At 38.1% G+C, this 67,098-nt stretch overlaps 3 protein-coding genes, 1 long non-coding RNA gene and 3 other non-coding genes across 11 annotated transcripts; 1 reads left to right on the forward strand and 6 right to left on the reverse strand.

Annotated features, from left to right (window-relative positions):
- Nucleotides 1-1,564: 1,564 nt before the first annotated feature.
- On the reverse strand, nt 1,565-8,396 carry LOC149024545 (uncharacterized). The gene is made up of 4 exons (XM_089144775.1): nt 7,759-8,396; nt 7,564-7,619; nt 6,365-6,431; nt 1,565-6,292 (listed from the first exon to the last, which is right to left on the reverse strand). The coding sequence occupies exons 1-4, from the start codon at nt 7,927-7,929 to the stop codon at nt 6,233-6,235; spliced, it is 354 nt and encodes a 117-aa protein (XP_089000901.1). The 5' UTR covers nt 7,930-8,396; the 3' UTR covers nt 1,565-6,232.
- A 22,233-nt stretch (nt 8,397-30,629) lies between these two features.
- LOC149024546 (myb family transcription factor PHL7-like) lies at nt 30,630-41,602 on the forward strand. 2 transcript variants are annotated; one of them, XM_089144777.1, is made up of 7 exons: nt 30,630-30,762; nt 35,668-35,905; nt 36,569-36,645; nt 36,739-36,781; nt 36,925-36,982; nt 37,604-37,673; nt 40,760-41,602. In XM_089144777.1, exons 2-7 carry the CDS (start codon nt 35,806-35,808, stop codon nt 41,276-41,278), a joined length of 867 nt encoding a protein of 288 aa, XP_089000903.1. In that variant the 5' UTR covers nt 30,630-30,762; nt 35,668-35,805; the 3' UTR covers nt 41,279-41,602. The 2 variants fall into 2 exon arrangements, with proteins under 2 accessions (XP_089000903.1, XP_089000902.1); XM_089144776.1 differs by having other exon boundaries at nt 30,630-30,767; nt 35,668-35,901; nt 40,760-41,601.
- Nucleotides 41,603-47,988: 6,386 nt separating this feature from the next.
- LOC149024547 (DNA topoisomerase 2-like) lies at nt 47,989-51,056 on the reverse strand. 3 transcript variants are annotated; one of them, XM_089144780.1, is made up of 7 exons: nt 50,909-51,056; nt 50,481-50,576; nt 49,832-50,190; nt 49,587-49,751; nt 49,119-49,460; nt 48,868-49,001; nt 47,989-48,770 (listed from the first exon to the last, which is right to left on the reverse strand). In XM_089144780.1, exons 3-7 carry the CDS (start codon nt 49,844-49,846, stop codon nt 48,326-48,328), a joined length of 1,101 nt encoding a protein of 366 aa, XP_089000906.1. In that variant the 5' UTR covers nt 49,847-50,190; nt 50,481-50,576; nt 50,909-51,056; the 3' UTR covers nt 47,989-48,325. The 3 variants fall into 3 exon arrangements, with proteins under 3 accessions (XP_089000906.1, XP_089000904.1, XP_089000905.1); XM_089144778.1 differs by having other exon boundaries at nt 49,587-50,190; XM_089144779.1 differs by lacking the exons at nt 50,481-50,576; nt 50,909-51,056 and having other exon boundaries at nt 49,587-50,473.
- A 927-nt stretch (nt 51,057-51,983) lies between these two features.
- On the reverse strand, nt 51,984-57,262 carry LOC149024548 (uncharacterized). Of its 2 annotated transcripts, none has more exons than XR_016171657.1 (3): nt 56,863-57,262; nt 55,939-56,762; nt 51,984-52,347 (listed from the first exon to the last, which is right to left on the reverse strand). It is a non-coding gene; the product is annotated as an uncharacterized LOC149024548 (long non-coding RNA). The 2 variants fall into 2 exon arrangements; XR_016171656.1 differs by having other exon boundaries at nt 55,939-56,059; nt 56,631-57,262.
- On the reverse strand, nt 54,609-54,731 carry LOC149024549 (small nucleolar RNA snoR83). Its single transcript, XR_016171978.1, has one exon. It is a non-coding gene; the product is annotated as a small nucleolar RNA snoR83 (small nucleolar RNA).
- On the reverse strand, nt 55,536-55,605 carry LOC149024550 (small nucleolar RNA snoR60). Its single transcript, XR_016171945.1, has one exon. It is a non-coding gene; the product is annotated as a small nucleolar RNA snoR60 (small nucleolar RNA).
- Nucleotides 55,699-55,767, reverse strand: LOC149024551 (small nucleolar RNA snoR60). Its single transcript, XR_016171946.1, has one exon. It is a non-coding gene; the product is annotated as a small nucleolar RNA snoR60 (small nucleolar RNA).
- Nucleotides 57,263-67,098: the final 9,836 nt, after the last annotated feature.

Consider the following 67,098-nt stretch of genomic DNA (forward strand, 5'->3'; position numbering starts at 1 on the left):
TCCATTGCAGCCTTCATCTGTCTCCATTCAGCTCGTGACTCAACACCCATAACCCTCCTCCTCTCTTCATCATTGCTTGACTCCTCATCAACATCAAGAGTAGGTCTAGACAGCACTGTATCCTCAAATTTCCTTTGCTTTTGTGCCATCTCTTCCTTTTTTTGTTTCCCTCTCCTTAAAGTTGCTACAATTGCTTTTTGTACTTCATAAGGAACCCTCGGACACTTGGCAACATCTTTATAACCACCAGCCAAATGTTGCTTTAATCTGGTTGAACCACCAGAATTCAAAGTCTTGAGGCAATACTTGCATCGGGATTTCTTCTTGTCAGCAGCAGTCAGTGGATCCCCATGTTGCCAAGCAATGTCTTGAGTCCCACTACCAGTGCCGCCACTCCCACTAGTTTCCATTTAAGATTCAAATGTACAACACTGAAAGTCTGAAATACATACATGAATCATGAATATTCCCAAATAATCATTAGAATAATTTTTAAATACATAAAAACATGTAAAAAAATTTATAAAACAACAAAACACACACTTTGTTCTAAGATAACATATATACACTGCTCAAACAAACATGTTAGTACTTTTAAAATAAACTACATAATATGAGCATCATTTAAAAAAAAAAAAAAAAAAACAGATAAATTTTTAATAACATATTATTTTTTATAATTATTTTATGTAAAAATAATTTATAAAACAACAAAACACACACTTTGTTCTAAGATAACATATATACAATGCTCAATAAGACATGTTTGTATTTTTAAAATAAACTACATAATATAAGCATCATTTAAAAAAAAAAAAAAAAAAAAAGATAATTTTTCAAAAATATATTATTTTTTCATAATTAATTTATTTAATTATTTAAAATAAAAAAATAAAAATAAATACAGCAAGCATGATAATCAAAATATTAATACATGAGATTGTAGCCCTCTAAATGTAGTTTAACATAAATAATAATCACATTCATATCATAAGTATTTATTTATAATCTTTAATTTTAATTTTTTAGATAATATATTTTTTAAATACGAAAATTCAAAAAAATAATAATAATAACAGAAAATTAAATTTTTTTCCATGAAAGTGTAGATCAAAGCTTGAACATCAACATATATTTATATTACACTCATACAATCATTGTAGAACCTTGTATTTGAAAAAAATCAAATTTGGGGGAAAATCTTACATTTCTTGAAGATCCCTTGAAATAGGCTTGAATCACTACAAATATGCTTCAATTTGTTGTTGTAGATGAGTTGATGATGTTGCTATGTTGAATCCCCAACAAATTCCGGCCAAATTCCGGCCAAATATGGGCTTCCAGCGAGATAGAGGAGAGAGACAAGCTCGAGAGAGGCGAGATATGCCTCTCTCGAGCGAGACAGGGGCTTTAAAAAGCCCCTAAACTAAAGCAGCCAAAATAGTCCCGTTAGCAAGATCTCGCCGAGATCTCGCGAGATGGACGAGATCTCGAGCGAGATGGCTCGAGATCTCATCTCGCCTCTCTAAAAAGGTGAGATATCTCGCGAGATCTCCCACCATGGTTGGGGCTGCAGCGATTGAGGAAAATCCATCGTCTTCCAACAGCTGCACGCAGGCTCCTTGAGATGCAGCGGTGCGATGGGGATTAATTTCGTTGCAAAAAAACGCTCCAAGTCTGATTTTGAGCAGTGGGTGTGTTATTCAGCCTGGGAGGATGATTTTGATTTACTACGGTTATGCGGCACTATCACACGACTAAACTTCAACAATTCCATCACCTTGAGGACAAGGTGATTTTCGAGGGGCCGGTAGTATTAGGACCCTAGGATGAGAGGCCATGTGGAATGAGGGTTAGTTAGGGTTACCCTAGGGATGAGGCCATGTGGAATGAGGGTTAGTTAGGGTTATTTGAGATAATAAATAGAGGGAAAGAGGAAAGAGAGAGAGGAGGGAATAATTTTGGAGAGTCTTGTGGGCAGCCGTAGGCTGAGGGAACACCATTGTGAGGTGTGGGGGTGAGTGGCACCATAGAAACTAGAATCTATCTTGTTAATTCTTACAATTTTGTATTAATTTTCCAAGATATTATAAGGGTTTCATCACAAACAACTAGAAAACAATAACTACCTAAGTTTAATCACAATAAGAAATAACTAAGTCAACATAACAAGCTAACGAGCTAATAACAACTCAATAAACATTATCCCACCATGCATTATTCTATATAGAAGCCATAGACGCCAGTGAGCACAAAGAGAACTTTATCAAGCATACTGTTGTGTGAGAGTGAGTATTTCCCATGAACTAGCGCTAGATTGTGCTAGCACAAGTTTGAAGGGAAGTCCTATTAGGACTACTCCCCTTCAATCTTTCTAAGTCCATTTTCGACATATCTTTTAGTTCTAATTATCTTCCTATTTAGTGCTGCACTCCTTCATATTTTTATTTTTTTCCCTCTGAGTTGGTTCTAGCTCTTGTTTTGTGAAACTATAAATACCCCATTGGGCAATGAATAAATAAATTTTCTCAGAGCAAATTTTCTTTCAATACTCAACATGGTATTAGAGCCAAGGCTCAGATTTCATGTTGAAGCATTAGCAGGAAGTTTTGGGCTGTTTCAATGTTCATGTGAATAGTAATGTGAATAGTATTATGCCAGTGGTGCTTGTTTCCTTTTCAGTAGATATGCTACTCTACTTTCTATTCTAATGGAGGAATCTTGCTACACAAGCTTTGGGAATTTCTAGAAAGCATAGTTTTTATTTTCTGCTAGTTACTAATTTCAGAACTTCTCTTTTTATGTACTTTCTATTTTGAACAGATTTTAGGAGTTAGAAGACTAAAAAATTATGTCCGTAAGTTGTACTTTCTATTTTCTTTTTAGAGGACAAGTTTTTTGTCTCTCAAGTTGTATGCTTGGTACTCAAGTTCTATAAATAAAGGAAGCCTGTGATTCTAGTGCTACTTTACTAGAATCGCAGGTCTTTGTGTGGTTCTTCTCCCATCTTCTTTCTCTTCTCTTTTTTTGTTCTTCTTCTTTGTTGCATATCTGATTTGGTTCATTCAAGCTTTGTTTTCTAACATTTCAATCTCTATTGTTGAAGCTATGGTGCTGAACTGATAGTGGTGAAATTCTCCTCAAATCCTAAATCACAAAAGCTGTTTTTTCTTCTTTTTAAAATTGAAAGGTAGTTCTTCTCAAATCACAGGCTGGTTAATTGCTTGATTCTTCTCCAACTCTCTTGCAAATTCAAAGCCACACAAACCCATCGACTTCCAAGTAAGTTGTCACAATTTTGTTGTGAGATGGAACCCTAGCCGCACCTTTGTGTTACCCTAACTCTATAAACAGCCAAAAGGGAATCGATGGATCTCTATTACAGTCACTGCCCTCATTCTCCCTCTATCCGAAATATTTTGCTTTGAAAAATTTCATCTTTTGGAGACCTAAACTAGGGCAGATCTGGAATTATTTTCTGCTGTACTATAGCAGTGATTTACCCTCTTTTTGCAATCATTTTTTAGGGATGTATCTAACAACAGTTCCAAACCTATTGATTGTACTTTCAGTTTATTTTAGCAATTTGTTTTAGGGCTGCATTCTGAACTACATTCTTCTTTTGTATGCCATGGATTACCATTTACCACAGTGTTCATATTTGATAACTAATTTTGGTGCGTCTGTACTATTTCCAATCTAAGTCTGAAGGGCTGACCTGTCAGGTGCAGAGTAAGGGAGCATTGCAGCATGACAACAGACTTAAGACATCAACAAGAGACCACTATTAAAGCACCCATACAATTATAAGAATCCTCTCCAAAACTAGAGCCTGGATCTCCACCTACTTCACCTCCCTGTACAAATCCTTTTCTTGAACAATTTATAGCCCCATAGAAGGGCATTAGGAAATGCACTTATCCCATATCCTAAGTTTTCTCCCAAAACTCTCTTTCACCCTCTTATCATAGTTTTGTGTCTTCCCTTTCTACTATACCTATCCCACTGAAGTAGTAGGAAGCTTATGCAAATCCTAAGGGAAGACAGCAATGTTAGAAGAAATGAAAGCATCATACAAAAATGGGACTTCGGAGCTTGTAGTTCTTCCTCTGAACAAGAGACCTACTGGATGCAAGTGGGTATTTGTTATAAAGCAGAACAGTTATTGCTCTGTTGATCGATATAAGCCAGAATGGTTGCTAAAGGATTCACCTAGACCTTTGAGATTGATCATCAGGGTACATTTGCACATATTGCATAACTGAACACAGTAATGGTATTCTTGCATGGGCTGTCAACTTGGGATGGAATCTTCAATAGTTAGATATGAAGAATGCCTTCTTACAAGGACAGCTAGAAGAAGAAGCCTACATGGAAATCCTCCTGGTTTCTCTAATGATAAAACCCAAGGAAAAGTTTGCAAACTCTAACATGCATTGTATGGGCTGAAGCAGTCTCCTCAGGCTTGTTTGGTAGATTCCATATAGTGATGGTGTCATTTGGGTATAAACAGAGAAATGTTGATCACACCCTCTTCATTAAAATAACAGGTCCTCAAGTTACCGTCCTAATTATCTATGTTGATGATATAGTTGTGACAGGTAATGATGGTAGAGAAATACCAAAATTATAAAATAAAATCTTGAGCCATGAGTTTGAAATAAAAGATCTAGAAAAACTAAGGAACTTTCTAACGATTGAAGTTGTTCATTCAGTTAGAGGCATATTTTTATCCCAAAGGAAGTATGTCCTAGACTTGTTATCTGAAACAAGCCTACTAGCCTGTCATTCAAGTAATACTCCTCTAGAAGTTGCTACACGAGTGAAGGACAGAGCAAGAGGACCAGTTGATAAAGGCCGTTACGAGAGACTAGTGGGAAGCTAATCTACCTATCTCATACATTACCTGACATTCTTGTTGTTTTTAGTACTATGAGTCAGTTCATGCAAAATCGACATTCCAATCATATGTCTTGCCATCTTCCGAATTCTCCATTATCTAAAATCTGCTCCTGGAAAAGGTGTTCTCCTAGCCCAACGTGATCATCTTCGAACTGATCAGTCCTTCATCATTCCTAGCTTTCCCACTAATCCATCTCAAAATATTCTTCTCAATTACCGAACATTTTGCATCATACATCATAAAAGGTCGTATAACTATCCTATAAAAGTTCCTTCAAATTTTAAAGCAAAATGCTGATTGCCAACACCCTAGACACACCTCTCCTCTTTATCCATCCTATTTTAATTCTCTATGAAAGAGGCAGCACCAATCTTTAGAAAGAGGCACATTATGGTGACCTGTACCTGGGAATTTACCTAAAGTCCGTAGGTGAGAACATTCAGTGGGAAGGACCACTGTTTCTTCTTCCACACAATGACACGGCATACATCTGCTGTGCAGAAAAAGGAGAATGTACATCAGCTCCATCAGACCATGAATGGACTTTATCCAGCATCATTGTTCATATCAGTAGACAATAACAACATCATATTGTTAGAACATAGATGACTAAGGTATCTATGAATATGTATTATACTCAGTACTCAGTTGTCTATGTAGTGCGTTGTTTACTGAATTTTGTAGTTTGCAGTTAAGTCCTTAACTATTTCTTCTATAATTATTCAATATTATATCCCTTCATCCATAATTTACTTGTTTCAATTGCCATTATGCCTCTTGGTACTAAAATAATCTGTAGAATAGGAAATACTACATAAGATCTGAATAGGGTGATTAGGGTCCAAAAGTTACTGCCAATCAAGGGTGCTGATCCAAAATAACAAATCTAGATGCTGCTTCTTTGTTCAATTAAAGCTCAAGATGTGGTCATCAGTCAACTACCAGTAAAAAGAGTCAAGGAAATCATAATCATGGAAGGAGATGAATTCTCCAATTAATGAAGCTTGATGTGGTGGCTGCCTCAAGGGGTTTCCCAAATCCAATAGCTCTATCCAGATATTCCGGGCATAAAGGGAATATTGGGGTATCAAACATTTTTGTACTTTGCAGAAAAAGAAAAGTCGTACCCAGTGCACAAGGCTCCAGCCTCTAGCAGGAGTATCAAACAACTGTTTCAACTTTCAACTATAGGCATGCACTAGTCAAAGAGTCAGCAATCAGCATGGAAGTAATTCAAATGTTTAAAGAGAAACAATATTAGATCCTATCATACCTAAACTTAAATCCTAGAAACTAGAAAGAGCTGGTAAAGAGAAGTTCAAACTCCACTCACTCTCCATTAGAGGACTCTCCTAGGAACTGCAACGAACTCTCATTCTCCTCTCGCTCCTAGAATCGATCAATAAAAATTATCAGGAATAGCCACCTAAATTTCTCAGAGTTTGTGTCTTAAAGCCATACCTTGAATGCTTCTCTAAAGGCCATGTCCACCAGCTCCTCCTCCTTAAGAACTTTGAGCTCATCAACCCTATAATGCATCACACCATGCGAACAAAATATAATTTATTAGATAATGAAATAAGATCTCATGCATATATACATATTAATACTGGTGATAAAATCAATAATCTTGTTTTGTGGCAAAAGCAATGCTCAACAAATTAGGCACTTCATGAGATGTCAATTCTCTGTGGATCCCCCATACATAATTTTTTGTGCAAATGATGTATGAGACCAAAGAACATGAGAATCGAAGTGTCATGAAACATTCATCATATGGCCAGAAGGACAGTTGTGATACTGGCTATGTACCAGTTGGATCATCTTAAGCCGGCAAGCATATCTTAGCCACTTCGATTTTTAATGTATAGTGAATTGGCCAAGTCAGTTCCATCTAGGGTAGTCCGAGATTTTTAAACCCTGGCGTGGAAGTATGGAACAGCAACCTTCAATCCATAGGCTGTGGAGACAATAATTCTTTGGTGTTTTCCACTTTTGTAGCATAATGGAGTACTATAATTGATGGTGCCTCATGATCTGTGTACCCTTCTCCCCTTTAATTCTTTGTTTCATGGACGAAGTTTTTAGGTTATGGTTTTTTAATACTCTAATTACACATTCACAAGAAAATCAAGTTTTTTTTCCTTTCTCTTAATAACCATAGATTATGCACACTCCTTTATGGTTTAGATATATACTTTGTTGACCAGCTAATGCTCCTAACAGATTGAAGCCAAAATGTCAACTGACCAGAAGTTACAAATCAAATAGCCACCACAACTAGGTCTGATCTTCCTCAATAGGAAGGAAGGAAACATGCCATTTGGCAGCCAGATCATCCGTAATTGCAGCCAGAAAAAATAAAACAACATACATAATTGAGATTGATTGGGGAGGGGGGAACACAATTGAAATAAGCTAAAAGCCAGAAGACAAGTTGCTTTCAAACCCACGAAATTAAACAACGTTTTTTTTTTAATATTATGCATGATTTCTTCTTTTTTCTATTTCACTCCATGAAGGAAATGACATACAGTGGGGCAGAAGCCATAAAAGACTCGAGTGACAAATTTATGAAGTTCAGAGTTTTGTGTCCATGTATAGAAGCGGAAGAACCTAAAAAACAACACAACTAGTACCCAATTTCAAAGTCGACTTACGAAAGATCATCATTACATGCTTGAGATGAATCCGCAGAGAGCTCTGCCTCGAAACTCTGCATCCAGAGAAAACCAAGTACTCAAAGACTTAAATCAAAATAATTCAAATTCGATAGAATTGAGAAGGTTATAGATTGAATGGGTCACAATACTGCAAATATTCGAAGAATAAAAGCATTCTGTAATACAACTAACTCTCAGTTCTTGAAGAAACGAATTCTTAAAGTCGATTAGTCTGGTGATGTGACTTATCCAGTCCATAACGTAAATAGGTCCGCCACGAGGAATGGAGTTGCATATGTTTTGATCTTGAGAGCCGTGACACTCAACTATCTCCATTTGTTCGTTAGGTGATCCACCTTGCATCCTGCCTCTGTTCTGTAGATATAGCTCCAGGGGTCGAGTCTCGGCTGTCGAGTGACACGAATTCCTAACGTCGATTCCAGTTTTCAAAACCAGCTATGCAGCTAGGGTTGGCAGGATAAGTGTCATTGCTTTCTTTTTCAATGGAAGGTTTCTGGTGAGTGTGTTTTGAGATTTGGTCTTCATGAGTGAGGAAGGTAACCAGCGTTTGAAACGCTTGGTAACCAAGCGCATGAGATTAGGGTTCTTTACGCGTAACAGAACAACGCAAGACACCGTAGTGATGCCGGAGAGAAACCAATGCTGGTTTGGGCTTGTGAGAGAAACACCGAACGCCAAACACCGGAGAGACAACCTGAGCAAAAGGCGCTGGTTTGAAGTTTTCTCGTGAAAGAGAAGAAACTGGTTTCGGTGTTTCGGATCGGATTAAAATCCTCCGCTGTGCATGAGAGTGCACCCTCTGGCCTCTTTCGGTGAATGGATGCCTAGGCCTGAATGGATGCCACCGCATCCGACAAATTTAGAGGCTCCGAATCCGAACGGAACGAATAATCCGATCGATAAAATATCCGATTATTGATGAAATTGTCCCTTTTACATTTATTATAAATTCAATTCAACGCCAAAGCCGGCGGAAGGCGGGGGGGGTGGAATGGACGCGGCGTCCGGCCACCTTGACAAAATCCTTCTCTTTTTTTTTTTTTTTTGAGTAATACCCGAAAAAATCATATCACGCTATTGATATCATAGTTTAATATAGAATACCCTTTATTTACCATGAAGGTAGCACTCATCTACCGGGGTGCTATCCTATTTTTATAGTTTGAGGGACCGACACTGGACGGGCAGACCTCTAAAGATTTGGTAAACAGGGTAGCCTCAGGTGCGCTTGGGGGTAGCGGACCTTTTACTCAATCCCCAAAAAAAAAGAGATATCCTAGAGAAGGGGAGCACCTCTTACTTTTTTCACTAGAAAGAGCTTCCCCTCAGAAAGGGATTCCAATTTATGTCTATCTCAGATTACGTTTCAAACAACCGAGATTCCCTGTTAAATGAAGGTCAAAGCCTCATCTACGAGTTCACTGTCAGGGTGAAGAATTGGGAAAAGGAGCAAAGGCACTTCCCAAAACCCGTGGACGATGTACCATGATACGGCACTGTTTTGTCGAGCCCTACTTTGGTCTTAGTTACTCATCAAATGGCACTTAGTTCATATAAGTTCGAGCAGATAGATTCGCTTTTCCATTTCTCCTTTCTTCATGGATTTGCATCTCTAGATCCCTTTCGAACTACTAATGACTTGATCCTGTCCAAGCCACTAGGAAGGTACATAGGCAAGCTCGAAAAGAGCCCCGGTCAACAATTCCCCCACACCTTGCTTGCTTGAAAATACCTTAATTTCTTAATCTAGGATCTTCATTCCTAAAAGTCTTACTAGCTCACTCTCATCTCAAGCTCTAAGACTGCAATTGACTGCTTGAACCATAGCCCCCGGGTACAATGGGACATCAGCCTACCAAGGAATTAGACTGAATAGTAAGCCTTCGGGCAATTGATGATGATTGGACTACCCCAAGAAGTATCCCAGAGAACCCTAAATGTAAAACTGAAAAAGAAAGTGCAAGGAAGTCTCTCAGATCCACATAATCATAATACGGTGTTAAGTTTATAACAGATACAACATAAAACGCGCATCTAGGAATTAATAGCAAGCACGAAGCAAGAAAGCTAGCCACCGTGGAGTAGCATGAAATGAAATGCGCACCATGCTTTGCAGCAAATCGTCTTTTATTGAATCGATTGCTTGATAGAATAGGCGGTTCTCTTTACGTTAGCAAGAATCCATTTGTTAAAGAATAGGCTTTAACTAATAGACAGATGGGATTTCTTGATTCTAAATCAGCTGAAAGTCTTCTTTTCTTAAGGAATCTATAGAGAGAAGTCCCCTAGCCTTAGCTCATCTAGTATACGCTCATTGGGCGGATTTCTTTTAATAGCCAAAGTCTTTTGAAAGAGAAGAGTCGCATTTGGTGCTATCTCTTTAGAGAAAGAGAAAAAGGCTTTGGAGTTTGATTTTTGAGTGCTCTCTACTTGACTAGCCTAGCCCCCTTTCGTAGCCGTCGATGCCCAGCCATTTCTCTAGCTTCAATTCTATGGTAATCTCTTGCTTCTTCCCTTATTTCCACATATGGCTTTCCCAAGATAATAGGTAAAGATTCTGCTTTGCTCACAAGAAGTTGGGTAGCCTTTCACCTTGCCCCATATAGAATAGAGGGCTTGGCTTTCAAAGTTGCCCTACCTTAAATTGGCTTAAAATAAAAGGGCTTAGGCCTTTATTTAGCTCTTCTTACAGTCTTATAAGCTTTCTTTACTTTTACTCACTGGGTTCTTTACACGGGACGGGGTGGACTGCCAAGAAGAAAGTCGATGGGCTTACCCTGAAACTATAAGTCAAGCAACTTAGACTCGATCTCAAACTGCCGGGAAAGCATTAACATTAACAATCGAAGCGCTTTCAATAGAGAGCTATTAGATCTTAAAGGTGCAATGCAGCTCGTTTTGAACTCATCTCCTGCTTTTTTCAAACAGCACTTTCTCACAGAGCTAACTCATCGGCTTTTGCCCTTGGACAGTTGCTTTCGGTAGCCTTGTGGTACATAGCCGGTGAAATCTTTTATCCGGCCTGCGGGGTAAGCTCTTTGTCATGGGTTTTGCTTTCAGTCTTTTAGTCAATTCCAGAACTCATAAACTCCAGAAATCTAACCTCTTAGGAAAATCGGGAGATCCCAAAACTTAAAAGGTAGTTTCTCTTTTACTTCCGGTAAAAACAAACCTCTTGTCTATGGTGCCCCCCTCTTCTCAATCCCCCCTAATTGATCCACCTCTACGGGAGGTGAAAATCAACGTTGTGATAAAAAGAAAGCTTCTTTGAGTCTCTTTGACACTTAAAACCGATCGACTTTTCCCCACGGAGTCGGGGATCTTTCTAGGTCTTTGCCATTCATGCATGGCGGATCAAGATCAGTACACCGTGGGCGGTAGAAAAGATAAATATTCCCGGTGAGCGCGAGTTATAAGAATTTCCCATTTCATTAACCTATAGCACCTTACCTTACACTCTTGTCGTGCTTGGTAGTACTGTCGCAATGTCGCCCCTATCCCGCTTTAGCAACTGTCCTCTCATGTGTGGCAGCTATTGGAATAAGCCTCGAACCCAAGAGGTCTAACTTGCTGGTCGCGGTTCAATCCAAAGGGAAAGCTTCCGATTTTTCCCATTCGAAAGAGTTCTTCTTTTTCAATGGAAAGTTCTTACTCTAGGGTAGCACTCTCTATGGAAAGATGAGTGGTTGTCCTTCCTTACATAAAGGCAGCTCTTCTTCCGTGCCCTTACATGCTAGAAGCTTAAACATGGCTTGCAAGCAGAAAGTACACAACTCAACCCTCCGGCTGGAAAAGGGAAGTGCTTCCCCGATTCAATTAAAGAAGGAATATCATCTCTCTTCCAATAGAAGAGGAAGTAGAAAGCCAGTAGCTTGTCCTTCTCGTGCTCTTCCAATCGCATGAGATGCAGCAAGCCATTACCTTCAATCAGTCCCCGGCTTCTGTTGAATGAATAGAGGGTTAAGGTGAAGCAGGGAGTCTATTGCTCTCTTTTCCTTATCTTTCCGTCTGATAGCTGTGACAAAGATAGATGGTTAAATAGCATATATTAAGGTAGAAGACGCTAAGCCGATATTCCTTTTGTCTTCTTTTCTTTTTCTCGAGAGAAGGGGATCACTCCCAATACCTCTGGTCGACTTCAGGCTCCTCGCCTTTTCAATTGAACTGCTACGCGCCTCTTCTTTCTTTCATTCCTCGGGCTACAATAAAGACTTGCTTTTAGTGCGCCTTGCTTGAATGAAGGCTTTCTTGCTTCTAGCTTTGGCAAAGACAGATCGGAAAATGAATCAATGCTAGAATTTCCTTGCTTCAATGCTCGAAGCTCTTCCCCGGTTCTAGATCCTCCAATCTTATAGAAATGGATGAATTTCTTCATCTCATTCCTTTTCCGAGCCAAAAGCCCGGCGCTTCTCCACCCACAGTCAACCTTACCCACCCCTCTTCTTTTTCGCCTACGGGCTGTTTGAGGAATTAGGGAGCCGTTTAGGAGTTAGTAGGATCTATTGACCGCCCCACGGAAAAGCAGCTTTGTCGGCCCATCCATGAATGCCCTTCCCTAGCGGAGATGTCGATCTAGCCCTTCCTAATTAATCCGCTTTGTCATAAAGGTATGTGATTCGTGTCTCTTTGAAGGTTGGTTTTGATTGGCTGCTTTGTGTTCAGTCTGTTTTTATTTCAGACTAGAAATAGAACTCAGAAAGCTTCACCTTGACGAGTCCATAGCTTTTTAGTCAAGCGGAACCAGGCGAAGGTAGAGTTTTCAGATAGAGGATCAAACAGAGTACAGGCGGTATGGATAGGAAAGCACTAATTCTGGGTAAGCGGCTTAGAAAGCCCTTTAGATGATGATGGCTTTATTCTTAAGGACCTGGACCTTGGCTTATATCTTTGGCTTAGAAAGCTCGGAGAGCCCCTTTGCCGAGTTTAACCAGCACTTGAGCTAGTAGCTTGCAGCATGCATTTCTTAGGGCTTTCGGATATGATAAAAATCCTTCTTTTCGGCTAGTCGTGTAAGTAGTACTCTTTGGAAGCAGTACTTTCCCTATTTTTAGATTGGGAGGTCAGAGATCACTTTTTGGGAAGCGGTGAAAGTCTCGATTTCCGTTCATCTCCCTTCACACTTTTGACAGCAGTGGCGACAGGCTAGCTTGGCCTTGCAGGAGCTATGCCGCCATGTCCAAAGAGAGGGGAAAAGAAAAGAAGAAGAAGGAAAGAGAAGAATGAAGGAGAAGGAGAATAAGAAGGAGAGAGAGAAAGAGAAAGAGAAAGAGAAGAGAGGGAAGTGGGGAGGAAGAGAGGCTGTCCTGGGTTGTCGATCACAGGTGCTTGGAGGGGCTGGCTATTCACTCACTTTTTTCTGCTAATGTGCAGTGGCGAGGAGCCAACTGGTTGTTGGACCAACCTATGGTGTGTTCCGACGAAGCGCCAGGTTTTTGGGTTGGAGCGTGAGCGGGCGGGGGGCTCACACAAGGTTGTGAAGGACCCCCCCCGTAGGGCCTTTCTGAAGTGTGGCCCACACACGGCCAGGGGGGAAAGAAAAGGGAGGGGGGATGGAGGCGCTACTAACCGCTTGGGCGAGTGGTCTCCATTTTTTCTGAGATCAACTTTTTTTCTTCCAAAACCTTTCTTTTTTCGGTATGCCGCTCCGCGAGCAGAGCGAGAGAATGAAGTGGGTTGTGGTGATGTCAGAATTTGCACCTATTTGTATCTATTTAGTGATCAGTCCGCTAGTTTCTTTGATCCCACTCGGTGTTCCTTTTCCATTTGCTTCCAATAGTTCTACCTATCCAGAAAAATTGTCGGCCCACGAATGTGGTTCCGATCCTTCCGGTGATGCCAGAAGTCGTTTCGATATACGATTTTATCTGGTTTCTATTTTATTTATTATCCTTGATCCGGAAGTAACCTTTTCCTTTCCTTGGGCAGTACCTCCCAACAAGATTGATCCGTTTGGATCTTGGTCCATGATGGCCTTTTTATTGATTTTGACGATTGGATCTCTCTATGAATGGAAAAGGGGTGCTTTGGATCGGGAGTAACCACTAGTGATAGGGCGGAAATCGGGGGGAAGGACAAAGGAAAAAGCGATGCCTACATTAAATCAATTGATTCGTCATGGTAGAGAAGAAAAACGGCGCACGGACCATACTCGAGCTTCAGATCAATGTCCCCAGAAGCAAGGAGTACGCCCGCGTGTTCCAATGAGAACACCGAAAAAACCAAATTCAGCTCCACGTAAGATAGCCAAAGTACAGTTGAGCAATCGACATGATATATTTGCTCACATTCCGAGCGAAGGTCATAATTCGCAGGAACATCCTATGGTCTTAATAAGAGGAGGTAGAGTGAAAGATTCGCCAGGTGTGAAATCCCATTGTATTTGAGGAGTCAAGGATTTGCTAGGAATTCCGGATCGAAGAAGGGGCAGATCTAAATATGGTACAGGAAAACCCAAATCGATATGAATGGAAGATGCCTCTTGAACTTCTTTTTCGAGGGAAGAAGAGGTACGAAGTCAATTGACTGAAAGGAGAGGGAACAACCACAATGTTAGGCCCCAAAATAGAACTATACTATGCCCTTCCGAATGACTATAGTCTACTACACGAGCCAAGAAAGAGTGTAGTAGACTCCATTCGCCCGTGGAGGTGAGTGGAGGAAGAATCCACAAATATGCTACGGGTATTGCTTCTAATAAAAGCTCGTTCATAAATTCACTCGACCACCTGTTAGTCTTGCTACACTACACGACACGCGTGACGGGTGAAGTTGAAGCAGACACGGTCAAGTGAAGTCGACTTCACATGTGATTCAACATACCATATTGACATAATAAAGAAGAGAAGGGGCTCGCCCGGCTGAAAAACTACAGGGGGCGCTAGCTAAAGCGTTAGCCCTTATTTGGTTTAGTAAAGGGGGTCGCCCTAAACGAGGTTGGCCAGATTTCATCTCATGCGCGCTGGTCGTTGACCACCCCTGTAGTTTTCTCGCTCCCTTCGCTCCACTTCCTTGAACTGGCAAAAGATGTACTAAGGGGCGTTCATTAGCCCTACTAGTAAAGCACAGGAAAAAGAGGGATGGATTTCGACCTTGCTTTTAGTCGTAAGCTGATTTGACTAAAGCGCTTAGCTCATCAAACAAGTGTGCCAAAAGTGGGGGGTGGTATCGTATTATCTTATAATAAGAGCACGCCTGCTTTTAGCTTGTAGTTTCACTCTTGCTTTTGCCATACCTTCTATTATATTAGTAAAGGGCGTGTTCTCATCTTTTGAAAGAAAGATGTACAGTGGCGGTCTTCTCATCACTCTTCGGAGCTGAGCTAGGCACTTGCTACAGGACGCCCTAAATGAGTCAAGCCGAGACTTGAATTTCTTTTTTCGTAGTAGGTTTCCACTCGGCTCCACCTCCTCATCGGTCAGGCTTGCTCTCGTCTAAGAGAAAAAAAGGTAGCCCTTTGGGACACTCTTTATCTTAGATGAGAGTCTTAAGTAACTCAGCGCTTCAAAGACAAGAGTCACGTAGCTTTCATACAGCGTCAGTCATCGGTTCAATTTCGGGAGGGGCCTTTTTTTCGGTATGCCGCTCCGCGAGCAAGGAGCGAATGAACATCAATCTTCATATCAACATATGAATTTCCTTCGCCCGTTATCCCCTCATCTTCCTATTTATAAACCATAGCTCACTTCGACGTTTCCAATTTCCCATAGAATCTCCGGGGCTTTCCTAGCCACTATAGTTTTGTTTAGTTATCTTCTTTGTCTGAAAATAGGTTTGATTTGCTTCACCTATGAGAATTTCTACCAATTCTTGTTTTATTCATCAAAGCTCATCCTAATCTCCGTCGAGATTACAGCCTTAGCCCTGTCCTATCATCTGTATAATGGAGTTCGTCATTTATTGACGGATTTTTCGGCATTTTTGTATTGTTCTTTGATTATATTAGCCAGAAAAAGATGGAAATAAATGACTCTTTCATTTTTTCTATAAATCTTTTCTTTTTTTCTTAATGAAATGTTTATTAGCGTTGATAGCTCTCTTCTTTAAAGCTTATGCCGGAGAAGCGGCTATTGGCCTTTTATCTGCATCTTTCCGACCAGGATTGGGTTCGCTTTGTTTGGGATGAACTCGCAAAGACTCGACCCGAGGACTTCTCTCTGGTTTAGTATTTAGTAATGAGTGGCTTTATTAGACTCTCTTTTTTAGTTCTAATGAAAAAAAAGAGTTTGAGCTCTCTTGGCTTACTTTTAGCCACGCGGGGCAGCTATCCGCATGTGTCCCAAAGTGACGTCCATTTTTTGGTAATGGATATACTCGAGAGAAAAGGTTTGGAATTCGACCCCCCATTACTAAACCAAATAAGGGGGGAAGTTTTCTCGATTCTCTTATCATCGAAAAAACCAATTCTCAATTTTTTCAACAAATACTTCGAGAAAACGAAGACTTTCTTAACCACATGAATAGACTGAAGGTTTTTATTCCTGCACAGCCGGCCTTACGCTTTCTTGAGCGAGAGTTCTATCTTTTAGTGGAGTTGTTCTCTTAGCTAAAATCATCGTGGGCTGCCCTATTCTTTCGTCAGCTTCTTGTTCCGGTGGTTGCTCGCTGCCATCCCTGCCCGAACGGAACGAAGAGGCCCTGCCCATCTCTTTCTCCCCTCCTCCTAGGGGGCTCAATTGCACACACAAATATCTTGGTCTCCCATACGTTCGTTATAACGAATGAAGGGGAGACCACCGGCAGTTGCAAATGCCTGCTATCGCTGGTTTCACTTCATTCCCTTCCCGACCCGGCTGGGGAAGGGAGAACCGGTGAGTAACTTCCCTCGATAGAAGATGTAGTAACTGTGGCCAGTCCAGCTGGGCTCGTTGTGCCAGTTTCTTTCTTATCTGTCAGATGGGAAGAACTAGCGCGTTTGGGTTCAAAACTGGCCTAACAAAAAAAGAAAAAGAGGCGTGTGATCTCTTATCTTACTACTCTTAGACCCAACCACGCCCTTTGCTTGTTGCAACATACTTTGCAACGGCATAGCGAGCTTCGGTCCCAGCCCGCTTGCTGTCTCCTGGAATGGCCTAACTGACATCCCCGAAGGGTATGATGGGCATTGTCTTTCCTCTTTTGATCGAGGTCCGCGGGCCCTACAATATCAACTAAATAAGCGGTTGTGAGCGAGTGTAGGACCTCCTATTCTTGCCCGGGGGTGACAACTCCAGCCCTAACCGTGGTGGGTTATAGAAGCCCCCACTCTTACTTTCCTTCCAAGCCTACCCGCCGCCCTTTTACCAGAACCGAACGTGGTTTGGAACCCTGCGCTCCCCGCAATCAGTCAGCCGGGAGCAGGGTGGCTGTTATGGTAGCCCTTTGGGGGGCTGACGGTACTCCCTTGGGTGGATGTCAGGGAGAAGCTCTTAAATATTCCAAATTAATGCACGGCTCTTCCCCGTCACAAAGACTCCCCGCTGTCTTGTTGTCCCTCGTACGCGTATCACACATGGGGACATTGGATGCCGGCAAAGATGCCTTAAAAGACCCGGAAATGGTCATACGTTCTATCTACCTAGGGGCCTTTCTCATTCAGTGGTAAACCTTACCAAGACTAGTTGCCTCAACGAATTGATATGCTTTTGCTTTTTGTGACACCGGCGAATGCTGAATACGGAGGAATACAATGAAATCAGAACAAAGCAGGTAGACCAAGCGAGCAACCATAATTAGGGCGGATTAAGCACTCAGAATAAGCTCTTTTGACCAATTAGCACGTTTGGTAGCCAGAAAGAAGATATCATAGAAAGCATTCACTTTTCTACGGTCACTGATCAAAAATGCATTCAGTAAGGGATTATTTTTTCCAAGTGCCCATCCCCTTATCCTAGCAGTCCATTGACTTAGAAGGGGACCGGGAAAGTTTGATTGCGTGGAAAGGGATAGTGCCGGCTATTTGACTAGACAAGTGGTATTTCGCTTCGGGTCTTTGTGATGCCTATCGGCGGAAGAGGGTGTTGCGCTAAGGTTTGATGAAGCAGAGGGAAAGGGATAGGACTCGTCTCGGCCTAGGATTCGAAATCAACAAAGGTGCCCGGTCCTAGCAATTCTCAACATTCCAAATTATGGCTATATGTCTGACCAGAGAAACCGACGTTTCACACTCCTCATTTTCGGATTGGATTGTTCATCCGAAGGACTTTAGCTCCTCGATCCGAGTCTCGTTTGATGAAATGAAGCTTACGATTCTGTTAGTGAGAAGCTCAGTTCCGCTTTAAGCCCTACAAGCTGGCAAGAGAACTAGCCCTAAAGCGGGCCCTAAAAGCAGGCAACCAAGAGAGGTAGGCGCGGAAGGAAGTGCTTCCAGTCGATTGAAGCTGAAAAGACTCCCCTCACTAGAAGACATTCCCTCGGCCCTAGATGTTCTTTCTGAGGATGGGGATAGGGATTTGGATGCCTCAGTGGATTCAGATCCTTGATTACGCGGATTCGTATGCCTATTTTGTTGATTACGATGCAGAGGGATCGATCGCACTTCTTCTATTAATGATTCTTTATCTGGAACTGGTTAAAAAATGCTTTCCTTTTATGCCGTTCGGGAGGGCTTGGTTCCCTGGGACTGGCTATTCCTGGTTAAAGATCAGAAACCTCGGAGTTGCAAGCAGCATAAGGCAGCATAAGAAGGGGTTGCTGGTTCGGGCGTGATGGCTCTCGGCTTTCGTGACATTGCTTTATGTCACTGGTACTTGTATCCCGCACTTCTTCTCCTTATCCCGCAGCACCTTCTGTTGTGTAACTTCTCTTTATGGTTTAATGGATATTATTATTAATATTTGAGTTCTTTTTTGACTGAGCCAAGACTGCATCTCTTAGTCGATTGGACGAGAGCGAGGGTGAGGCGCTTCCCCCGAACACTTGTGTTACTCGTATATCTAGTACTTATGTATTGTATTTCTTTTTTATTTATTTTCGTTAAGCTAGGCAAGAGGTAACATTCCTTTACCAAAGCGGGTGATTGACGGCCGGAGAATTCTATTGAGTTGTTGTAAATTTATTCTTTTGAGATCATTGAGTTAGTTTCTAGTAGAAAGGAAGTATAGGGCGGCTCCCTCCTTTCTAGAGGCTGCCTTAATATTCCCTTAGTGTGAAATAGGGGGTTATCTGTTCGTGCCCCATACTCCAATGGGTCACTTCACTCAATTACGTGTCCTTACTGATTGAGATCTACGAAATTGCGTAGGTGATGGTCGAGATCACGGGTGTGTCGGATCGAGGGGAAAGCCTTATTCTACCAAGAAGAGATAGGAAAGATGCTCGTCACTCTATTTCTTTAGAGCCTTTCCGACGCTTGGGAAAAGATAGAACCCAAGCAAGACCAACACCGGTCACAAGACGGCGGCCATTTCCCGGGGTCAGGTTTCTGACAAGGGACTACAGCCTCGGGAGCCCCTATTTGAGTAAGCTGATCGTAGACCACCCTGAGCTGAATGTCTTCTTGCCTGCCCTCTCGCCTGAAACTTTTCCTTACGTACTACTCTATATTAAGAGTATGTTGTCGGTAAGACCTAGCTTGTGCCGTAAACTGACTTACTGCTGGATGTCGGTACCCAGCTATCCTAATGACGTAAAGATGCCCTACTAGCTAGTTGAGCTAAAAAAAGAGTGAAAAAAGACGGGTTGCTTGCTCGGTATGAGGGCAAAGGAAGACTTGGGGTAGAAGACTAATCATTGCCTAAATTCCCAGTCATTTGACTGAGAGAGAGTCTGTCTGCAGTCATTTGATTCCAGAGCTTCGTCACTAGGCGCAGGAGATCAAGCAAAGCATGACGGTCAAGAGTCGCCGCATTCTTGTAGTTCAAGAGTGAATAAGGAAGTGCAAGGCTAACTGGCAGCTGTCTGATGAGTTCATCGCTCTCTATGGCCATTTGTCTTTAAGCTTCAGGCCAGTTAAAAAGAGCTGATAGGCGGATGGAAGCAAGAAAACGCCTACTTATATATAAGTCAGGCGCACTAGCGCACCAAGCAAGAAAACGGCTGGATTGACTGTCTAGCTCGTGCAATCTACTACAAATTCCTTCACCTTAGTAAGCTAGCTTTGTAAGCGTTGCAAGCCTGGTTCGGAGGGCACTACGGTAGGACGTGGATCGATCATGACGAGAATGGACTTCTCCGTAATGTAATGTAATAGAAGAGTCACGGTCCAGTTCCCCTCCCTTCTCGACCAGACGAAGGAGAGATGAATACTATATGGTAGCGGCGGGTAAGGGCTTGGCTTGACCGTGTGTTCTCGAATGGAAATAGGGTCGGAGGCGAAGACTGGCAAAGTTCATCATTCAGTGCAGTGGTGGGGTGTTCATAGAAAAGAAGGCGTCGCCCAACGAGTGGCAGATTTGGATGGAGTCTCGCTTGGATGCTGGGGAGATCCATAGATCTGGATAGAGTCTCGCTCATAGAGGAAGAGTACGCGCGCTAGCGCGCTACGGCTTACGCAGTTGATCGGATCAGATAGCCCTTCGGGCAACCAACCAAACCCGGCACAGGTGGGAATAGTTCAAGAAAGAGAAGGGGAAGAAGCGGGGTAGAGGAATTGGTCGACTCATCAGGCTCATGACCTGAAGACTGCAGGTTCGAATCCTGTCCCCGCCTAATCACAGTCTCAAGTTTGCCGCTCTTCGAGTAAAGAAAGAGATTGAGAAGCCGAGGACCAGTAGAGCCTGCGCGGCCGGTAACCCATTGGTGGTTGATCCTTTACGAACTGGAAGAGCAAAGCCAGACTTCTCGGAGGCTTAACGTAATGGATTGCCTCGCTTCAAGTGTGATAGTAGATCGAGAAAGCAGCGCCCAAAGTGCCAAGCATTCGAGGAACGATAGTGTCCCGCGCGGCCGGTCAACGTCTGGCTAAGATCCGTTCTTGCAACGAAGCAAGCAATCCATTTCGTAAAGCTTTCCACAGCACGGGAGATCAAGTGATTTGATCAATTTATAATTTTACCGAGGGTCCGAAGGAGGTTGAGAGAAGGCGGCCTCTCTCGGGAAAGATGATCCAATTTCTCTTCTTTTGGCTTCGGGTCATCGAACCAACCTTGCCTTCGCTTGTGCGGTGTTGGTTGTTGTACACGACCTTCACTTCAAAAAGATTATTCGCTCTCCCCCTCCCGCTTAAATCGAATCTTATCCTGTTCAAATTGGAGTTGAGTGATTCGTTCTTTTAGACGTTCATTTTCCATTTGTAAAATGGACGTCTGATTGCATAGTATCTTATATTCCCGGTATATCTGATCTTGAGAATGTCTCAATTCAGCTGCTTGATCAATCTTTCGTTGGTGATCTTCGTCGATTTTCTTTTCCGCCTCGTCCAGGACCGTTTTGATCTTCTTTCGCTCCTCTCCTTTTCAGTCGAGCCCTTAACAGCCCCTCTCGCTTTGCTCGAGCCCTTAACAGCCCCTCTCGCTTTGCTCGAGCCCTTAACAGCCCCTCTCGCTTTGCTCGAGCCCTTAACAGCCCCTCTCGCTTTGCTCGAGCCCTTAACAGCCCCTCTCCTTTACAGTCGAGTTGCTTTCGCTCCTCCCACAGTCTTTTTTTAGTTCCGCATTCTCTTGGCGGAGACGAAGATTTTCGTCTTCTACCGCCCGTGGGTCCGACGGGGGGGCAGACTCCGGCTCAGCAGCAGGGACATTGTTGAGATCCCACTGCGGTCGCTTCGAAGAGCTAGCACCACTTCCATCGCCTCCGACGGAAAGAGATCCATTGTTGAAAGAAAAAAATCCACTAAGTGGTGTTGAAATGGAGCAAAGAACGCGGCTTCCAAAGAAAAGCCCCAGTCACATTCAAAAAGAATACGAGTAAGAACAAGTACGGTGATACTGAGAATCAGTCGTTTCAAAAGAAACCTTATAAAAGATCGAATCATTATGATGGTGGTCATTCCTTTTTATTTTCTTTCTTCTAAGCTGACTCCTCTTCCTGTTCTATTAATGTTTCAAAAACATCTACCGGTCAGATAGTTCTGTAGTGGAAACCCTGCTTCCCGCTCTCTCTTGCCCATTACCGTTGTTGCTGTTAGCTGTCCTTTCTGTCTTCCGTTAGAGTAGGTTAACGAGTGGAGTGACTGACTCTCGGGTGAGAGGCAGGAAGGGAAGACCCTTCAAGATAGTACTCGTGTAGGAGCTGTCCTCTTGCTAGGAGTCGTGATGGGCACGCTGTTCGCTCTGTCTAGTTTATTCCAATCAATACTAATTTAGAACGAAGAAAGCAGTCCTTCCAGTCGAATTCCGCCAATCAGTCTCATTCAGCTTCTGGCTCTCAAAGGCAATGGGGTGTCTCTCCTGCATCAACACCCCTCCAATTGCAAAGTCCGATGCATCTGTGTGCACCTCGAAGGGCTTGCCATAGTCTGGCAAGGCAAGCACCGCTTCCTCCATTACCGCCTTCTTAAGGTCCTCAAAGGCTTGTTGGCACCACTCTTTTACTTTTAAAACAGCTCCGGGGACCCGGTTACAACTCTTTTAATACAGCTTAAGTGGGCCCCTGCATCAACCTTTTCAAAATAAAGGGCTGCTGCCTCGGGCAAGGTTGACTTGGCTCAGTTCAACTAGAGTGGAGTAGGAGATTCCGGTTTTGGTGCCCTATTGTTGAGTAAGGGGGTGGGTAATGCTCGCAACCGAGACTGCTTTTGATTTACACTCAGTCCCCTTTCGCTTTTTGTCAAGGCGGGAATGTGGCGCGGTGGTAAAAGGTCCCTCCTTTCTCCTTTCCCTGTGGAAAATGAATAGTTGAGGCTCCGAAGGAGTAGAGAAGGACTCAAACTATTTTTCATAAAGGTTAGACCTAGCCCCAACCTTGCTTCAGAAATGCTTCTTTCTAGGCAAGGCTGAGATATTCAAGCGAGGTTGGTTGGTTCTACTCCATAAGTTCGAGAGGCAGATTGAATAATGCCTCAATTCACTATTATTCGAGCATCTACCGTTCACCAAGCACTGCTGATCGAGGTGGTGCCAAGCATACCCGAAGTCTCGGCCCTTGCCCCAAGACAAGAGAGATGCCTAGTGCTGTACACTCACCGATGGTTTGAATAGGCAGACACCGCATCTTGATTTGATTATGCGGAACGACGAAGAAAGGGTGTGGACTCTTCGAGTGCCTCCCCTAAGTTTGTGGGTGGTAGTATGACTGGATTGGTACCTCATTGAGCTGCGGTAAGTCTTGGTTTGCCTCTCTACGCTTTGCCCTCTAGTTATGGCCCCAAAAGCGCTGCTAGCTAGTCAAGGGGTGTTAGCGGGGCGCTTTCTGAGTTTTATTTACACCTAGAATCTGCTGGCCCATATCAATAGAAAGCAAGGGGCTAAGGGTATAAATATTCAGCTCAAAAGGGCTCAAGACAAGCACGATATACGCGCCTTTGACGCGAGAAATCAGCTTGCTCGGGTTTCGGGAAAGGAGGGGTTGGAGTATTCTGCCCTTTTTAGGAACGAATCCCTTACTGTCCTTGAACGCATGTCTTGATCCAATGCCGGGTGATTGGCAATGAAAGATCAAATTGTCGAAGAGCGCAATCACCTAAAGCGGTGATAGATATTTTTTTTTATAAACTATGGGGCTTTGAAAGGAATTCGATGACACTACCTTCAAGCAGAAGAAGGGAGAACTTGCTCTACTGCGATTGAAAAGTCATTTCAGTTTTCCTATTCTTACGTCTTCCTCTGCGGAGAATTCCTCTTCTACCTATGAAATAGCATCCCTTTTGGAGTAAGGGTAACGGAACTCTTCAAAGGCTTGTCGCCGATGCTTTCAATAGGAGGAGCGGGAGGGGGGGGAGCTAAAGACGTTCACCGAGTCCTTCTAACAAGAGGAGAAGGTCGACTAAGTGCACTAGTCCTGTAATAGTAGTGGATTGCCCTTGGCTTATAAACAGCTAAGAAAGCTTCTAAAGCAAGAAGTCATATTTCGTAAAAGAAAGAGTATCGTTCTTGCTCGTAAGTCGTGCGGGGAATGACAGTACAATCAAATAAAACAAGAGCACTATACGCTCCCTACATGCTCCCCCCGCCCCCCCCCCCGTGGGGGGGCCGTGTTTTAAAAAAATAATAAAAAGGGAGGGGAAGGGGGGGGTGGTTTAAAAAATAAAAAAAAAAAAAAAAAAATGTGAAAAAAAAAAGAAAGAGGGGGTATTTACAAATATAACCCCTTAAGTTTATTTAACACTATAGGATCGTTTTCTTTACACATGGCGTAATCATGGCTATTGAATATTGATCGCAGGCTGCAGCCATTGCAACAAATAAAAATCCAACTACCACTAATATAAGGTTTTGACGAATAAAGTATATATAATTTTATTCTTATTTCCTCTCAGTTTAAGTAGTTATTACTGTTATTAATATTTTTTCTAGAAAATAGTTCAACCTACGATTGCTTAGCAAGGTAAATTTGAGCTTTAGCTTCACTTACAGTTAACTGGATATTTAACTGGAAAAGACCTATTTAGAATACCAGTAACTAGCAAGGTAATTCTTTGGAGGTTTTATTCTCTATAACATAACTATTCAATCACTTTATTTTGCAAGAGATTATGGATATCTTATTTTTCACTTCATCGGACTGACTAAGAATGAAAATTCACAAGGTACTAGAGGGAGCTGTTATTGCATAACATCTATATATAGGTCATTGAGACCTTTATTTGAAGATGAGTATGAGTACATCTTATCTAATCTTTATCCCCAACAGTCAAACTTAGCATATATTTTTAATTATTTTTTAATCACCAGTAAATTATATTCTAAAATAAATTTCAACTGCAACCCATTATATCTTTAGTCTATGCTTGATTGGATACCCTATAGCATGCCCCTTATAGTTACATTTTCAAGAGACTAATATACACATGTTCAGATAAGCACATATCAGTTCTTCGTATTTTTATTATTTTTTTTGTAAAAACTTTTTTTTCTACCTAGTTTTGTCTATGGTTAGTTTCATTGAATGCATCTAATCAACTTACATTAATGTAGGTACATGATGATTACATCATGAATTGTTGTAGATTTGGTTAGTAGAATCATTTATTCTCTTTATTTTTATGATTGCCAGTCTCATGATTTAGCAGCTCATTATGATCTTTGCTTCAAATTTTTTTTGCTCGTATTAAAAAAAAAAAAAAAAAAAAAAAAAGTGAATTATCCAAGTACATTTGCAACATGTATGTTGTTTAATTGATTTTTAGTTATAGGTTTAATATATCTAATTATGTTTATATTATAATTTTTCTCAGTATAATAGTTCAATTATAGCAGAAAAATACTAAACAGATAGATCATTTGTTAGACATCAATTTATATGTTTTTTTGCTCATACAATACCTTGTGACTATTGCACATTGTAAATGAAACAAAATTGATGTATTAGACAAAAGCTAATGCTATTGCAGTATCAAAATTATATAGGAATCTCACATTCTTCTCTAATAAAACTAAACACTATAAAAAAATCATGAACCTTTTTTGACACCCGAAGCACAATCTGTCGCCGATTGCTCATGTTCCTATTTTGGCACATCTAGTTTCTTGCATATACCATATAGACATTAGTATTTTTCTGAACCCCCACCTGCAATTATGGTTCACTTCTTTAGCATATAGATCCTCAATAGCTCTAAATAATGCTTTGACTATAGTAGATATAATTAAATTATGTAATTGTCCTTCCTAGTAATATAGTTTTTATTTATCTAAAAAAAAAAAACCATCAAAATATCAGTAGTCAATCAGTTCTTGTGATTTTGTTGGGTTGGAATTAAAAGGACTTAATTTCTATAGTTATGGATTATCAGTCAAATGATGAACGTACACAACAAACTTAATGTAAAATCATGTAGCATGTTTTATTTCTCAATACTATTAATGATAACAAACCTACACATTCCATTTCTCATTTTTTTTAGTAGGTTTTTAAAAATTCTCCTTCTTTTGCAATTATTTTGAGTCAAAGTTACAATTATTCTACTGCAAACTTTTCTTTTTCATCTTACTTGATTTTCTTATTCAATTTTAGAGATTCCTTTTAGACGTTAAATGGCCACACATGCATTTGCACGTGTCAAGTTTACTAGTTTTAGAAAGCTCAATTTATTGAATTATGCTCATTTTCTCAGATCTACCATTTTACTCTCACAAGTTCAAAGTTTTGATTTGTTGATATCCTTGTGAATGAAGAACATCAATTGAGATTACTATCGAAGGGTTGCTCAGTTGTTAAGAATCGGAACCTTTTAGTGAAGAGATCACAGGTGATGCTTCTTTTTGTATATGCAATAGTCCCCACCCCTTGAAATAAAGCTACCAATTAAAAAAAAAAAATGAAATTCCTGTATGTTATGGGCAGAGGCATCTATTAATGAAGATCCCTAATACCCACGGTCATTTCTTATTGTTCAAGTACTATTAGAGATGAAAAACCTCTTGCAACCAAGAATCGCCATGGAGGAAACTCAAAAAGACAGCATTTAATCAGAATTACTTCAACCCTAAGTGGTAGTCCAGTTGGTAAATAGCAATGCCTCATGGTATGAGGTTAAAAGTTTAAATCTCCTTAATGCTAGGGGCAAAGTTTCGTTCATATAAAAAATAGTTATTCCCTCTTATAAAGCTACCAATAGTTTAGGTGTTTGATTACTAGGATATTATTTCTCCAAAGTAAAATAATTTTCACATTTTAAAGGAAAATGTAATTTAATTTACTTATAATAAACACAAGTAAATTAAAAACTTAGGGAATCTCACCTCTTCATCTTTTTAATGAGAGTATTGATAGTCTAAAGTAAACCCTTTTGCATTGCATTGCACACGCAAGCCCAAAATTGGAAATGCTAGAGGATGAGATGTTCCTTGATTCATTCAAAATGATTAGATGGGCATTAATGCTTGTGTTTGTAGTACAGTTGTTGATGTTTGTGAAGTATTGATCTATTAACAAGTCATGTGATATTTTAAATGCAATACACTATGCTAGGAGTCTTATGTCATTGAATACCATAATCATGGCACTTAAAATAAATAAAATAGCTTGATATGTAATTTTAAAGAATTATACATTAATTTGATAGCCAATCAATCAACTTGGTAATGTTAATTTCACTTTACTCTATTTTCAACTGTACAACATAAAAGGGAAAAATAATTCCTTTCACTACACTTCACCACGTGTTGACCCGGAGTACACTAGACCAAGGGGCTAAACCAAATGATTGTTAGATCTTCTCATACATCTGTTGTGTCAACTCCATACAACCCGATCCAGGTCCATAGGAAAGGTAGTCGAGAGACCTAAAACAGAAGTGGTTGAAAATATCTTATGTGTACAACTATCATCTGGATTCCACAAAACAAAACTTTGCCGCTATGGAAAGTCCATAATGTTCCTGCCAATAGATATGTTGAAGTGACATTCTTCTCAACATCCTTTTTGGATGGCCCAAACTCCATTTTGTCTGCTTGATAAGGTGCAATGTTGTCAACTCTAACCTAGTTTATCATGCTTACTGCTAGCCTCTGATAGGACACGATGAAGCTTCTATTTTATTAATTTGGCACCCCCAACAAGGGATCAATGTCACCTAGCTAGATGATTTAATGGCTACAAGAGTTTCTACTATAAATACCCTTTACCTACCAAATGTAATGGTAATGCTCAATTACTCCCACAACTCTCTCTAAAATTTTAGCTCGGAGAGAAGCCCTACTTTAGGGTGATGTTGTACTCAAATTTGACTTGACCTTTGGAGGAGGCTATACAACCACGACACTCACCTTCTTTGTGAACAGAAAAGCAAAATCAATCGAATTTATGCGTGGTTTGTTGAAGGGGTCATATTTGGGGCAATAGGTGCCTTGTATCAGACATATGATGTGAAGTAATTGAGGGAGATTGATGTTAAACTTTGTACTACTTATATGTGTCAAGATGGAGGTGTGGCCATTGTGAGGATCGACACCATAGTCTTGATTTTTTGGTATTCATGCATTTACAACCCCATATAGGCATGATGATCACGAAATGGCTAGTAGGGTACCTATTGGCTAATGCCACCAACTATACCAACAAGTAAGAAAAATGTGCATAGGTGAACAGGAGAGAGAAACAGGGAGGCCACGGTCCATACCAGATATGTCTTTACAGGGGAGGAAAGCAGCGTAGAGAGTTTCACCTGTTGATACATAGAATCACATTTTACCCTTGTATAGATACACGTTAGGCCAACCAGAGGACAACCCAATCAAAGGAGATTGTGTTTGATGACCTATTGGAGGTCCTTGTGATCTTAAAAGCCAAGTTAAACCTAGTGAACCATTCACCATCACTCACTACCGAGGTCCATTATTTGAATTGAGTAGAAGAGTAGGCCAACTTAAACGTTTTTGTGGGGTACAATGTATCAATAGTTGATGGGCTTCCAGTTTGATTATGAGTTGTGTCGAGGGTTCTCAACTCTCAAGGTGTACTATCTAGAACCTTGAAGGACCCATATGTCTAAGTAGTACTCATAGATCTATATTGTTGGGCAAATAATAATAATAATAATAATAATAATAATAATAATAATGATAAAACAACATTAATAATAATACAATTGTCATGCATTCACTTATATTGCACTCATAGACAATTTGTGTATCGAGCTTAGTTAGTATTTGTTGGGTAGCTAGAGCTCACTGCTTGAGGACATTCTATTTAAAATGTTGGCCCAAATTATGTATTGTCAGAGGTTATGACTCCTCTTTCTATATCAAGTCACTAATATTACTTCTAGAGAATGGTGGATATCTAGTTGGTTACATTTATTAGGATTCGTATAATGGGATCCAATGATAGATAATAATGGAGATTAATTGGTTATACAAACTATTTAGATAAGTGAAGGAAAGAGTCAAAAGGACAATAAGTAAGGGTTATAAATCAATCACATGCAGTTGAAAAAACATCTTAGGAACATCTCCTACAATGGTTGATAACATCTCCTTGGTGTAGGCTTTTTACTGATGATATTGTGTTAATAGATGAAACTCAAATAGAAATTAATACTAAGTTATAATCATGGAGAGCAACTTTGGAATCAAGAAGCTTAAACTAAGTAGAGTGAAAATAGAATATCTAGTTTGTAACTTTAGTCATGATCGGGCAGACAATGGGGCGGTGAAACTTGACGATAAGAAAATTCCTTAGAGTGATTGTTTTGGGCACCTTGGTTCAATCATAAATAAAATAATTGATATAGATAATGATATTTCTAAAATAATCAAAATGGGGTGGATGAAGTGGAGATGTGCGTCTGGGGTCTTATGTGATCAATGTATTCCATTAAAGCTTAAAGAAAAAATTCTATAAGACCGTTGTTCGACCAACTATGATGTAAGATGCAAATTGTTGGGCTGTTAAAAGAATCATGTAAATAAACTTAGAATAGTAGAAATAGATGAGTGGCAAAATTAAGAGGGATAATATAAGGAGTGATTATATTAGAGTTGGTTTGGGAGTTGTTCTCGTAAGTCATAAGCTACGAGAAAACCATTTGAGGTGACATGACCACGTTCAACGGAGGCCTTAAATGCCTCTATACGAAGAAGTGATACAATCCAAATTGAAGGAACTTGGAAAGCGAGGGGCAAACTTAAGATATTCTTAAGAGAAATAGTGATAAATGATATGTATAACTTAAGCATTGTATCTAGTATGGCCTCAAACAAAATTGATTCGAGGGCAAGAATCTATGTAGTTGATCCCATTTAGTTGGGAAAAAGGCTTATAAGGGTGTTATTTTAGTACGGTACAATACCCAAATTTCAAACCCTCATTACCGAAATGTACCATACGGAATTTATACGGTACAATATGAAAATGATTTTTTGAAATGGTTCTGAACGATTTCGGTATAAAATCGATATGAGAAAAAAGAAACTGTTATGTATATGGTACGGTATAATTCCGGTATAAAAGAACCCATTATTTTAATCTTCTTCACTTACAACCTAAGAGTGTTTATGGTATTGGTTGTGTAATATGGTCTTTTAGTTAATATTTTAATTGTTCAGATTTGCAATATAAGAAGAAGAAGAACAATATACTTATGTTCTTCATACATTATACTTTCAATCTAACATTTCTTAATTTGAAGTTTTTGAAGTTTTTTTCTATTAGCAATTGGGCCAAACCCAAGAGTAATGTCAAGATGGAGTGAATCTTAAATTGAGCCCAATAAGGAGTAATGTCAACATGGATTGGGCTTTAAATTGGGCCCAACTCAACCTAGATACAAGGGTGTCAAATTTGGTACATACCGATAGTATGCTACCCAAAAATGAAACTGTACCAAATTTCAAAAAATGGTTTCGGTATATACCATGCCAAATTTGAAAATAGTGTGGTTTAAACGGCACGGTTCAATACGGTAAGATAGTATCAATACACAATTGACAACTTTAGGCTTATTATTATGATTGTATTTGAACAAATTTTCATGCAATTCAACTCAATTTGTCAAAGAAAAAGACTAATCCTCATAATAGCTTACACGTACTAGTCCAAACTGCCAAGTGTCAAAGGGTATTTTAACTTTTGCCAATTGGGCCAACCCTGAGGTTTAAAAGGTTTTTCTCAATTCTTGTTTAAAAAAAGGGTTAGGCATGATGTTGAGATAAAAGTACAGGTAATCCACATTTGGCGATCGGCCGACCCCACACCACATCAGAAAAAAATAATTCAGGCACAAGAAAAATCAATGGAATATTCTCCGCAAATTCCTATAATAGGTGTCGCGTTCATCGGTTTCGGTTTTGCTCCAACGGGCAGACTGGACGGGTCCGAGTATTCGATGCCCGGATACTCTAAACTTCGTCAAGTTTCTGATTATTTAATATTTTGAACCGGAAACCAATCCATGTGATTGGCTGGTTACCGAAAATTTTTATGCCCAGTAGGCACTCAGGCACTGGGAGTCTCTGGGACCAGGTGACTTAGAAAAAAAAAAAAGAAAAAAAGACAGAAAATTCCAAATAAATACGTCTTGTCTACGTTTTAGTTCCTCCCTTGAGACTCTGAAGTCATAAACGTTTTGTCACTAGATCATTTGCAGAAGCTGCTCCTGAATTCAAGTTAATTTGTTCGAGCCAGCCACCAGTTCGTCGGTAGCTCTTTCTTCCTTTAATCGTAGGGTAAAGCTGTTTTCTTCGTTTTTGTTTGCTCCTTTTTATTTTTCTTTCCCTTTCTGTTCAGTTAATCTGTGTTTTAGCTTTTCCTTTTCCTGCTTTGAACTTGCTGGTTGCTGGCCATGGGTGGCAACCCTGCTTTAATTCGTCAAACTTTCAAGTAGTTGGGTGAATTGATTTTGGTTTTCTGAATTAGAAATGTGAGAGCCAAGGTAATTGTTGTTCCTGGCGATGTGTCCGTTTATGGCAAGTGTTAAGAGGTTCTGATTATACATTATCTCCTGAGGAGCATCAATTACTTCTATATTTGATGTGACGTCAGTTGGTCTCTTTATATGTAACATGGGTCAATTTTAGGACTCTAGAGGCTAGAAGAAGTGGAAATCTTAGGTTTCTTTCTTCTGTACTATGGGAAATCCTTAAGAAATGGAAATTGGGTTTCTTAGTTTCTTTCCTCTGCACTAGTATATGCTATGGGAGTCATCACGTTTTGCAGTACTGTATATTAAAACCTGAGCCACTTGAAACCATGGAAAGCCACCTGAACTCAATTTGAGGGTGCCCCTTCTTATCCCCCCCCCCCCCCCCACACACACACACACAGAGAAAAAAATTAAATAAATAAAACAAAGTTCTTCCTCTTTTGGTTATCTAACAGTGCACCCCTGCATGGAGAACTAGTGCAGGTAATCTTCATGTACATGAATGCAGGTGAAACATCTAGATGGGATCCACTGGGATTGGTTCCTATATGGTTTATTCCATCTAGGTGCTTCATATGCGTTGACGTACACTCTCATATGTGAAGATTCACCCAACTCAGGAAACTATATGGGTGGTCGTAAATCAGGTCAGGAGATGAAAATCCGGCCATACTTGACAAGGGCAACCTCTCCCTTTACCAAACCAAATAAGAGTGCTAGCCTTAGTTGACACACCAGCAAGTAGAGCGTGTTTGTAGATAACAAGAAATCCTTCTGCGTGAGCAAATCTTCTAGAGAATTTACCCTTTGTTTCTAGTCTTTCTCTCTCTAAGAGCAACTATAAATCAGAAAGAAACACTCATCTCTATTCGAATAGAAGTCTATACCTAGGCATAGGGGAAAGTAATGAGGTCCATTTACCAACACTTGAATATCAGCGAAGACTTGAATCTTCTATATGCAATTAAGAATTAGTGTGTTTGCATACTTCAGAAGGGAAGCTGAAAGCCATACCTAGTACACCAGTGTCCCATGTTTAGCAGGGTCTCTTGGAGGGCTAAGATAAATAGGTATTCCTTGGTTGAAAGGAGTGCACTAAATTTGGTGGTACTTGAGAGCGTGGAACCTTTTCAAAAACTACCTAGTCTAAAGGGATAAAGAAAAGTGGGAGCACAAGAATTAACTGTGGCATGTTGAACCAAATTCACCTCTAACCCCCCCCCCCCCAAATCCCCCTGTTTTTGTTTCCTTCTTTTCAATTAGTTTCACTTTTGTCCATGAATTATCTTATTTTGTGTCACGTACTTGCACCATCAGAATGTTGTTCCATTTTCTTTTTTCATTCATTTACAAACATTCAGATTACATTACCTTTTTAATTGTTTTCTTTTTCCCCAATAAAATTCCTTATATTACATGAGTATCTTCCAGTCATAAATAATATGCAAGAAATATTTTCCTTTGCTGTTAATGAACCAATTTAATTTGCCAACTTTCTGAATGTTTCAACATAAAAAAATATTCCACCCAATAAACCCCATCACTACTATGAACATCTGGATAGTGCTGACGATCAACTAGATATTGGATAAACAACAGAATGTATCCAGCTGTCACTAACGACTTACAGAAACCCTTTTTCCATGGAGTTTCTTTTGGGAGAGGGGCATTGGTGAGTTCCACTGAAATACAAGGAATCTTAATTAACAAAAGACCAGAGTTCTGCTGAACCAAGTTAGGTAAGTTCTTGTGATCTTATTAAGCATAATTTTCGTGGTTTGTAGACAACCTAAGGTGTTGGAGGGGGCCTGGACACAATGTGACACCAACAAGGTGACCAAGGCCTCTGGATGCTTAGGTGATGCCATGACAACAGTGCAATTGAGAACTTTTGAATTTTCTCTGGAGCAGCTACAGACATTTAGAAGGCCAGACCAGCAGGGACAATGAGAATGAGGAAGAGAGAAGAGGGGAGAAAAAGCAGAAGAAGAAGAAGAAGAAGAAGAAGAAGAAGAAGAAGAAGAAGAGAAGAAGAAGAAGAGGGAGAGAGCTCTCGTATTTATTGAGGCTCTTCCCTATGTAGTTTATTTATATTTTATAGGCTCTATTTTATAATATAGAACCAAATCTCAGTTTAGGAAAACTTTCCGAAACTGAGTTACCTAAAAAAGAAAGAAAGTTACATAGTGCATAGATTCTCAGAAATCTACTAAAAACGAAACTATCCTAGGGAGATTACTTGTCAACCAAACAACAAGAAAAATAGAAAGTAACCATCCACTAGTTGGAGCACAATATTGTCAATAATCCCCCCTCAAGAGCATATAAACCTCCCATGTCCATATTTCAACATTCATTCTTGAATGCATGCCCAAAGAGTCACTTTGATGTAAATTGTTTTTGAGAGTTTCACATGGCCTAGGGTTGATTCCCTAAACTTTAGGATCCCTAATTCGAACTGGGGGCGTTTTGGTAATCTTGGTAAAATTGGGTGTCTTAGGTCTAGGTCCCAATGAGTACAGTTTATTGTCTGCACCCTAGATCTATTTTTGTTTTATTATTTGGTTTAGTATTTTGAGAGTTATTGTACAGTCCTAGTCTAGGTGACATTCCTAGTCATGTTGGGATCCCCTAATTTAAGTCCACTTTGATTCTCCTTTTTATTAGGACTCCATATCTACTCTTAGAATTTGGATTGGAGTGTTGGGGAAAGCCTTGGGATAATCAAACCTTAAATTGACACCAAACAAGGATAGAATATGATATAACAATGGAATGGAATGATAAACATATCATACCTCAACCTTCCGTTTGTAGTTGATCCACCAGCTTTTAGTTGGTCTTTGTCTTTTGAATCTTCCATAGCCGCTTACTTACTTGGAATTCTTTGTTTTATTTTGTGTGGAACGAAATTAAACCCAATTGTACGTGTTGGTTATTGGGACCCAAGATGTTTTTTATAGCATAAAACCCTAACCCTAACCACTTCAACAATGGTAAGGTTAGCAATACTCCTAGCCTAAATACACTGAGTGAATATGGACCTAAGTAATGGATCAGCGTTAGTTAAATCCACAATTGAACAATCTCCCACAGTCCCACTTGGGCTACACAAACACATGTACCTTTGCTTAGGTTTTTGGCGATAACTCCCATAATCCTTCATCACTCAAAAAACTTGACTCAACCAATAAACAATTAATGTGAATGACAACAGGAGATGCTCTTCAATATACGGAACACACCTATTTGCCCTTATAAACATTAACAACTCGTTGGTATGAACCCTTTGGGGTACATACAAGAAGTAAGGAATGCAAAACCTTTTGTGATCACAAAAGCATTCCCTCTTGATTCCATGCATGACGTGTGTTTTAATTGTTATAGGAACAATTTTATTTATTTAGATCTAACAATTGGCATTAGAGCCATATCCTATAAAAAGGGCGTACCCAGTGCCGAAGCTCCCACACTGTGGGGTCTGGGGAAGGGACTTTCTAGAGCCATATCCTATAATAATTAAAATTTCTTAAGGTTGATCTCGATTCATAGATTGATCAAAACGATGAGAAGAAAATTTTTCCTTAAAATAATCCTTGAAACCATGCTGTAATTCATGAATTGATAGACATAATTTCTGTATGTAGATACCACTATATCATCAACAATTTCTGCATCTTTGTCAACCCCTTTTTTTTTTTTTTTTGTTCCACAAATTTGTGAATGGGTTGAACAAAGGTAGGAGGAAAAGAAGAAAATTGTTCATCAATAGCAAAGGGAAACTGATTGGGGTTATCTAGATAAAATGAGAAAGCAATAGGTGGCCCATGGTAGACTGCAAGATCCTTTATATAAGTGGTATTACTAATTACCATACAATCTGGCATATCCAGCACATAACATTGGTTCTAATCCTTTTGAGAATTTTGAATGGACCTACACTATGACCATGCAGCTTGCCCATGCTCTTGTTGTCAAAATGCTGCTTCCCTATTCCTAATCAAATGTCGTCATTCCTTGAGATTCTTGTTGGCGAAGATATGTCTAGATTTATATTGTTCGTTACTTAATGATAGCTCCTGCCTGTCTTATATTGGCATGCAAACAAAGTATATGCTGGAAAAATAACTCCACAGATTGAAAAGCTTTAGAACCCGACACAGTGGGGATGAGATCAGTGGGTGCTCTGGGTTGATAACCTGGAGAAACCTGGAAAGGTGCTAGACCAGTGGGAAGGTTTTTGGAGTAACCGTGAAACTCAGCTTCTGTAAGGTCCCTATCCCAATTCTAGGGATGATCACCTGTGAGGAAGCTAAGTAGGTTTCCTAAACTCCTATTAACTACAGTTTGAGTGTCAGATTGAGGATGGAAAGCTGTTCGAAAATGGAGTTTGGCACCTAAAATTAGCCATAAGGTCCTCTGAGACTAGTGAATTTTACATCCTTATGATGGTTTTTGGTAGTCCATGATATTTTAACTTCACTGATAAGAGTTTGGGCACGGTTGAAGCATCAGATATTTGTCTTCCTTGTCGTATGATTTCTTGCTTTCTTTGAGGACTTGTTCTATTTGCTGCCTTCTCTCTCTCTCTCTCTCTCTCTCCCTCTCTCCCTCTCTCTTGCGCGTGCAGTCTGATAGAACCTTCATGATACTATTCCTTCAATTCTTTGCTGAATCTGGGGAGTTTCTTTTCCTGTTCATAGGTTGATGACAAATGTATCAGACAAAGACTGCCCCTGGTTCAAGTTTAGTATCCAGCAAGTCATTAGTTCAAGGCCAGCATCTAGAAAACAGTGCCACTGCAATGTCTCCTAGCAGTGGAGGCAACAATCTGGACAGCAATGACTCTAGTCTGGCCTCCAGGCAACGGTTACGTTGGACACGTGAACTTCATGAACGTTTTGTCGATGCTGTTGGGCAACTTGGTGGCCCAGATAGTGAGTGAGATTTTTTTTTTTTTTTTAATTTATTATGTACTTGATGACTGAAGCATGCATCTCATATTACATGGTATTTTTGGGATGAAACTATGAGTGAGAAAAATAGTTCAACTGCATTACTAAGAAAAATTTTGGTAGATGATATAATCCCATTCTAGTAGCCCTTTTGTATTTTGCAGTCTGTGCAGGACTTTCATCACTATTTGTAATTTTTTTTTTTTTGGGGTTGGGCGGGGGGGGGGGTTGGAAGGCTTTTGAAGTGGCTAATTGCTGGTTTTGCAACATTCTTAGAGATAATAAGAATTTCCTATGCTTTAAATCTGACTTCAGCGCGGAGAATTTACCCATTTATGCTTGATTAAGTTGAAAGGGGAAATTTTGCCACTTTTCTAGACTTTAGGTGACTTAAAACTTGCCATGTACACTTTGTGCTGTTAGTAGTGGGGTATTAAGCTGAAGGGTGTGAATTGTTAATTTTTGAACTCCACGGTACTTGACTCGCTGGAACCCTTGATGACATGTTTGTGAAACTATCCTAAGCAATGTGAAAACTCAATTCAATGCAAGAAATTCTGAAATTCAAAGGAGCAATCCTTGGAGTTCCTATTTCGAGAATTATGCGTAAACTTGGCATGATGTCAATGTTTGTTGTCCATTATTACAGGGGCTACTCCTAAAGGTGTGCTCAGAGTCATGGGTGTACAAGGTCTGACTATTTACCATGTAAAAAGCCACTTGCAGGCAAGTATTTGTGGTAATAAAAACCTCCTTGCATCCTTGTCATAATTTTTTTTTTTTGACTTTTTATTAATTCTTCCATTTTGGTGGCTTCAGAAATACCGGCTTGCAAAATATATTCCAGAGTCTTCATCTGATGGTGTGTATAGCCATCTTGTTTTTATTTTGTACTCGTTTGGAGATTTGATTTATATTGATTTTCTATTATTAGCAGATGTAAATATGAAACAGGGTTCTTGATATACTATCAGAATATAACTTAGTATTGCTTTGCAAATGTAGGTACGAAGACTGACAAGAAAGAGTCAGGCAACTTGTTTTCTGGCTTGGATGGTTCTTCGTAAGTATGAATAGTTTTTCATACTTTGTGCAATCTGAATTTAGCCTGGATAATAAATTACAATCACCTTTTATATCAATTTTGTAGCTGTAAAACTTGCCTATAGATTATCCCCTGCCTTTGAGTTTGTCCTTCTGAACCTGTCAGGCATACCTCACTTGGTCAATAATCATGTCAGCTTCTAGTCTATCATTTTCCACACATGGATGCTGGATCAAGGGACTGTTCCCTAGTAAACACATTGGTCATCTTATTATCCTTATCTTGAACTTTGGTTTTGTGTACTTTGAAGTTCAACCTGAACATGGTAAGGCCTGGCAATTGTTCAATAGAAAGTCAATTGACCTAAACCGTTCCCATCTGTGCTGAAGGCATATGCTTGTTGCCTCCAGTTTGGGGGGATCCCTTCAACAACCAGAGTGGACAATACTAACCATCTAATCTCCTACGTTCTCTCAGATGGTCCTTCACTTGTGTCAAGCAACTGAGAAAAAATAGTTCATCATTGGCTAATTTTTATTTATTTATTTTTATTGATATGTGCATATGTTTTATTGGCTTGTATACTATTTAAGGGATATTTGATTTGATCTGAAGAAAGTTTTATCTCTATGTTTGTAGTGGTATGCAAATAACAGAAGCACTAAAGCTGCAGATGGAAGTGCAAAAACGGCTGCAGGAGCAATTGGAGGCAAGTCTTTTTAACTCATTAGTTATTACTCTTGGAAACGTATAGAAAGTGTCTATAATTTGTCTTTGCAGACATTTTAGTTTTTGAGGTCAGTGTGGAAATCTGTTCTGAGTGGAATGTCACATAGCAGAAAACTAAAATATCCAAGTTAGAAAGTTGTTGCTACAAGCCAATTTTTTCCCTCTTCTTCCTATTTTAAGCAGAATTCTAGGTATCAGGTGTGAATGTGAATATTTTGATATGCTTCTTGAACATCATGTTATTACATTTTATGTAAGCACTCAGAAAAGTACAGATTAGGATAGTGAGTTTTCTGAGGTTTACATCTAACGTTTGCTGATAGCAAGGTGCTACCATGTGCCTGTTACTTGCTATCTTCTTCTTCTTTTGAGTGTTTTTTTTTTTTTTTTTGGGGGGGGGGGTGTTTGGTGTTTTGGGGACACTACTATGAGAATAAATTTAGGTAAAAACTTTAAAGAGGATATAGTTATTTCTAAAACACAACTGACTGCAATAATACGGGGGAAGCCAGTACATGGGAAGGTATATTGTTGAATATATTAATATTTGACATTTTGATGCAGTGCAAGTTGGGATGGGGTTCCAAATCGACTAAATATCCAGCCCACATTCTAAGATGGGTTGCAGAAATGAATGGAAATGATGAAAAAATGAACAAGAAAATGATAGAAACAAGTACAATATAATGCTCAAACACTAAATTGGAGAATAATGTATAACCAAGACAAGTGCATCAAATTGAACTTGTTATGCATATAAAAAACGATGCTTCTCCCATGCGTGGCTCCCTCTATAGCCATGAAGAGTGTGAGGGAGGGTCAAACTCAATATGGAAGACACTTCATGAATAACAGCTACTAGGATGATGCTATGCTCTGACTGAACATAAGCAAAATAATGACCCCAATCATAATACTGATGGTAATTTTTCTCCCACTCATAGTAGAATCTTGCGTATAGCTCTAGAGTGGCCCGTGCTGGAAAACTTACCGAGTTGTGGTTGTGCCTTATCATATCCATGAGGATCATAATTTCCATATACTGAAGAAGTCCATGGCCTGAAGAAGTACTCGATAGACATTGCACATGGCCTGATGAAGCGTCAACATAATCTGAACTCATGCTAAGTGACTCTCTGCCACTTATAAGCATATCCTATGTGGATTGTGGGAGTGCTTACCTTTCTGCTTGTATGTCTGTTGGTGACAAAGATGATCATCAACTTGGTTAGCGTGTGTTTGCCCACCCTCGCTTGTTTATTGCATCCCAAATTTGCCAACATAAGCCCTACCACCACCACTGTCAACAGCACCAGCACCATCATTATCGCTGCAGCAGCAACTCCACCACCACCATCCTATCTTCATCGCCATCATCACACTTCACCTTAGTCAGCGTCACTATCATACTGACTTTATTGAGTTCCTCTATGTCTTTTAATTGAACATTCATGCTACTAACGTCCTCTTCAACCTTCGGATGTCATATGTGATAGTGCTTGTGATTCATCTTCTACATGATGTTCTCTTTGATTGGTGATCCTGACTTAACTGATCGATCACCGGTACTTTTTCTATTATATAGATGCAATGTGTGTCGTTTCCCCTGCCTCTTTTATGTCATCCATTATTTAAAGGAGTACAGTTGTATCAAACATCTCATCTGACATCAGCTAAATAGTCCATGGTCATTTGGTGCTTTATTGTAGCAATTTGTGTCTGTTATCCATGCTCTTAAGTGAATCTTCTCTGGCAAGAAGGTGGTTGAGGTTATTTGGTTGACATTCATTTCATCTCATTCTTTCTCTAACTCTACATATTTCAGCTTCAATTTCAAGTTGTAATGTACATAAGCTAACTAGAGATCTCTAGTTTTTGCATAACTGAGATGATTGAGGAGTTTGGTGTGTATCAACATAATATACTCCAACTATGTTCACAGCCACTAGAAGATGCCATTAGGTGGTTGATGTTGATTGGGTTGACATTTATGTCATCCCATTCTCTCTCAAACTCTAGATATTTCAGCTTCAACTTCAAGTTGTAATGTACATAATCTAACTTCTCTAGTTTTGCATTACTGAGATGATTGTGGGGTTGAGTATACTCCAATAATGTTCAGCCACTAGAATATGCCATTAGGGATAACACCGAAAGTGCAAACCTTGTTAAGTGTGCAGCACTAGTATTCCCATAACTGAGCCACCAATCACCTGTACAACATTAATCTTAATATAAAAGATTGAATTAAATTTTAAGTAACAGGATGAATAATTAAACCTGACTTGCCAAGGCATTATTCCTAGCATTGATAATCATTCTATCAGCAAACCACAAATCCAAAATAATTCCAAAAGATACTTGCTTTCTGGATCCTGAGGATTGTCAATACCCTCATAAATGTGCATATGCTTGTGTGACAGATGGGCTGACCATTTCATTTCTTCCTCAAGTGTCTCTGGTGTTGAAACCCTGTAATCTGTTGAGTCATCCAATCCAAGAACTTACATGATTAGGTGGAGAAACAGCTGTTATATGAAGTCATCCAAGGTCTCAGACTTAGTTGATGTGGGATTATTCCCTAAGATTAACTAAATTGCCTCATGTGAACTACAAATTGTTTAGATGGTATAAAGAAAACATGATGACTTTTATGGGTAATGCTGGCTGGAGTTGGTTTATGTGGACATTACGGACACTGATGAGTTAAGAATTTCTCTGTTACACGGGTTGCCTTTTTTCTGTTCATATAAACGACTCTGTTATCTAGGCATGATCAATTAAATAAGAGAAAATTTGTTGAACAAGAGGGAACATATGTGGAAGAGAAAAAGAATACAAAGCCATATCCAATCTGTTAACAGTCATGCCTGGTAGGAAGGGTATGTTGTCTCAAGATAGATGGTTATGATTATACGTTTCAGCATGTTTAGATTTATTCAATGCCCTAATAGCATGTAAATTTCTAATTTAGGACATCAGTCAGCTGTGTTAACTTCTTGTTCCTTTTCCTTTTTTTTTTTTTTTTTTTTGGGGGGGGGGGGGGGGGGGTTCAATGAATAACAGGTCCAGAGGCAGCTACAGTTACGAATAGAAGCTCAAGGCAAGTACCTGAAGAAGATAATTGAAGAGCAACAAAAGCTAGGTGGTTTTCTTGGGGACACACCTGGTTCAGGGCTTCCTGCCCTACCCTCATCTGACAGCTGTCCAAAGTCTGACGAGACTGATCCATCAACCCCCGCTCCAACATTTGAGTCTCCCCACCAAGACAAAGCTTCCAAGGAACATGCAGCAGCAAAGACTCTCTCCCATGATGAATCTTTTTCATCCCACCATGAGCCATTGACACCAGATTCTGGTTGCCATGTTAAGTCACCAGCCATAAGCCCAAAAGCAAAGAAATCGGCCAGAAAACAGCAACTGAGCATTGATGCAGCATGTCCAAAACAAGATACTATCCTCACACACCAGATACTAGAATCAAGCTTGAGTTCTGGTTGCCAGCAACCATGCTCTGTTTCGTCAATTGGAGATCATTTAGATCCCTCATCTGGAACATCCGTCGGCAATGAAGATCAGACATGAAATGTTCATGGAAATGACTTTGATCCAGTTTCCAGAGTTCCACCGTTGTCCATACTCCATACTGCAGGGCTTATCTTTGTCTACCTCATCCAGAAAAAGCAGAATGATCTCTCTTTATACATAGATGTAATTTTCAGATGGCATCATTTATTAGATAAAGAAAATAGGTCTATCTTTCCACGTCACTAATTGTTATGATAAGGATGCAGATGCTGTTGGGTTTCTAAAATTTTCTTCGTTCTTTGCTCTCTGTGTTATAATTTGTTGACATTTACGCTTATATCCAATCAAATTCTAAGTGACTGTGTTTTAAGAAATCATGGATGCCATCGTTGCTTCCCCCACCCTCTTATCTCTCCTCTCTCCCGAGAATCCCAACGGGAAACATACAGAGCATAGCCAATAGACGCCAATGGAGTAACGTTGTGTCGGGTTATGAAGAACCCACCGAATAGAACAATAGGCAAATAAGAGAAAAGAAGAACACAAGAATATATGGGCAAGAGAGAAAACTCCATTATAAATAAAAAAATATACAAGAGGAAAGATATTTAGGATGCTTAAAGAAGAAGAATGAGGCTTTCTTTTATAGTATCCTCCTCTCCACATATTCCCACATCAGTCGATGTGTGACTAATATTACAACAATCTCTCACTTGGAGATTAGATTGAGAACCAATCAATCTCCACACCAGTTTCTATCTTGCCACCACCATGCTGTCTACGTCTCTGTCAAGCCATACAAGGATCTGCACCAAATGAACTTGTCAGTGTTGATTGCTTTTGTCAATGCATCTGCTAGGTTCTCTTTCGTGTGGATTTTTTGTGTATCCACCCTTCCGTCTTCCACCACTTCACAAACAAAATGATATTGGACTTCTATGTATTTTGTCCTGGAATGAAAAGCTAGATTCCTTGCAATGTGCAAGGCACTCGAACTGTCACAATATAGGAGAATCTTCTTCTGTTTGTGCCCCAAGTTCTTCCATGAATCTTCTTATCCAGATTGCTTTTTTACAAGCTTGTGTAGTTGCAATATACTCAACCTCTGTTGTAGACATTGCTACAACTGTCTACAGTTTAGATACCCAGCTCACAGCTCCTCCTGCAATTGTAAACACATAGCCAGTGGTGGATTTCCTTTTATCAAGATCTCCTGCAAAATTGGAATCAACATATCCTCTGATAGTAAATTCAGATCCTCCATAACATAGAGCAGCATCCAAGGTTCCTTTAATGTATCTTAGGATCCTCTTCACTATAATCCAATGCTCTTGTCTTGGATTCACCATATGCCGACTAATCACTCCCACTGCATGTGCAATGTCCGGTCTTGTACATATCATAGCGAACATCAGACTTCCCACTGCTGATGCATACGGTACTCGAGACATCTCCATCTCTCTGCTTCATTGCTAGGACACATACTTGAGGATAACTTGAAATTAATAGGAAGAGGAGTAGAAATTGGCTTAGAGTCTTGCATATTGAAGCGACGCAAGACTTTTCTTAAGTAACTCTTCTGAGATAGCCAAATCTTTCTGTTATTTCTTTCTCGGTGAATTTGCATCCCTAGAATCTTGTTTGCGGGTCCCAGATCCTTCATTTCAAATTCCCTAGCCAATTGAGCCTTTAATTCTATGATCCGATCTTTGTTGGGGCCTGACACCAACATATCATCGACATACAACAGTAAAATGATGAAATCATCATCACCAAATCTCTTGTAATACGCACAAGGGTTTGAAGCAAGTCTGTTGTATTCAAGGCTCAATATGAAGGAATCAAATATCTTATACTAGCATCTTGGCGCCTGTTTTAAGTCGTATAGAGATTTGTTTAACCTGCAAACCAAATTCCCATTTTCTGGTTCTTGAAAACCTTATGGTTGGAGCATATAGATTTCTTGTGTGCTGTTTGCACTGAAGAACTTGTGTTGAATGATGAGATGCAGATATTACCTTGCAAGCACATGTTCCACCCACCTTGTCTGAAGCCATGGCTGGTAATCTACTTTTACTTCACATAGATATCAAATCAAACATAAGAAAAGTTAGAACTTTCCACTTTAATAATTTCATAGCTTTTTCTGTTAAATACAGTATTTTGAAGGCCCAGTGTCTCACATATTCTTTTTATGGCAGGATAATCATAACTCCTTCCCAATCTGCCGGCATGAGCTTCAAACTGATGATCATGCCTATGAGACATGGAAAGAGCGGGAGAAGGAGGCTGAAGAAGAAAGAAAAGGGGCTGCAAATGCTGTTCGCGGTGGTGAATATATGTATGTCTAATGAAAAAGCTACCATGTAAATTATCATTAGATTGTATTGTTATGATTTTGGTTTCAATAAACTATTTTTAAATTTAAATCATTGCAGTATGTCACTAGTCAATCACACTTACCTATTGGCTCTGTCGTTTCTTAGGTGATGACAACATTATACTAGTATATAAATCCACATTCCTTCTCATACTAATGATGTCATGTAAGTAGCATTTGCTTCTGGTTTAGGGTTGGTAGATGTTTACTGTGTGTAAATGTTCTGGATATCATTGAAGTTTCCAAACTTTTGTATGACCTTTCACATTATGGCAGATTTTCATTTGATCCTAATGCAAAGTTGGGATTGAATGTTGCTTCATGCTTTTATACAAGGTAATCCACAAGGCATATACAATTATTGAATTCAGTGGTTCTTATAGGGTTTGATGACCTATACAATTGAAATCTCTTAAATAATCTGCTAATTTTTTATGGTCTTTCGGTCTAAAATGTTTCGAGTTGAAATTTTACATAAGACTCCTTTGGTTAAATAGACATCTTTTTGTGTGTGTGTCTATGAATTTTTATTGGTTCTAATTGTTCAAGTATCCAACCCAAGACATTAAGCTATGAGGTAGAGATGTCCAACTAGTGCATGAAGTCATTCAAGCTCCCGAAGTTTTCCAATCGGGGAAAAACTCCTCACTTGTTGCCCTCTTTTTAGGTGAGTACATCTGTTGGGAATTAATGACAGCATAAAGTTGATGCTTCCCGCTTAACTATCAGTGTTCTAATCATTTTTATGTGCAGTTAACCTGAAAGAGAAAAGCTTTGCACTAGTTATGTATACATCTTTGACTTCCATCTGTGTTGGTTCTTTTTCTTTCTGCAGATGAGCATTGGGAGGAAATGGAAGGAGATTATTGACGTTACTGATAAGATAACATACAGCTTCCATGTGAGTGGAGTTTGGTGATGAATGCTAACATTACATCCTTATTTGATACCATCTCCATCTCATGCTTATTGATTGTCCTCTTTCTAACCCATGAGTCACCCATTTGCGTATTGCAGGATGATTCAAGGAGTCAAAAATCAACTAGAGGCCGATACAATGTGTGAGGAAACAATTTTGGCTTCTTTTTTTGATGCAGTGTGTGAGAACAATTTTGACTTCTTGTTTTTGGGTTTGGGATTTCTCTTTTGGGGTTTTGGGTTGAGGAGTGCTCTAAGATGTAAACTGGGATGACAATTTTACTATCATTTTTCTTGTTGATCTGCTACACAAAAAGCTACCTGAAGTCTGTATTGTAAAACAGCTTATTCTACTATGTACTGTTATGCTTTGTTAGTGTCTTCTTCTGTGGTGATTTCCATACGATTAAGATTTATAGAATTGAACATTTGTCTGTTTTGGTCATCTTCCCACCTCTAGCATTTTATAATGTAGACAATGACCTATATACGTAATGGCTTTTGCACCAGTTGCTCTGGATCTACTTGAGAAATTCCCCTTGGCCAATCAAAACGGAGTAGTGATGTCTTTTAGTTTAGAATACACTTTGGAGGAAATGGACATACTTTGAAATTACGTTTCTTTTTAAACAGAATGATGAAACGGAGTCATTCCGTTTAAACAGAAACCATTCCGTTTTGTCTATGAGTCTTATGAAACGGAGTAGTTCCGTTTAAACAGAAACCATTCCGTTTGGTATATGAATTTTATGAAACGGATTGGTGAAAAGAAAGTAGAAGTTGCAAACCTTGTTGCTCCAAAGCTTCCTATCCTCATAAGATTCTAACTTTTCAAGTTCAGTCCTCTTGTGCTGGCATCCCATAGATAGCTACAGCATAAGAAAAGTTTATCAAAAAAAAAATCATATTTAAGCTATCAACTTTGCATGGCATGTAAGTGAATTGGGTAGTTTCTAGATAATAGAACTTCATTTTAAAAATTCACTTGCCCAATCACATTTAAAGAAAACAAATTCAATTATTCAAGAACCGAGTTCTCAACATTGTCAATTTACACTGCCAATGGATCTCAATGAAACTTATGATGCCCCCCATCAATGCTATGGAGCTTGAATATTATTTAGTATCGGTTGGATTGCAATTTTGCTACTGTCATGCGCCATTAATGCCGTCCAACTGTTAGATTTGAAAATGTAATAGAAATGTGTTGCATTCCATGATTGGTCCAACTCTCGATTAGTTATTATATTTTCAATCTGCAAGAGCCCGAACCTACTAGCTTCACTGATCATGTATGGTGGTAGTTATGAATGCCCATGTTGTATGGTGGCAGTTAAAGCACCAATCTCGTGAATCAAACGTAAATATTAGAACATTATAAATTGACCCCAATTTGAAATACAATTAAAATATAACTTTTATTTTAACCAAGTTAGTAAAGCCGTTGATGGCCGTACAACCAGGGAATTCAAGAATGCCATGTGTTATTGTTTCAACCGCATTTTGGAGAAAATGGAATTTGTGTTTAAAGTTGGTAATGCATGTCAAACCCAGACGGTCGACCGTCTACCCAGACGGAAGACCGTCTGGATTTAGTAGTCCAGACGGAATTTCCGTCTGCCCTACTGGTGTTTGAAATATAAAATCAGAAAACCAGCTGGTTCCTTTTTAAACGGAACCACTCCGTTTCAGAAGACTCATTTACCAAACGGAGTGGTTCCTTTTTAAACGGAACCAACCCGTTTTAACATAGATGAAACGGAATGGTTCCGTTTTAAAAGGAACCACTCCGTTTCATAAGACCCACAGACGAAACGGATGGTTCCTTTTTAAACGGAACCAACCCGTTTTAACATAGACGAAACGGAATGGGTCCCTTTTAAAAGGAACCACTCCGTTTCTTAAGACTCACAGATGAAACGGAATGGTTCCTTTTTAAACGGAATCACTCCGTTTCAGAAGACTTATTTACCAAACGGAATGGTTCCTTTTTAAATGGAACCAACCCGTTTTAACATAGACGAAACGGAATGGGTCCTTTTTAAAAGGAACCACTCCGTTTCATAAGACTCACAGACGAAACGGAATGGTTCATTTTTAAACGGAACCACTCCGTTTCAGAAGACTCATTTACGAAACGGAATAGTTCATTTTTAAACGGAACCAACCCGTTTTAACATAGACGAAACGGAATGGGTCCCTTTTAAAAGGAACCACTCCGTTTCATAAGACCCAGTGTTAAAACGGAATGGTTCCTTTTTAAATGGAACCACTCCGTTTTAGAAGACTCATTTACGAAACGGAATGGTTCCTTTTTAAACGAAACCAACCCGTTTTAACATAGACGAAACGGAGTGGTTCCTTTTAACGGAATGGGTCCCTTTTAAAAGGAACCACTCCATTTCATAAGACCCAGTGTTAAAAACGGAATGGTTCCTTTTTAAACGAAACCACTCCGTTTCAGAAGACTCATTTACGAAACGGAATGGTTCCTTTTTAAACGGAACCAACCCGTTTTAACATAGACGAAACGTAATGGGTCCATTTTCAAAGGAACCACTCCGTTTCATAAGACCCAATGTTAAAACGGAATGGTTCCTTTTTAAACAGAACCACTCCGTTTCGGAAGACTAATTTACGAAATGGAGTGATTCCTTTTTAAACAGAACCAATCCGTTTTAACATAGAAGAAACGGAATGGGTCCGTTTTAAAAGGAACCACCCCGTTTCATAAGACTCACAGACTAAACGGGCTGGTTCCTTTTTAAACAGAACCACTCCGTTTCGGAAAACTAATTTACCAAACGGAGTGGTTCCTTTTTAAACGGAACCAATCCGTTCTAAAATAGACGAAACGGAATTATTCCGTTTTATAAGACCCATAAATGAAACGGAATCGTGCCTTTTTATACGGAACGACTCCGTTTCGTCATCCTCTATAGATAATACGAAATGGTTTCTGTTTAAACAGAACTACTCCGTTTCATTAGACCAATAGACGAAACGGAATGGTTTCTGTTTAAACGGAACGACTCTGTGTCATCATTCCGTTTAAAAAGGAACGTAATTTCAAAGTATGTCAATTTCCTCCAAAGTGTGTTCTAAACAAAAAGACATCACATTCGATGGCTTTACTCACTTTGTTCATTGGAAACAAGTTAAATTTAAACTGTATTTGAAACAAAATATTTAAAATGTTAAATGAATTGATTTAAGCTTTATAGGAAATGCGGATCACATAGAACATAGGAGGCATCTTTCAGTTGGCTAATCCAATTTTCATACTCTACAGGTGATCTTCCTCTACATCACATTTCTCATGTACATTTGACCCCAAACATCTAAAATGATAAATTTGTGGGATTTCATAATTTTTTACAATTGAAAGTGTATCAAAGTGTATGAAGGCAATGTAGGTCCATGGCAAACAACTGCAACCACATAATTTGTTAGATAGGCAATGGTGAGAACCATATCACTCATTCGCTTTAATATTGAGATGGGACATTACACGCAAAAATTAAAGCATAAACAACTTATTACAAATGAGTTTTGTTTCTTTCCAAAACACCATTTTGAACCCATACACCTCTAGGGCAAGGTACAATCACAAGTACCACATACAACCTGCCATTGTTATTATTCAAAATCTTATTTTTCTTGGTAATTAGTTGAAGGGAGAAGTTTTTTTAGATCCACTAGATAAGAATGTAGATTACAAGATAAGCAGGTTTCAAACTAGTTTCACAACCAATAAGATTTGAAACCTGCTTTAGTCTTTTTGAGGTGACCAAAGAAATTAAGAATTAATCAGAATCTTCTTCATTATCCTCAAAATCAGAATCACCAACAGGTTCTTCCTCGCTCTCTGAATCACTGATCACATACGTGGTCTTACCCCGGGTAGCCCTTTGTGGTGTTGGCCTAGATGGAGGTGGCACAGCATCAACCTGAACCTCACTCTCCCCATTGGAATCTTCAGAAGCAGGACTCAATTCTTCAGTAGTGCTTATTCCTCCAACCCTCCCGGTGACAGTATAGCTCACCCCCGTTTCTTTTGTTGCTGTTTTCTCAATCAACCCCTTGAATCCCTTGTACCATGGATGCATAGGTTCCATTGGGTCATCATTTAGCAAGTGCTTGATATTTGCAATGATATCTCTTGGATTGTAATTGGGAATATATGAGCTCCACCCCGTGCCAATACCTTCACTTCCATTTATTAGAACTGTAGGAACAATTGGCACGTACCTGAATTGCACGTGACATACATATTAGCAACAGACAGTCTTGAAAGCTTCTCATAAAACTTTATATCAATCTGCTCTTCTCTTCAGTCTTAACTTACCAAGTGGGTTCAATAGACTGTCCATCTTCATTCAAGTAGTCCAGTAGGACATCATCTTCCTTAGGGAACAAGAACCTCGTGATAGGAGATAGACAAGTGAAAACATACCTTGCGCTTGCATGATCTTTACCTCCCTACAACAGAAAAATTGTAGCTGATTCAAGTGATTCAAAATCCAATTACGAGGGAAGAATTCCAAAGAGTTCAAATTTTATCAACCATCAACTACAGGATTAAAATTTTCAACGCACCTGGTGCCGTGTGCCAAATTGGCCGTTAGGTTTCATACAATTGATGTTATTGCTTCCCACAAAATCTTGTGCCATTCCAATTATTGTGCTTTGAAGACTCGCCTCACCATGGTGGTAAGCTGAATGCTCGGATACATAACCTGAAAACTGGGCAACGTTTGCTTCTTTCACAAAATTCCTCTTGAAAGAGCAAAACAGAATCTTCCGTTGGCCTGGTTTCAGACCATCCACCATAGACGAGATTGATCTTTGCAGATCAGCCATGGAAAACAATATCAGCTCCTTGTTGACAAAATCACTGTACTTTATTAGCTTCTCTTTCTGATCAAGGTAAGTACCAGTCTACAAAACGAGAAAGAATGGCAACATCATAATTTGGTGGATATACAATTCCTAACTTCCAAATGCTGTTAATTAATATCTTTACTTTTTCAAAGTCGTCAATGTGGATCACTGAGATGATTAAACCTCAAATTGCCTGAGCCAGCTCTTCCTTGCTTCAATCTTCTTCTTGCTGAATGCAAGCTCGATGGCTTCTCCATCTTGCTCATCTGCCCATAAAAAACCCTTCTTGTTCTTCTGAAGATCTTTGAAATATTCCTTGCCTTCTTTTGATGTGCTAGTACCCAACCCCTGCCCAGATAACAAAATGTGATTATAATTGAGATGGGACATGAAGTCAAAATGATTATTAAAACAGGCCAATTGCATACCTTCCAGTAACACATTTGATGAACCTTCAAGTGCTTGACGCCATTGGATAAACTATTCTCTCAAGGTAGAAAAAGTATATAGACCAAAAGAGAAGAACAAACCCTAATTAAATGTCACTAATTCTATTTTTCTTGTAGTGATTTGCTACATCCAACAAATATCCACTCCTTTAAAACCGAATGACAAATCCCTGACCTAATAACTTCTACTCAGTAGCACAAATCCTACTTAGACATCAGCTGCATTTAAAGATTTTGCCAACCACATATGAGCCCTAAATATTTTCTTTGCACAACAATTTGAGTAACTCTTGGCTTTTCCTTCATCCTCTTCTCTCCTTACATGATCACCAATTATCCTATGTTGATAGCAGAAAAAGAATCAAAAAGTGCAGGAAGTATTACTAATGTACAGTGAAGAAATGATTCAAGCCAGTCAATTTTACCCAACGCAATCTCTATTGAATTATTCAGCCAAATGCATCCATCTTTTGTACTTCAAAGAGCACATAGACCTTTAGACTTGGTATAAGCTTTGGAACTAAATCCGTCAATCAAGTTGCAAAAGCCTTGGGTTCCCAAGTTTATAAGACATAATAAAACTCCTTTTATAGGAATTGAGAAGTAAGATCAAGAAATGAAGATTAACCTGAACAACTTTGTATTGTAGCTGACCCTTGCACTTTCCTGTAGCTTAAATTCAACCCACTCATCTGGATTGAGAGCTGGAAAAGGAGCAGAAACCCTAAATGAATGCATAGAGTAGTGTGTCAGGAACATATGCAGTAGGGTACCATACAAACTCCAAGTTTATAATATTTGCAGTAAAATTTTTAATCAGATTTTGAGGTTTGTCAACATGGAGGCATCATTTTAAAGGCTTCCTCTTGGTCAGCAAATAACTGGGTACCATGTTTGCTTATTGACTTCTAAAGCTAACAATGATATACTTTACAACAGTTCAACAATAAGTGATTGTTTCAATTTAGTTATACTATACACATGCTGTGGAATTCTCTGCAGATTTCACATTCAAAAAATAGATAAATAAATAGACAATACAGTATGAAAACTAACCAACTTTTTCATCCGCCGCTCCAGTACTGTGATCCAGCTGAACCTGCAACCAAAGAAATTTCAATTCTCAACATTCAATCAAATAACTTGACTTTGATCGGTACATGACATGTGAACTCACAACAGTCCTTCCAGGGTAGAAGGATATTGAGATACAATGTACTCTATAATGTCAGTTGAGCTCTATTAACATCGGTATGCAATATGCACCACACATTTTGTAATCAGATAACCATATAAAGTGGGAGGGAGGCAGGAGACAACACCTATCACTATCATCAGATTTTTTTTTTCAATGAAAAAATTGAGAATGAAGATACTCATACCCAGAGTGTTCAGGTCCTTTAGTTCATCAAGCTTGCAAATTGAAGCTATTTCATTATCTGTATAAAAATAATGGATAAGACAACAAAAATAAGAAAATAATAAGCAAAATCAATGTATGCACAAAAATAAACACAACGGAAGGCTCCTTTTCCAGACTAAGTTCTAGAATTCAAATTAAATGGTATGACTTGTCAAAGGCTGTATTTCCTTAGTAAGGAACAAGAGGAAAAGCAAAAGGGGGAGGAGATATAGCAAGGCAGGACTAGTTTGAATCAATGAAAAATACCATTTAGGATCAGGGCCCGTAAGCTTATAAGTGACCTGACCTCATCCATTGCTTTCAACTTATTCCTCCCAGCATTTAAGACCTATCTAATTGAAGGAATTAATTAGATCTCACAGCCATGCTTCATGCCAAAATAAGGGATACAGAAATGGCTTTGAATGAAGATCCCTTAGGTTTTCTAATTCATTATCTTTTGTAAAAAGTTACTTTCCTCTCCAGCCAGACATCAAATGAATTCATACTTCCCGTCTGATTCACAAAAATACTTTTTGCTTTTCTCCAGCTAAGAACCTCATGAAATAGAAAGAGATGCAATGGAAAAAGAAGCAAAGATAGTACCCAACCAAAAATAAAGTGATCGAGGCTTGTGTTTGGCAAGAATTCATAGACCAGGAGCTTTTCTTTTCTGTGCAAACTAAAGCCGAGGAGCCGTACAAGATTCTTGTGCTGCAACTTGGCCAATAGCACCACCTCGTTCTTAAATTCTACTTCACCTTGTCCAGAATTCATAGAAAGCCTCTTCACAGCAATTTCTTGTTCGTTCAAAAGCTTACCCTGTATACCATATTCTATTAAAGGATACTGGCAAAAGTTTGATGTTGTATGGAGTGATTACCACCCCCACCTTTGAGAGTTCAATACGCAATCTTCAACAATGTAAATTAAGGATTTTTTTTAGTTGCATCATAGTTTTGCATCATTACCTTGAAGACAGGACCGAATCCACCTTGTCCAAGCTTATTCAAATCAGAGAAGTTGGATGTGGCAGCTCTTATTGTAAGAAAGCTGAATTGTAAGGACTGCACCATGCTAATCTGACTGAAATCTTAAAACACACACCCAACCCCAATAAAAGGGGGGAAATCATCACTAAAAGTGCTTTGATGAAAACATGCTGACAACTTTGTTAGTAAGCATAGGTGGTCAAAGCTTTATCTTTTCTTTGAAACAGACTACTTCTCTAGGGAGTGGAATATGTTTCTTCCAAGAGATTAATAAGTGAATTTCTCCAAAAAAAAGTGCTCTGATGAAAACATGTTGACAATTTTGTGCTGAGCGGTAGCCAAAAGATAGGGATTTATTTAGTTAAAACAATCCATTACTAACAATTCTTGCATGCCAAATTTTTGGAGACATGGACAGCTGAATAAAATGTAAAAGGTAGAAAAGGATTTGAACTACAGTTACCTACCATTAGTATCACTCCTTGGCTTTCTCCGCTTACGTAAACATATATAGATGACAAAAAGAAGTATAATTCCAGCTATTGTTGCCAGGACAACAGTTAAAATAATGATAACTGTTGATGAATTTGTCCCATTCCCAGCAAAACCAAGATGTTTATTTTCATCTATGATCTATGCCATTGAGTATACATTCAGGAATGTTTACTATACATTCCAAATACATCCTTTACTTTTTACCCATTGAATATTTGAAGAGGAGATCATCATGTTTAGAAAATACAATCTAGTAATTGGAACTATAGCAAAGGATATCCATGCATACACCAAGTAAACTATGTTGAAGCTACGAGTAAACACAGCAGAATAGTCTTTCAGAGATAGAGAACTAGGCATGTAGAGCTTGGCACACATTCACACCATCTCAGATTACCATTTCATGAGATTTCAAAGAGTTCTGTTAATCTCATTGAACACAGAGGGAGCCGAGGATGAGGTAAGACACTGCTGTGAATATCACTTGCTGCCACCAACTACTTCTCGTGCACTCGAGCTAACTACCAACAGAAAACAAATGTTGGGTGCATCTTTTTTTTTCTTAATTACTTGCAACATGAAGATTACAGCCGTCTTAATAGAAAGATTAAAATATATATATATATATATATATATATATATATATGAAGCCAAGTTCTCTCTAGTCTAAGCATCCTGAGTAAAAATGACTTGAAAATTGAAACACTTATAACAACCATAACAACCATACCTGGTGGTGGTGAACCTGGTTGTGGTGGTGGCGCTGGTGGCCCTAGTGGTGGCGGCACTGGTGGGTTTGCAGGATAAAAAAAATTATAGATCTTAAATCTCAGATTACAGCTTGGCATAAGAACTCTCGCGCCTGCATTTCCATCAACTCCAGTTGTTGTGATAACTCCCTTAGCTTCTTTTAAGCACTTTGAGCAGTCTTCTTGAGTTACATCAGGGGTACACTGCACTAACCCATTTATAGTGTAGTTGTAATCTCGAGCACCGTCTGCATACATGCGGGTGGAATTCGGTGCCCGATTCACAAGGTCATCAACTAATTGTGTCACAGTCTGCCTAAACTGACTTGAATCGGTTGAGTTATCGACATTCCACAGATAATAAGCGGGAGAAAACTGCATGGTTGAGAGGATGGACGACTGGTTTGAGTACCGTAACATGCATAAATCATACCAAATGATACTCGTTGTTTGATTGGGACAATTTAATGTCATATTTCCATGAGCATCACTAACGCAAGCCTTACATTCTTGGGAGGTAATATCGCCTCTGCACATATAGAGACCAAAGACTACATCGAAATTTTGGCCGAAGGATGTATTGTAAAATCGACTACCATTGGTAGCACTTACGGATAGTTCAGTGAGTAGAAGATCGAGGTTGGCTCTGTATGTGCTACCGTTGATTTGAAGAATGAGTCCAAAGATGTGGAATAAATCATATTGAGGAGAGAGAGAATTAGAAAGCACATCGAAGAGGGGTGAGCTGAACAAAATGACAAGTGGATAACTAAACCATTGAAAACTTCTACAACTACACGAGGGAAACACCTCCCAAAAGATCCCTCCTTCAGCGGAGGATTGAACTGATACAGAACAAGGAAGTTGGTTACTTGGTTCTATGTTTTACATAGAACACAGCCAACCTTGAACCCAACAAGGCTGATATATTCATGATTGGATTTAAGGATGACAACTATATTTGAGGATGACAAGACCATTCACCATATCAGGATTGAGACATCACCCTTCTAAATGTAAACTAGGCGCATAATCTTAATAGCTTCCATCGTGGTCAAGTCACCCAACAAAAAGAAAGGATTATAAGAAAATTGGGACACTGTTGGGAGCAGAACCCATCATGTTTGGCAAGTTACTAGTAAAACACCATTTAATTACAAAGGTGTTATCAGCAAAACTTCCATGGTTAATATTGGCCTCCCATGAATCAGATAAACACCACAAATAGTTTTATCTGGGATTATGGAGGCAAGACTAATGCATTTCTCTAAGAAGCATTAGCATCAAGAAGAATACAAAGAATGGGCAACAGTGTCAGCAAAATGATGAAAATCCATGATAATAATAACTCTATTGTGGGGGTGGGTAGAAAGGAATAAGTTGCAATAGATCCCCAACAAGAAAAACAAACTAGTATTGGGTCATCAAAGATAGATTCAACCTTCTAAGATCCGCTCTATGGTTAGCATGCATGGGAGCAAGAGAGATGAAATGTGCAAGGAACCAACCTATTCCAAGCCTTTTTCGGATAATCAAGGTCGTAGGAGAACTACAAACTCTAGAAAGGTAATTACTCACACCCAAAAAAATTTCTCTGTACCCAAACAAGCCTAGATGATCACCAGTCTGTGAGATGATTACTGCAGGAAATGACTAGGGGGAAAGTGGACTACAAAGCATCAGGAAGCGCAAAGCCTTACCAGTCAACCTGTACTCTTCTCTGCTATAATAAACGATAACAGAAGAGTAGAGAAAATACTAAAGGTAATAAAGTCTGAGGTTAAAACAGGCAGCATCTCATCCTCATATAGGAAATTACCATTTAAAACACAAAGAATCTTACCAAAATTATATTTAATAAAATTTTAGCCTAATAACTACTGAATTCTTTATGCCTATGAAAAGAAAATATATGAAGGGCATTTTCTTCTGAGCAAATAAGTGACTAATAACAAGCACAAGGGAGTGAACCATGACATTCTTTGCTTTAAATTTCAATATAGCAAATATAAGGGGAAAATAACTCAGGGGTTATTATATGAATTTGCATCAGAAACTCGAGATTACATCATCCAAATGTCTTGAAGGAGAATCCGAGTAACTCTTCATCTGCTTGATCTCATAGAACTGATTGAAATAAGCAAATGTGTAATACAAGCATTCACAACAATGAAACTAAAACAAAATTCAAAATTCAGTATAGGCATTTGCATCAGAAACTCGAGACTACATCATCCAAATGTCTGAAGGGGAATCCGAGTAACTCATCATCTGCTTGATTTCAGAAACAGAGTGAAATAAGTAATATATATACATATATTGTGATCTCCAAAACATAATATCTTTTATGAAAAACAGATTGTGTATTATATACAATGGGAATACGTTAATACAAAGATATCGCAATTGGAGTGAGCAGATAAGAAAGGAAAAGTACACATAGCCAACCTGAAGGTCATGGAAAATCCCAAAATCAAACAGCATAACTATTCTTGGGGGTATGCCAGCACAGATTCAAACCCCTCATTCACCAAGAATCATAACTCAGAAAATGCATCTAGACATTGCACTGCAAGAAAGTACCTCCAAAGATTAAAGATAAATAAAAAGAGAGAATATTTTAAAGATGACCAACAAAATCTAAAATTCATCATAAGATCTTTATGGATCCATTTCAACAAATGATTGAAATGTTAACAAAGATGGGTAGACAGAAGTTAGATCTAAAATTTAATGAACAGATAAAACATCGAAAAACTAAAAGAATACCAATCAACCTTATCAATACAATTACAGGGTAGCAAGACCGGGCAGGTACAAAGAAAGGAAATAATAAACAAATGACTAATATGTGAGCAGAAAAAGTTCAACCATAGGAGCTCTCATGATGGGTCTGGAATTAGCAGGCAAATCAGAGAAAAGATGAAAGAGAATTTCTGAGGAAAAAAAAACAAAGGAAAGAAAAGATCAAGATGTATCCATTTGAAATAAACGTATTTTTTTGTTTGATAAGCATAACAGGGATGAAATACATATGGGGGAGAATTACCTGAGCAATTAGAAATAGAGAGTTATATTCTGAGGACTATATTGAAGCCATTAAAGAAAAGGATTGGGTGGGATGTAGAGTAATCGTTCACCTGAATTTTGTCAATATATTCCTTGCGAAATCGGAGCAAATGGCCGTGATAACGATCAACAAAGAGGAAGTCCCGAATTCCATACGGAGATTATGAGAAGCACAGGCCAGAGAGACTGCGGCAAGACAAAGACTGGTGGAAACCAAATCACCCAGAAGAAGGTAAGCAGACCAAGCTAATAGAAAGCCTGGAAGACTGGTGGAAACCAAAGAAACAGAGGAATGTTTCCAACCTTCGGAGAGTTCGATCAAGATCGGAATCCTTTTCTTCTGCGCCAATGCCACCCGCCAAGCCCAACAGCCTTCTTGACCACACCTTGAAGACCCACCAGCACGGATTTCGTCCGATTGTTTCCAGTTACAATCACTTTACTGTGACGAGTAAGCACAGAAAGTTCCTCAACAATCGTTTTCTTCAGAGCTTTCTCTGAAATCTGGGCCCTAAACGAAATTAGGGCGTTTTCTTCTTCAAACTGCTACTGCTTCTTCTTCTTCAACTACTTATTCTTCTTCTCCAACATGCGCAGTTTTAATCGAAATAAGGTGTAACAACAAAAACGCTGGAACGATTTGGATTCTTGTTCAACTTGCTGCTTCTTTTGCTTCTTCTCCAAGATGATGTCACGAAATGAGGTTTGGCTGAACAGTTTGGGTTTTGTATTTTTCAAAAGATTTTAAAAATTGTATTGAAATCAAAATATACTGTTTGGATTGTATATAAAACGTATCCTTTGAAATCGTATATACTGTTTTGGATTGTATATAAAACGTATCCCACTCAATTGAGTCGAACCGCCTAATTTGAACCGTTGGGTTATGTTAGACCTAACCGAATACCAAAACCCATGCTTTAACAACTTTTAAGATTATTTTAATGAAAAGATAAAGCACGGACGGTGCGCTTGACTATGGCAAAATTAATTAGGTAGTTGGTATAGACAATTTAAAAAATTAAGCATAAATTCAAAGATCAAATAGTCATTTTATTACTTAATATTAGGTTATTGATTTTTATAGAATGGGTGAGTTTTTTTTAATGGAAATTGACTAATAGCAACTTTGCTTTTCATATAATTTTTAGTTTTTGTTGTAGGATGCTCAATTGTTTCTTCTTGTTATTTTTCTTATAAACTATAAACTGTTAATCAACCCAAATTTAAACCGTTAGCCCAAACCCGAACTCAAACCACACCAAACCGCAATCGGCCCGAAACCATTATTTTGTTAATTGGCCGTATTTAGGCTATGTGTTTTTCAGCCAGAAACCGCCCAAACTGCACCATTGGCACCCCTACGACACCCCTACTTCAATCATATGTAAATCCACTAGGAAAAGAACACCTCTTGTTTTGGCCGGAGGAAGAAGAGGAGTAAGACCAATAGAAAGAAAAGAAAAAGAGCAAAAAACCAATGCTTTCACGAAGGAGCTTAGAGTTTAAATCTCCTTGGGGGCCAGGCAAAGCCTGCCTATATTAATTATATAAAAGCGAAGCTGGCTGAGATAAGCCAAAAAACAAAAGAGGGTCAAAATTGTCCAAAACGAATAACAGTTCATAATATCCTTTGATGTTTGGTAACTCATAATGTAGCTATATAGCTCTTCCATTGTTTAACGCACATGGAGCCTGGGGGAAAACTTTTTCCCCCCTCGCAATTAAACCTTGATATCAAATGAAGACAGAAACTACCAAACAGTGATCCTGTTAGTTTATTAAGGACTGATTGATCTGTTCACTAGTAAGGGGCTGCAAAAATGCATCTCTCTTTTTTCCCCTCCTTAAACTTGTAAATCAATAAGATTATCATGTTTTTATTTTCTGAATGGTTTGATAGTTGGATGATTTGAGAGGTCACCTGAATATGCTTCTTGTCATCTTCTTCTCAGACTCCCTCGATTTTGCTAAAATTATGTACGAGAATCACTATTTATACAAAAATTATTTTATGTATTTGATAAAATTTTCCCATCAGTTGACTATATTTAGTTATTTGAAGTTTAAGGTGCACCTGCTCTTCTTTTCACCTAATCAGTTTGTTTGTCTGGTCTTCTTTTTCATCCCCTTTCAATTATCTGGTTTTGATTATTTATGAAATCTGATTTGTTTCCAATTTCAAAATCTTATCTTACCATTGATTTATGAAGAGTTGTTATTCTAGGATATTTTCTAAATTTCTGTTACCGTTGTTATTCTTGACTATCCAATTGCTCAATTAGAATTGTTCTGAACATAAAATTTTCTTATACTGATACTGTATTCTGGAATTCTGTTTTAAGATTTCTAAATCTGATTAGATTTACAGATTGTATTTCATTCCATTTTAGCCTCTGACCATACTTCTTGTCAAATATGGCTTAGCAACAAAATCTCCATTGAACATTCTTTCGTTAGACTTGACCTTGAGAGATGTTTGATCTTTCAAACCTTGGATTATCAAGGGAGTAGTTCTCTCTTTTAAGAAAATACATTTAGAATAGAAACTCTAATCATATCCAATCAGAACATAAGATTACATGCTGAGGTGGTTGAGATCTTCAATTGGAAGTATTATTTCTTTGGGAGTAATTGATATCCACAATCGATATTATTTATAACACATTTGATTTTTTCCAAACTTTTATTTGCCCACTTACGTGACAAATATATCAGATGGCCCAATTTATTGACTTGAATATTACAAAAAACCCAATGTGGATTTTTAACCTTGATTGTAAAGACACTAATACCCCTCACCCAAGTGAATGACCAAAATTCTCCTCTCACTCACTTCTCCCTTCACCCATCTTTTTCCTACACTTTGCCGGAAATTCCACCATCATGGGTGACCACCACCCCTTTCCTTGCCGGCAAACACCTTCCCCACCTCCACCAGTTCAAAACCCTAAACAAAATGAAGCAATCATGGTGGGAAGTAATCTTCAAAGCTGAAAGATGGATTTGGGATCAGATGCCTCTCTTCGTCCTCGTCTTCATCGCACCCCATAACTCAAACCCTAATCAAGATGGAAATTCTGAATTTGCTCATTCATGGAAGAAAAAAATTGGTTTTCCAAACTAGCACCCATTACATGCTTGTGTCTCTGCAGAAGATCCTTGAAAGGGTAGGGCCTGAAATTCCCATATCAGAGAAAATTTCTATTTTGATCAAGATTTTCTTAGGATCTATTGAGAGTATTCTTGGGTCCTTTTTTTTATTAGATCAGGGATTAGGGTTTGAGTATTTTCTCTAAAATTCCGAGATCAGAGAAAATTTTCATTTTGATCAAGATTTTCTTACGATCTACTAAGAGTATTCTTGGGTCCATTTTGATCAGATTAGAGATATACGGTTTGAGTAATCCATAGCTAAGGATGATGGCGAGAACTTCAGCTGCTTTTGTTGTGGATTTGATATTAATCCTTTGGGAAGCTTTAAGAGCAAATTCTTAGTTAATCAGATCTGATTTGATGAATTGTAAAATACTTACATAACTCACTATATCAGGGAGGTTAGGTTTTCGAAACAAACAAAGAACACTCAAATAATAAAAAAGCAGAGAGGGAAAGTGAGAAATGACCTACAAGTTGGGGTGAAGGCGCTGGGAACTCTGAAGAGGGTGAACCAAAGAAAGCTAGGGTTCTATCAGGGATATGTCACCAACAATTATGGGTGCCATTCTTTCTAAGCAATGAATTTAAAGTTAATTTTGGAACTTGATGTAGAAGCAAATCTCCTCTACTTCAACTGGCAGTGGGGCGGTGCTTACCAGCAGGGGAAGGGGTGGCAATTGCTGGCGGTGGTGGGATTTAAGGCAATGTGTAGGAAGGAGATGGGTGAAGCACCTAGGGGTTGGGTGCAAAGTGAATGAGAGGGGCATTTTGGTCATTCATATGGGTGACGGGTATTTATGTCTTAACATGATAAATTAACAGTCTAAGGTTAAAAAAATTAATGTTGCATTTTTTGTAATATTTCAAGTGGATCAAAGTGGGCCAACTGAAATATTCCACTTAAGTGGGCAAACAGAGTTTGGGCCCAACTTAAGTGGGCAAAATGAAAAAAAAATATTCCGTTTTGTGTATAAATAATATTGATTGTGGATATCCATCACCCCCCCCCAATAGACAATACTTCCAATTGAAGATCTCAACCACCTCAGCATACAATCTTGGTGATTCACATTCCCATCTTAATTGAAGATTACAGTGATCTCAACACACAATGTTAGCAGTCAATATTTTCATTCTATGCACCTTCTATCTTGGGTGGCAATCTATCTTTCCATATCAAGAATATCTTATTGTGTGTAAGAATCATATATTGTATTTCTTTGTAGACTTTGATATTTTCATATTAGAGTAGATGTTCATTCTACTATAAATATGTAATGCACTCAACTGAATGGATCAGTTCTGATTGAACTCATCTTGTCTTTCTTCTTTGTATTCAATATCTTCTTTATTTTATAACACGTTATCAGCACGATTCCGCTCGAAGTATTGCGTTTTGAGAAGAAAGACAACAGACTATGTATCATTATGTTTTCTATTCCAAAGTGAAAAGAATGATCGACCTCCTCGCACGTTTTTGTAAACAATGGAGTTTACATTGTCCATCTTAATGTAAGTGCATCATGATAAAAAGGTATGTGTTTTATTGAATCTAAGAATCAAACAAATAATAAGATATTAGATTTCCTTAACAATTGTGATTTGTCATTAACAATTGATTTTATTTATTATATATAATGGTTGCTAGCTTTGCACTACAAATATTATTAAATGCACCTGAAGTTGCAATATTTGAAAGCGTAAATAATTCACATAACATGAAGTTGCAAGATTTCGTAAATGAGATGCACATGAAGTTGCAAGATTTGAAAGCGTAAATGAGTGCGTTAGATGCACATGAAGTTGCAAGATTTGAACGTAAATGAGTCGTTCAGATGCACTTGAAGTTGCAAGATTTGAAAGTGTATAGGAATACAGTTCTGCAGATGCACATGAAGTTGCAAAATTTGAAATTGTAAATAAATACAGTTTTGTAGTTTTTGAAATTAATTCTTTATTGAAATTATAAGGAGAAAATATTATTCATGAAAATATGCCAGCAAATTTTAAAGTTTCAGATTTGTTGTTACAATAACAATATTGTAAAAGGAGTTTTAAAAAATACACTAAATGATATCATGCCTATTTGTGGCTGAGTAAAATAATGGACTATTAATGAAAAGTCATGAAGCTCATCCTATTGGTTCTGTTCCATTCCCTGAAGTGAATGCAGCAATTCATGATATGCCTTAAAGAAGGCAAAATTAAAATTATGGTCATGACTGCGGAAGAGGATAAGGCGAAAGACGGAATAATTACCGTCATTATTATGAAAATAAATAAGAGAACAATAAGGATTCTCAATATAACAATTCAAGAAGTGAAGATAATATTTGTTACCGATGTGGTATGAAAGCTATTAGACATGTATCTGTCATACTCCACAATATTTAATTAAGCTTTGTCAAGCCTTAATTAAGAAATAAAAATAATGTGGAGATAAATTGGATTTTCCAAAATCATGATACTTGAGCAATTTTTGCCTATAAAAGGAATGATTTTGATGACCTCACAGATACTACACATCTAGATGCTGCAAACTTCTTTGAAGATAATAGTTAAAGATTTGATTATTTTAGTAGAATTCAAATAAAAATAAAAATAATATTATATTAGTTTGTAGTTCTTTTCTCTTCAAATCTCATCTCATATGTTAGTTTATCTTAAATTTAATCTTTTTCCTCTATAATTTTTTTATTGACTTTCTATATATCTTTTAATATATTTTGTTTCATTTTTATGAAGAATGTGAATATTCTCTTATATGTTGTGACGCATATTATACTGAGAGAAAAATATACATATTTATCTTATTTGATGATGCGGAAGCCAATGTTCATATAAAATCGGTAGTACAACATTGATTGGAAGCTCCGGAAGAGCTAATCTATTATTATATGGGAGATAAAATTGGCTATAAATAATTCATTATTTTGTAGTAAGTCTCAAAGAAAATTATTAAGTTTCAAAGCTATTTGCCAAAATGATTATCAGATTGAGACTACAAATAATGGTATAAGTAAATATCTATACAAAGGTAATTAGATATTTCTCCCAATTTGTACTACACGAATATGGCATGGTTGAAACACATGCTTGGGTAAATCAAATGAACATTGATTCCAATAATTTTATTATTTGGCATGACCGGTTGGACCATCCCGGATCAAGTATGATGCGAAAAATTATTGAATATTCAATTGTCATCCATTGAAAAACCAGAAAATTCTTCAATTAAGTGATTTTTTTTGTATTGTTTGTTCTCAAGAAAAATTTATTATTAAATATTCACTAGCTAAAGTTGAGATTGAACATTCTACGTTTTTGAAACGTATAGGAGGTGAAATATATGAGCTCATTCACCCATCATATGGACCATTCAGATAATATATGATTTTAATAGATGCATCTATAAAGTGGTCACATGTATGTTCATTATGAACTCGCAATTTGGTGTTTACGAGATTGTTTGCTCAAATAATGAGATTAAGAGCATAATTTATGGATTATAAGATAAAGACAGTTTGTCTTGATAATCTTGGTTGAATTTACATCTCAGGCTTTATGATTATTGTATAACAACTGAGATCTTAGTTGAATAGCTTGTTGCTCATGTTTATATCCAAAATGGTTTGGTAAAATTATTTATTAATTGTATCCAATTAATAGCTAAACCATTGTTTATGAGAACAAAGCATCATTTGTACGCATCAGGCCAAAAGGTTGTCATAAATTCTTCCTATTACAATTGGTTTATGGTTAGAAGCCAAATATTTCTTTATCTTAAAATTTTTGGATGTGCGACTTACGTTCCAATTGCTCCACCACAGTGCACAAAGATGAGTCCCAAAATAAAGTTGGAAATATATGTTGGATATGAATCTCCTTATATAATTCAATATATTGCTAAGGATATGAGATTTATTTAATGCAATACTTGCTAAGTATTACTTTGATGAATTAGTTTTTCTAACATGATGGGGAGAGAATAAACAGTTGAAAAAAGAGATTGATTGTATGCATTATCATTATCTCATTAGATCCTGCACTGAGCACTGTGAACTTGAATTCAAAGGATAATGCAATAAATGTTATAAATCAACTTGCGATTTGTCTTTGACACGCTAAGAGTTACTAAATCTCATATTCCAGCTGTAAATGCTCCAATTAAAATTGATGTTCCAACATGGACAATCTATCAATGCAAATGAAATTAAACCACGTTTAAAACGTGGAAGATCAATCGGTTCCAAGGATAAAATCCTAGAAAAAGAAATGAGCAAATGATCAAGATGGTCATAAAATGGAGACAATTGATTATGAAAATCCTGAAGACATAACTTTCTATGAAACCCCAGAAGAGGTTCAGGTACCTGAAAATAATGAAGAAATCTCGATTAGTTATGTCATTGCAAGAAAAAGATGGAACCGAAAAGATAAAGTTGTCGACAACATTTTTGCATATTATGTTATTGTTGAAATAATACAACAAGACGAGGATCTTGAACATAAATTTGTTGATGAATATAAATCAAGAAATGATTGGTCAAAATGTAGAGACACAATTCAAGCAGAATTGAATTCGCTTGAAAATAAAAGTTTTGGACCTGTAGTCCAACATTTGAAGGTATAAAGCCAGTGGGGTACAATTGAGTTTTCTGCGAAAAATGAAATGAGAAAAAGAATGAAATCGTGATATATAAAGCATGAATTATGGCACAAGAATTTTCGTAGATGCCTGACATTGATTACATGGAAACATGTTCTCTTGTGGTGGATGCTACTTTCAGATATCTTATTAATCTGGCAGTATATGAAAATTTTGACATGCGTCTAATGGATATTATTACATCCTATTTATATGGCTCACTCGAGTGTGAAATATATATGAAAATCCCTGAAGGATTCAAAATGACTGAAGAATATAAAAATTCCTAGGAAGTTTGTTCAATAAGGCTTTAAAGATTATCAAGGCATATATGGTACAATCTCCATAGTGGATATTTACTAAATGAAAAGTATAAAAATGATCCAATTTATTATTGTGCCTTTATTAAAGGATATGGATCTAATTTTAGTAAGTATATATAATGATGGTTTAAGTATCATCGAAACTCCTGAAGAGTTTCCAAAAGCAGTAGATTATTTGAAGAAAATTGAAATGAAAATCTTGAAAAGACAATGTTTTGTCTTGACTTGTAAATTGAGTATTTGACGAATGAAATATTCATTCATCAATCAACTTATATAAATAATATTTTGAAGAGATTTTATCTAGATAAAATACATCCATTGAGTACCCCAATGTTTGTGAGATTGCTCAATATAAAGAAAGATTCATTTCGACCCCAAGAAAATAGTGAAAATTTTTTTTGGTCATAAAGTACCATACTTAGTGCAATTGGGGCATTAATGTATTTTGCTAATAGTATAAGACCAAATATAGCATTTTCTATAAGTGTATTAGCAAGATTTATCTCTTCTCCAATATGAAAACACTGAAATGCTATAAGTATATTCGAGAAATTATTGATATGATATTATTTTATGAATGTAGACATCAACTTACTTGTTATGCAGATGCAAGATTTTTATCTGATCTATATACAACTAGATCTCAAACAGACTATTTATTCACAAGTGAATGTTAGTTATTTTATATTTGGTTTAGATCAATGATACAACACATTCAAGAAGCATGCAGTCTTCTATTAGAAGAAGAGGTTTGAACAATATTATATGAAGATTATGCTGCATGCATAACTTAATTGAAGCGAAGATACATCAAAGGAGATAGAACGATACATATTTCACCGAAATTCTTCTTCATTCATGGTCTTCAATGAAATGGTGAAACCGATGTTCAACAAACTCGTTCAAGTGATAATTTGACTGATTTATCTATTAAGAAATTGCATACTTCAAATCTTGAGAATCTAGTATATGATATTAGAATGTACGTATTCAAAGATACTCAATGATGTTATCATCAGGGGGAGTAAAATACGTGCTGCATTCTTTTTCCCTTAACCAAGGTTTTGTCCCACTGGGTTTTCCTGGTAAGGTTTTTAATAAGGCAGCTACTAATACGTATTATTTAGATAAGTATACTCTTTTTCCTTCACTAAGATTTTTCCCATAGGGTTTTTTTTTCTTCTTAGTAAGGTTTTAACGAGGTACATTATCTATTGATGGACATCCAAGGTGGAGTGTTATAAATAATAGGGATAATTACTATTGCCCCCTCATACTTTGGTTTTATTACTAATCAAACCCCCTTCTTTGTGAAATTACTGTTGCCCCCCTCACTTCCAAAGGTGTCAAGTGGTTGTTATAATCAAATATGAAATGTCTATTTTACCTTTAAAATTAAGAAGTAAAAAATTATGGCATTACCCTCATTTATAGAAATTATATTGCATGTCAATTATATCCTCAAATACTTATGATTGTTGAAACTTTTACATTCCACTTAAATTTTTCATAATCACCATGATGGAAGTTTACAAACAAATTAGTATATAAAATCTAATTAATAGAAAATTTGGTAACATACATAATGGTCAGCATATATATAGTGATTTTCAATTTCCGGCTTTGAATTAAATTTGATATTTCTTAATATTTTAGTTTCTATTTAATTACATCTTTCCTTTATTTGGTGATTTATTTTTAGAGAAAAAAAAATCGCATCTTTCCTTTATTTGGTGGTTTCTTTTTAAAAAAGAAAAGTAAAATAAAAGTTAATTTTTTCCTATTAAGGGTAGTATTATAACTTGAAAAAAGAGCAATTAAGTAAAAAGATAATTGAAAGGTTATTTTTGGGATTTTGAAAAAATATATAGATGCCACATCATCAGTAAACTGATGGAACTTAACGTAGGGGGGCATTAGCAATTGTTGACAAAGTTAAAGGTTGGAATAGTAATTTTAAAAAGTATAGGGGATAAAGTAGTAATAAAATCAAAGTACAAGGGGACAACAGTAATTATCCCTAAATAATATTGATTGTGAATATCCATCACCCCCCAATAGACAATACTTCCAATTGAAGATTTCAACCACCTCAGCATATAATCTTGGTGATTCACATTCTCATCTTAATTGAAGATTACAGTGATCTCAACACACAATGTTGGCAGTCAATATTTCCATTCTATACACTTTCTATCTTGGGTGGCAATTTATCTTTCCATATCAAGAATATCTTATTGTGTATAAGAATCATATATTGTATTTCTTTGTAGACTCTGATATTTCCATATTAGAGTAGATGTTCATTCTACTATAAATATGTAATGCACTCAACTGAATGGACCAGTTCTGATTGAACTCATCTTGTCTTTCTTCTTTATTTTATAACACTTTTTATAATATTCC

The sequence above is a fragment of the Hakea prostrata genome, chromosome 2 (assembly GCF_041222555.1).
Source record: "Hakea prostrata isolate BN-2017 chromosome 2, UWA_Hpros_2, whole genome shotgun sequence".
NCBI classification, from domain to species: Eukaryota; Viridiplantae; Streptophyta; class Magnoliopsida; order Proteales; family Proteaceae; genus Hakea; species Hakea prostrata.

Coding starts and splice junctions, on each gene's coding strand:
- LOC149024546 (XM_089144776.1), top strand. CDS start 35,679: ATGTATCAGACAAAGACTGCCCCTGGTTCAAGTTTAGTATCCAGCAAG. Junction 36,782..36,924: donor TCCAGAGTCTTCATCTGATG/GTGTGTATAGCC, acceptor TTGCAAATGTAG/GTACGAAGACTGACAAGAAA. Junction 36,983..37,603: donor TCTGGCTTGGATGGTTCTTC/GTAAGTATGAAT, acceptor CTATGTTTGTAG/TGGTATGCAAATAACAGAAG.
- LOC149024547 (XM_089144778.1), bottom strand. CDS start 49,829: ATGCAATTGGCCTGTTTTAATAATCATTTTGACTTCATGTCCCATCTC. Junction 49,002..49,118: donor AATTTGGCACACGGCACCAG/GTGCGTTGAAAA, acceptor TTTCTGTTGTAG/GGAGGTAAAGATCATGCAAG. Junction 48,771..48,867: donor CAGTCTATTGAACCCACTTG/GTAAGTTAAGAC, acceptor CGTGCAATTCAG/GTACGTGCCAATTGTTCCTA.
- LOC149024545 (XM_089144775.1), bottom strand. CDS start 7,929: ATGCAAGGTGGATCACCTAACGAACAAATGGAGATAGTTGAGTGTCAC. Junction 7,620..7,758: donor CGTTTCTTCAAGAACTGAGA/GTTAGTTGTATT, acceptor CTCTGGATGCAG/AGTTTCGAGGCAGAGCTCTC. Junction 6,293..6,364: donor CCTTTAGAGAAGCATTCAAG/GTATGGCTTTAA, acceptor GATCGATTCTAG/GAGCGAGAGGAGAATGAGAG.